Source organism: Hemicordylus capensis, chromosome 1 (genome assembly GCF_027244095.1).
Source record: "Hemicordylus capensis ecotype Gifberg chromosome 1, rHemCap1.1.pri, whole genome shotgun sequence".
In the NCBI taxonomy this organism is placed as follows: domain Eukaryota; kingdom Metazoa; phylum Chordata; class Lepidosauria; order Squamata; family Cordylidae; genus Hemicordylus; species Hemicordylus capensis.
The window spans coordinates 256102199-256154605 of NC_069657.1; the positions used below are offsets into that span (position 1 = coordinate 256102199).

A 52407-nucleotide genomic window follows, 5' to 3' on the forward strand; every position below is an offset into this window, starting at 1 on the left:
TTAGCTAGGCACATTGCACTACACCTTGAATCGGAAACATGTGTGTTTTTTTTAATTTGGATGACCTGTTTGAATTTTATCCTGATGAGTAACTTTCTATAACAAAGCCCATTGAACTTTCTGAGTGCCTCCCCCTCTATCTCTGTTTGTGTACCCAGATCTTACATGGTCACCATCTTCGAGAGCCAATTCAGTTTGTGACTTTGCTTCTTTCCCTCTGAGCATATACAGAGTGCAAAACCAGGTGTAGTTCACACAACACCATCCTCATTCTTCTACTCTCCAGGCTAAATATACACAGTTCCTTCAGCCTTTCCTCACAGGACTAGTTTTTCAGATCCCAACCATCTTTCTTAGCTTCCTCTGAACATGTCTACATTCTTCTCAGAGTGCAGCTTAAAGACATCAGTTTTTACGAAATACACAACTTTATTGTTGAATATACATTTCTTAAAGAGAATTTTTCACTGTGAAGAGCACAGTGTATAAATTGAGCTATGAACATCAACACAACTGAACTTTAAGGAAGAAGAATATCAGCACAAGCCGTTAGAACTCTCACAGGTGTCTTTGTACATTCAACAAATGCTATTTGTATGACCAACACTTTGCAAGAAGTTTTCCTTAAATTTAAGAAACCACAGTGGAATCTATTAAAAAAAAAAACTGGTGTCAAAAAAGTTAAAGTCTTTGAGGATCCTAGTTTACTTCCATTACTTCTTGGCATAAGTGATTTTCATGGCATGTGAAGGAGTAATTTTAAATCCTTGGAGGGCATCTCGAGCAGCTCCTGCTTGCCCTTCGTTTTCAAACTCCACAAATGCAATGTCATGTCTGCCAGGTACCAGGCGGACCTCTTTGAAACCCGGGAACCTTGAGAGAGAGAAAGAGAAATGTTCAAGAAGATTATTCCTTGTCATTTATAACTTAGGGGGCAACTCTTTCCTCCAACACCATCACCTAAGCTTTTATTTGGATCTTAAAACTGAAATTCATAGTTGAATAAAACTGAACGTTACAGGCAGATTTTGCCGAAGCAAAACATATTAAAAGAGCCAAAGATGTATTTGCAGCACAATGGAAATGAAGCAGTGGATATGCAGAAATCACAAGATTATTTCGATACAAAAAAACAAACATACACCACCCTCCTTCATGGTTCACATGCCAAATTACTTTTCAGTTAAATCCCATTCAGCAGATATGGTTCCCAGAAAGAGGCTTTCCTTCCATTTCCAAACTCTTCTACTGGGTTAATTCAGTATTCTCCCTATCTCCTATTAATTCTCCCAGAATAAATCTACATGTATGGCATGTACTAACTTAAGATATTTGAAAGATTTCCATATTCCTAAGCAACAGATTCTACAAGTTGTAGATACACACACACACACACACACCCCAACAGAACATGAATACAGTGCATTTTAATACAAAAGGTTTTTAAGTCTTTATCCAATATTGTACTTCCTACACGTTGGTCAAACAGGGCCCATTGCTAGTGTCCCAGGTTGTTTTGTTAGAGGAAAACCCTCAAGCTGGTCTATTCTATAAGCAAATAGCTAAACAACTAGAGAAGAGACAGAAGGTCAACTTTTAGCACAAATCATTCACACACAGTGGAAACCTGAATTCGTTCAACTTGAACATAATTACTGTATGTTCTAAGGGAGCCAATTCTTAACATTATGTGTTGCCATAAAAAGTGGTTTTTATTTGAGTGCATATGAATGGCAGGTGGGCATCTAATGGGCTTTGGATCTTCCTACTCTCATCAGTTTTGAACTGTTGCACAAACGCCATCTGTCTCTGTCTATCCACAATGCAGACACAATGGTATACAAAATCAGCACAAACCATGTTGTTTTCAAGAGATTTTAGCTCATAATTAAGTGGCCTACTTTGTCTCACATTCTACACCTCCAGTCTAGCACAAAAGCACAAAGTGAAGAGTGTGGGAAGCCATCACCAAAAGGCAAGAGACAGATAACAGTGATGAGAATATACAATTTCAGCACATGACAAATCATTTAAATGTACAGGGAAGAAATGTGTAGGTTTAACTTACTGATTAAACAGCATCGACAACATCATTTCATTTGTCTCTTCTGGCAAGTTGTTGAGGAAAAGTATATAGTTTGGTGGGTTATCAGGCACCTGCACCAACAGAAGCAAACTATGTGATACAATATTCCAGACATGATTTGCTTTAGCTTATGTAAATGTTTGCAATGGTTCTATAGGCAGAGATAGTTACCTCATTTACCTGAATCCAATACTCAATTTTTTCCAAGTTTTTTTTATAATAAGAACAATACCAGTTGCAGGGGAGCAACAGCAGGAGAGAGCATGCCCTGACCTCTTGCCTATGAGCTCCCCAGAGCTATCTGGTGGGTCACTGTGTGAAACAGGATGCTAGACTAGATAAGCCTTGGACCTGATCTACCAGAGCTGTTCTTATGATTTTAAAAATGAGGGGGGCCCCTCATAATTCAGAGTCCTCTTCCTTTTTGGAACATACAGCTATAACCTTTATTTAATCTATCTATCTTGATTACAGGGGGTCATCTTAAATTCAGAGTCATCTTCTACTCAGCTGAATATGGTATTCACAATGTTGCTAATTCTCCATTTGATGAAAACAGAATTGGGAGAGGCATCTGCAATTTGTTTCTGAACCCCAAATATTTCTCTGGTCACCCAAGCAGCCTAGCATAAGTGAAATAGAAGCTGCTTCGTGATTCTCCAGGTAACAGCAAGTCTAAATAGCACACTGGCACTTTAAGGGGTATACTCGTGGGTCAAATGGACCATAACCTAGAATTTGGCTTTAAAAAAGCCAAATCTGGCAACAAACTGTTTGGGTCCCAAACAGTTTGTACACGAGACACTAAACTGCTACTTGTCAGTTCAACAACACAAACAAATCTAGATATAACAAGTATTCAGTTAATACTGGTTATGTCACAATTTTTACACTGTCAGGACAACAACTGGGACAATTCAGATTTTTAGGTTTTATTTCATGCTTTTGAAATAAAACATTTCAATTCATTTTATAAATAATAATAAAAGCAGGAAGTTACACAACATTTACTTAGATTAAGTATAACATAAATATGATTAATTCCTTCACAAGAAAATGCATTATCTGTATTAAAAAATGTGTTGCTTTAGAAAGCCAAATGAATCCCTCTGAAATCTGTTTACTTGCATTGAGAAACATGGTAAGAATTACCTGTTGGTTTTGTGATGCATTTGCTTGGGCATTTCCTGGATTCTGATTTGCACCCTATTCAGAAAGAATTATAAAAATCTGTTTAGTCCAAGTCTATATTTTCCTTTACCCTTACAGAAACTGTAGTGCAAAAGGGGCAACTTAAACAAACATACATGGGATTGCATTTTGAAGAATTATCAGCTTTCTTTTTTAAATCATTGAGAACATTTGTGGACAGAATACAGAAACACACCAATTTGCCATACACAGGTGGCTTCAGGAGCAGTATATATAAATGATTTTGCCTGCTATGCTACTTCCAGCATCGCTATTGCCTTCTGGCAAGTCTATGCCTTACAAGCAAAAAAATAAACAAAATTGTTTTTTAAGCAGAGGGAGGATCATTGGAAGGCAACATAAAATATTTTCTTACTCAGCAAAACAAACCCTTAGGACCCCACAGAGTACACTAAATATAAAGGGTTGAATTCCTTAAATACTTCTTTGCAATAGTGGCCATGATACCCAAACAGGTGGAATCTGAAGGGCTTTTTAAAAAACCTATGGCAACAATTTTCCAAAGCAAGTAGCATGCTCTCCGTTCAAGGGTCAGTAATTTGAACAAGGAAGAGCAACTCTTTTAACTCCAAATTGCATGAAGTTGGGGAAAAAACAAACATTATCATCAGACTGAATTTCACAACATCCAAAATTCAAATAGTGCTTTTCAGGAGACAGAAACACTTGTTTACAGGTATGTCTTACCTGATTTGGCTTTTTGTTTGCAGCATTTGACTGTTCCAAGGATCTTGTCTTCTTTTTCTCTTTTCTCTTCTCTTTATCAGCAAATGTACCCCGCATTTTAGAAATGACATCCGAGTCTGTTTTTGCATACTGAATGCGCTGTTTAAAAATTGGAAAGTTGTGTTAAGCTCCATCAAAGCTGCATGTTTGATGAGATGTTCAGGAGCAGACTAAGCACAGATGGGACTGGATCCAAAACCACAGAATATCCAGTTCTCTTGTGTACTGACATCTATGTTCCAACAAGCTCCTTGGGTCTGGGTTAAGTGTAGTGGTGGCATTCTGACTACTGAAACACATGGGTAAACAATGGACATTGGTGGCACAACTGGGGCTCACTCACAACTCCCCCAGGCCCTCTACAGAGTGCTGTTGCACAAGTGGGCACAATGTCCCTATTCTGCCCATGCTCCGGAAGTTTGCTTTATGACTGGAAAGACATTGCTGACTCTCAGGGATGGTCCTCCGTGATGCATTTCCAGTCTCAGAAAGCACTTCCAAAGTGCTTTCAAGCCTTAGCCCTCTGGTGCAACTGGGTATGTACAGGAAGACTGGGGTAGTTACACGAGGCTCATGGTGCATCCTCGCAGTCCCTCTTAACACGCACTATTTGTTAGCTACTGAACTACACAAACTATTCTGACAGAATTGAAACTCAATCTCTTTTTTACTTTTCTAGAAGATTTGTTTCAAAAGTTTCCTAACAAGTGGAAAATTAAAATTATTTTGGTCTACAGTATACACTACAGTACACGAATAATGAAGGGTTTTGTTATAAGGCATCATATCCCTCCTGCATAATGGGAAAGTTTAACAAAAAGACAGCGCTTTCCAGGTACTTAATTTTGTTCTACAGGAAAGAAACACACCGCAGTATCACCACATCATTATACTCTTTTATATTTTCCAGTAAAACAAAAACACTTACCATTGGTTTCCCATAAAATGGAAAGCCTTGTAATTGTCTAAGGGCATTGGTGGATGATCCAAGCTCTTTAAAGATCACAAAGGCCTGTCCTCTCATCTTCATTGTTTTTAAAGCCACAATGTCCACCACATGGCCAAACTGAGAAAATAGTGCATATAATGATCTTTTCAGTTCTATTAAGAAAAGGAAAAAGAAAATTGTTACATGGCTTGTATCCATCTCCTTCTACAAAATCATTCTCTCTCAGTGTGGGGTGGGTATCAGGGCAGCACATGCCTTTATATAATTGCTGTTACTTGCCCTGAATCCTCAGACTACAGCAGAATGGAAACCTTGACTTATTTCCATACCTTCCTTTTTAATTTTGTCATTAACATTATTGATGTAAAGGGTGTGGTTTGGTCGGATATCCATTTTCTATGTTCTGAAAGGCCAACCTAAAAGACAAAAGAGCATGTTTATGAAGGCTGAGAATGAACAATGAACCCCAGGGGCCGGGCAGAGAAACCACAATGGTTCTTTGTAGCAAGGTATAACATGTGGCACATTGTGGCAGAGGATGATGGGAGTTGTTGTCCGGCGACGTGGGGGTGGGGAGGGCATAAGTTTGAGAACCCTGCCTAACAGGGGTGCTGGAAGAGCCACTAAAAGAAAAAGAGCATAGAAGATGTTTTGAATACTCAGAAGTGTTCCATTGAAACAGGAATACCGAGTATTGGCTTGAGCCGCCTCTCAAAAACTTGCAAGGAGTTCGAGTGGTACTGCAGGAGAGGGAGGGAACGCAGGGAGAGTTTTACTGAGTGGTGAGGCCGTGACTAAGCCCCTTGCGCACCGAGGACTCCGCCCAAGCAGGCTTTTCACTCTGACCAAGACACACCCGAAGGGAAAGGGAGACTTGTCAGTCCCGAATTCTGCCTAGAAAGCCAGAAAGCCCAGCGAAGCTTTGCCTCCCCAAAGCCTTACCCTGCACTATACTGGGCCAAGGCCGGGGATCCAGGACCTTCCACGCGCAGCAGCAGCAGCCGCCGCCGCTCCCCCTTTCCGCTTCCGCCTCGACCAAGGCCCACCCCCGCATCGCCGTCTTCATCAGTACTTCCGGCATTACACTGAAACGGCAGCGACCAACTTTCATATCGAACGCTATCATAGAGATGTCGGTCATAGAGAGGTCACAAGTAGCACGGCCGCAGTCTTCCTCAGTCCCATAAAGGTACCATGGCGCGATCACGTTTTAACCACAGGAGTTCGATCTGCGAGTGACTCGTATATCTTTTTTTACTTATCTCTAGGTTGACTGACGCGACGCCTCATAGAGACAGAAAAAAATGATCTCTAGACACGCAGCCGAATCTTCCGGGGAAACCTGAAAGCCGCCCTTGCACAGGGCTCCTAATTGACTATAAGAGCCAGTGTGACCCTCGCCTTTTTCTACTTCCCTACGCCCTGATTCTCAAGGGGTGCAGACTTGTTTCGCTCTAGCCATGCCTTCTCTAGAACAAAAAGCCTTGTACAGTTTGCACGGGAAGTTACGAGGGGAAATCAAATTCAATCTTAGACCGGAAGTGCCTATAAGCACCCTTATTGTCATCTCTATGGTTACTCGAGTCGGCTTTCCCTCTCTCTATACCTGCTCCCGCATTTTTTTTGCAGCCTTTAGCCCTTTACTACGCGTGCGGGAGAGTAGTGGAATGGATCCCATGACAATCGATGGGCGAGACGTCCGCAAGGACGAGCTCTCAATCATCGATCGGTCAATCTCCACTCCCTCCTCGCCTCCTTTTATGAGAGCGAGTTAAATTTGGTTAAATGTGGTGTGGCATTTCACGCTAGAAGATATTACTTTACTCCGACAGACGTTCTCAAAGCGTTTTGCATGGAAACATAATATATAAAATGTTTCCCTGTCCCAAAAGGCATCACAATAAAAGGAACATGAGGTGGACGCTCGCAAAAACCACTGGCAGGATTTTGTGCAGGCGTTGGATAGGGACAGTTGCTCTCCCCCTGCTAAACTATTAGAGAACCATCATTTGAAAGGGTGCCTCTTTGCCCAGTTAGGGCAAAACCTTAATGCTAGGAAGCAATCCTAAGACATGCATGAAGAAAAATGGCTCTGAGAATGTACAGAGTACCTGTCTGCCTATCACCAGACGCTGCCATAAATGCCTGAGTTTGAGACAAGCACTTCTTTCCCCAAAACATCCTTTCCACTCATGCTTGAACAGATCATCCAAGTACTATTAAAAGCATGTAAACATGCATAGAATTGGACCATAACTTTGTATCAAGTCCCATTCTAATCAGTTTGACTTACTTTTGAGGAAATGTAGATTAGATTCATAAAACCCATACCTTTTCTTAGAATAATCTTTTCATCTTTTGGTCTTTATACAGCTTCTCAGTCAATTCCAACAAATCTCTCAAGGTGACCTAAAATAAAATCTTTACTGCAGTAAAATTATACTAAAAACTGATAAACTGCAGCATCAAGCTCCCAAACTTGGCATACACCAGCAAGTAATCTAAAAATAAATGACGTTTTATTTATTTTTAGATTACTTGCTGGTGTATAGTTTCTATCAGAAACTATTTAAGGAGATGGCCAATCTAATATTCTGCAGAAGAGAGTTTCACATAGTGGATACCACATCAGAGAAGCTCCTGTTCTATATTGCTCAGTTGTAACCAGCACGAAAGGAAGGACACAAAGTAAGTCTTCTTTACAGATTATTATAGGCAATGTCTCTCCTATTTATTTTATTTCCTGGTGCTGCCACTGCAGAAGCCCTAAGTGAGCAAGGAGGTATGGTAGGAACCTGGGAGATTTTAAACTGAAAGGCAGGTTATAAATACTTTAATAAAGAAAACAGCCACTAAAGGCTTTAGTGAGACTCAGTCCCTTGAACTGAGTCTAAATGCCAATCCGAAACCAGAGCTAGGGATGTACATGAACCTGTTTTACGGGCCTCTGAACGGGTTTGAACACTGGCCGGTTCAAAAGTTCAAAGGCAGGGGGTGTCTGCCTTTAATGGCGGGGGACAGTGCACTTACCCCTCCCTCCACTTTTCCGCCAGTGCTCGGTTTTCTCAGAGTCCATCAGGGAGGCAGTGTACCTCCCTGCCGCTCCGTTGCCCCCTTTACTGGATGTAACCAGAAGTAGTTGACGCGCTTGCGTGCATTGGGCGTGTGCACGTGAGGTGAGCGACACGTACAGGCGCATCAAATACTTCTGGTTACATCCAATAAAGGGGGCAACGGGGCAGCACAGAGGTACCCTGCCGCCCTGATGGACTTTGAGAAAACCAAGCACCGGCGGGAAAGTGGAGGGAGGGGTAAGTAACCCTCCCCCGCCTTTAAATGCAGACACCCCCCACCTCCGAACAGGGCCCGCCCAGTTCCATGCACATCCCTGCCCAGAGCCATGCCAGTATGAGCATTTCGCTTTACTCCTGTCAACAAATGAGTTTTGGCATTCTGCACTAGCTGAAGCTTCTGAATCGCTCATGGGGCAGGGGAACAGTCTAAAATTCCAGTTTGGGAAGTAAACTGAACCCTGTGGTTTGGTTGCATACATTCAGACATTACACGAAACTGGAGTTACAGATTTGCCAGTAACCTATAACTCTGGTTTTGCACGATGTCTGAATGCAGCCTAAGGACAGCTCAACACAGACTACAGTAAAGCAAACATGAGGTTACAAATATGAGATTACCAATGCATGAAGAATGGAAGCAAGATATTAACAGGTTATTGTATAGATAAATGTGGTAGGCCGTTCTGAACAGGGCAAAAGTTTCTAATATTAATGGCCTCCATTTTAAAAAACTCATTATTTGATCATAATTCAACATGCTACTATCGCAATGAATGTAATGGTTACAGGCATGCACCAAGCCTGATCTTTGAGGTCACACTGCATCCTTGTGGCAGCAGCCGCCGGATGAGTGCACTGAAAAATTAACATTTAGACTGAAAAGCAGCATTTGCCAATTGTGTGCATTGTACACTCTCATGAGAACATCCAACTTGGTTCAAAGATGCAAAGGGCCAGTTAAGCAGCTGAGTTTTATTTTGAAAGCTTTGGTAACTATAATGTTTTGTGTTGTGTGTGTTTTTTTAACAAAACAATGATCTGCATAGAACACATACCTGTAGATCAGAATAGTGATCCTCAATAGAACCACTGGTGTTAAGGAGGCAAACACACAATAACCACATATGACATTCCAGAAGTTATTTTGGAGATATGAAGAACAGAAGCTTTGTTATGTAAGAGAACATTTGCCAGTGAGAGTGGGATCATAGTTTTTTATTACTGTTTTCCCCTAGGATTCATATGTGACTCAGCAACTTCTGAAGAACCAATGAAGGAAGCAGTTTAGAAATGCCTAAGCCAAAGAATGTTTATTCAATAACATTTGTCTTGGAAAACTGAAAAAAATAAAGGATTATCAACATAGTTTAAACATTTCTCTGAGTTCCCCACAGGAATAAACATTCCTAAAAGGACAGCTGAGCTGTTGGATGCTTGAAATCATTTTGCTGGCAACAGGCCTTGGTTTCTCTGAACAGACAATTATGAGGTATTTTCCCAAAGGATTTTGTTTTGAGACAGGACATAAGCAACACCAATATATATTTTAAAAAGGAAATTATAAGGGATCTGACATGTTGATTACTGATTGGTACACAATGAAATGTTTTTGTGCAGATAATGATGTACATATTATGGCTATCACACTTCACATGCTGGGGGGAAATCATACAGTGGCTCATATTTTTCAGAGGCTTTCTGTGTTTTCCTTAACAGAATTGAAAAGTTGGCTTAAATCATTTCTAGAAGTAAAGGTACTTTCATATCAATCTTGCAAGTTCAGGAAGTGATACCAAGAGATCTGGTGTATTTCTTCATTCATATATATTATCCTGCCTTCCAATTAGTGCTTATAAAGAATAAAGTGAAAAACTTTATTTTTTCACTTTGTTAAAGTTGAGCCAGTGTGGTGTAGTGGTTAGAGTGCTGGACTAGGACCAGAGAGACATGAGTTCAAATCCCCATTCAGCCATGAGACTTGCTGGGTAACTCAGGGCCAGTCACTTCTCTCTCAGCCTAACCTACTTCATAGGGTTGTTGTGAGGAGAAACTTAAGCATGTAGTACACCGCTCTGGGCTCCTTGGAGGAAGAGCGGGATATAATATGTAAATAATAATAATAATAATAAACAAAAACAAACAAACACATTGGCCACGAACCAGTAATTGTCATGTGCTATATATAAAGTGTTACTTGTGTGACCAGTAGCTCAAGCCAGTGGATGGAAATGTGTATTTCCCTTTATCATTACAGAGCTAAATCATTTCATTCAGATGGCTGGATTCATTACACTGCCACATCACATTTCCCCCTTTCTACTTGTATTATGGCATTTCATGCCACTTTTGACACAGGCACTTGCAGCACTTAAAACTTCTAATTACTTTCGTTAAATGAACCGGGATGAATAAAGTTGTGTCATCTTGACATTTGAGGCTAATTGCATCTAGTGCAGAGTGTGAAATCATGCCCCATCTTTGTGTTTTCTCAACCATGCAGAAATAAAATATCACTTCAAAGGAGGAATGGAAAGAAGCAGCCAACAAATGTCACTCACTAAAGCATAACCCCAGCACAATTTGGGCTTCTGGATTAACAGTGCTGTCATATGTTAATTCCCTATGTGTTTATGGAATGTCCTTTTTCCATAGCTGGCAATGTGAACACAGTGGGTATGTGACTCTCTGAAGAGATTATTATGCATTTCAAAGGTGAGAAATCTCAGGACTGTATTCCAAATCTTCCCCTTTTACATGTGGTCTTTCACAACTTTTTCTTGCTCTTTGTTTGTTTGTTTGTTTGTTTGCCCTTCCAAAAATGGCTCAGGGCGGTTTATTTTGGCAATATCTTACTTTTTGCTTTGAGTTCATCTCTGTAAGTTGTGCCATACCATTGCAAGCTTTCTAATGTATATGGACAGAGTCTGGTAAAATGCGATTTCTAAGAAAAAGCGGAACATAGGAAGCTGCCATATACTGAGTCAGACCATTGGTCTATCTAGCTCAGTATTGTCTTCACAGACTGGCAGTGGCTTCTCCAAGGTTGCAGGCAGGAATTTCTCTCAGCCCTATCTTGGAGAAGTCAGAGAGGGAACTTGAAACCTTCTGCTCTGCCCTGAGCGGCTTCATCCCCTGAGGGGAATATCTTGCAGTGCTCACACATCAAGTCTCCCATTCAGATGCAACCCGGGCGGAGTCTGCTTAGCTAAGGGGACAAGTCTAGGGATGTGCACGGAACCACGGAGGCGCAGTCTGGCACCGGCAGGGTGTCTCACTTTAAGGGCGGGGGGGTAGTACTTACTCCTCCTGCCGCTTTCCCCCCTCCGGTGCTCCTTTTTTGAGCAAAGCTTTTGGGGCGGCAGCGTTCCTCCCTGCCACCCCCGCCCCCATCGTTGCCCGGAAAAAGCGGAAGTAGCTTCCATGCATGCCCCTGCTGCGGTGCGTGCGTGCCCGCCGCCGCACGCACGCTGCACACGCCACACATTGCACGCAACGTGTGACGCGTGTGCACGCAGCAGCAACAGACACACGCGCACTGCGGCGGGGGCATGCGCGGAAGCTACTTCTGCTTTTTCCAGGCAACCAAAAGCTTTGCTCAGAAATGGAGTGTCGGAGGGGGGAAAGCGGTGGGAGGGGTAAGTACTAACCCCCCGCCCTTAAAGCAAGACACACACACCCCACCGGACCAGCCCAATTCCGAACCGGTTCGGAGGCCTCTAACATGGCCTCCGGACCAGTTCTGTGCACATCCCTAGACAAGTCATGCTTGCTACCACAAGAGCAGCTCTCCTCTCCTCCTTCACTGAATAGTGAAGGCAGCAAAGAAACCACACAGAAATACATGCTTAATGTTTCTTAGCAGCTTCCATTTGGTCATTGGTCACCACGGCTGGTACTGATGGAGAACGGAAGGATCACCTGAGGAAGCATGTATGCGTGCAAGAGTACAGGTGAAACTCGGAAAATTAGAATATCGTGCAAAAGTCCATTAATTTCAGTAATGCAAATTAAAAGGTGAAACTGATATATGAGACAGACGCATTACATGCAAAGCAAGAGAAGTCAAGCCTTAATTTGTTATAATTGTGATGATCATGGCATACAGCTCATGAAAACCCCAAATCCACAATCTCAGAAAATTAGAATATTACATGGAACCAAGAAGACAAGGATTGTAGAATAGAACAATATCGGACCTCTGAAAAGTATAAGCATGCATATGTATTCAGTACTTGGTTTGGGCCCCCTTTGCAGCAATTACTGCCTCAATGCGGCGTGGCATGGATGCTATCAGCCTGTGGCACTGATGAGGTGTTATGGAAGACCAGGATGCTTCATTAGCGGCCTTCAGCTCTTCTGCATTGTTTGGTCTCATTTCTCTCATCCTTCTCTTGGCAGTGCCCCATAGATTCTCTATGGGGTCAGGTCAGGCGAGTTTGCTGGCCAATCAAGCACAGTACACTGTACACTTTTCAGAGGTCCGATATTGTTCTATTCTTCAATCCTTGTCTTCTTGGTTCCATGTAATATTCTAATTTTCTGAGATTGTGGATTTGGGGTTTTCAGGAGCTTACGTCATGATCATCACAATTATAACAAATTAAGGCTTGACTTATCTCGCTTTGCATGTAATGCGTCTGTCTCATATATCAGTTTCACCTTTTAATTTGCATTACTGAAATTAATGGACTTTTGCACAATATTCTAATTTTCCGAGTTTCACCTGTAGGAAGAAAAGTAGTTTAGGGTTTCAAGGGGGCACGAATGCATCTGCAAGCCACATTTGGGAGCAGCATTGACAGAAAACCCTCAAAGACAGTGGTTCTATCTACTAGAGTCTTCTGGAACTCAGTTATTCTACTTCTTCTATAATTGACTACTGTGATATGGATGTAAGAGCGAAGGGATCTGTGTCCTCAGGAACTCATATCTTCTGTATAATTGTGTGCTTTTTGTAGTGTAATAATAAATATGCCAATTTTTGAAGGAACAAATTGATCACATTTATATCCCACCATTCTTCTCTGGAGCTCAGGGCAGCAGAACACTAGGGTGGTCATCCAGACACAGCCGTGCTTAGTGTGAGCAAGGTTCCTGCATCATGTTGCTCTGGGCTATAGCCCTCCCCTCCTGACAATCTGGCCATGATAATAATACCTTCTTCCCAGCACCCCATCAGAACTCAGTGACTGAGAACCAAACTAAAATATTCCTGATTATTCCTACTGAAATTAAGTACTCCTTCAGTGTAATAAAGTAAAGGTAACGAGTGCCGTCAAGGCGATTTTGACTCCTGGTGCCCACAGAGCCCTGTGGTTTTCTTTGGTAGAATACAAGAGGGGTTTACCATTGCCTCCTCCCACACAGTATGAGATGATGCCTTTCAGTATCTTCCTATATCACTGCTGCCCGATATAGTACCAGCAGGGATTCGAACCAGCAACCTTCTACTTGTTAGTCAAGCATTTCCCTGCTGTGGCACTTAAGGTGATTCAATGTGATAATGTATATCATATATGCCAATGTATATCATATATGCCAGGGTTTACTTACAGATCACTGCTGTACCACTGTTCTTTATGTATAAGTATGTTGCAGGAATCTGCAATAGATGGGTACAAAATGTTATGCAGACCTAAGCAAAATTCTGTTCACAAAAAGTTATATTTGAACTTCAGGTCCTTTTTTGTTTTCCTTGTAGCCATATTTCCCATCCTAAGCATAAATGTCTTTCTCTAATTACAATCATATGAGACTTATAAGACTTCCACAAAACACAAGTGTTCTCTTTTCAGTCCTATTAATATAAGCACACTCAGTGATGAATGTTTGCATTTTGCATCTTTGCTCATCTCATCATTCCCACATTGAAGATGAAACCTACTCATGCTTTTAATTTCATTCAAATAGTTAAAACATTTGTTTTAGGTTTGCTTAGAGGGTCATTGTTGATTGGACACAGTGCCATCTGGCTCCATTATAACATTGTTGGAAAGATAGGCAACACACTTCTTTGATTTCCTTGCTGAGAGTGTGGTATCATGCTCATCAGTCCACTTCTGTTACAATTTTTGTTATAGATCCCAGGGCAAAGTCTGAGGATACATGATACAGCCACCTTGTTGAAAGACGCAGAGCAACTGTCCTGATGATGGTGCTGTGCTGCAGCTGATGGTGGAGGAGTCCACAGCTTTGTTGCAGAGTACATGTTTTGCCTGCAGAAGGGCTGGCATTGCAATTAAAAGGATGGTGGGTAGCAGGACTGGGAAAGACTTTTGCTTGAGACCTTGGAAAGTCTGTGTTAAATCTGAGCAGATCATACTGAACTAGACAGACCAACAGACCACCTAATATAGACTATCTAGTACAATGCAGGTTACTAAAATTTTATAGTATTGGACTCTGCCAATTGGCTCTGGAATTGGCTCCACTCCTAACCTTAGACTTTGGACAGCAGCCTTTGTTGCCTCCAACACAATGGAAGTGCATGAGGCCATTTGCGATACAATCTTGTTCCTGGGCAAAGGCCAGCGAAGGCATTCCAAAATGGCAGCTTACGAGCCTTTAAGCCTCATTAATACTGTGGCAAAACTCTGCATAGTCTTTACAAAGCCGTGTTCTCAGCAGGTATGTCCCTCACTGAGGACAGAATGCCTTCAGGTATTTCCATGATATCTAATGAAAATAGTTTCCTTGAACTCAGTAATAGAAGCCCCATCATTGTCTGAAAAGTTAGTATATCAAGATATTGTCTTATATTATTTATGAAAAAGCAACTCATACTATCCAGTGATAATCCTAATTAATACCTAACAGACAGAATCTACAATTTAGGTCTGATTGAATAATCCGTTCATTAATTTCTTATAACATTGACTTCAGTGCCCACTACACAATATATTAAAATAATAAATGTTGAAGGTACAGATTTGTTCCACATGGTGGCGGTGTGTGTGTGCGCGAGAGAAAAGAAAACACGTAATTTCTAGGTGGATGATATTAAATGTCAATAGTAAACCAAATAGAGAATTTTCATCTGTTCACTAGAGAAACAAGTGTGTATTAAAGCCGGAAATTCAGTGGGCTGCTAACACTTCACTTAAAAAGCTATGTTATTACAATGGATAAGAATGGTTAACATTCTTTAGAGCACCTTAGTGCTGTGTTGCCAGGGAACCATAATGAGTCTTCAACCCTTTGAAACAGTTGATACGAGGTTGCTGCATTAATCCTAAATGCTAGAGATATGGGATCTATTTCATTTGGAAACATGGAAGCATCTACTGTCTAATAGGAACTTGGGAAGGTCACTTCAATAATAAATCTCTAGAAGAACAGAACATCTTCTTTAGAAATGACACCAAATTGGACCTCAAAGAGGATTTACTACCTATAAAGAAGATGCAGTCTGATAAAAAAATAGATTAGCTTGAAGTTTCCTGCCTGCCTCATAAATATTATTGGTGTGATTAATATTAATATCAGGCCACAATGGTCACAGATAATTACTAGTATGGAATATTTGGATTGATTTGGATTACCAGTTTGACGGGTTTGTAATCTAGGACATATTACATGTACTCTATTTTCTCTTCAAATTGTATAAATCTTTTGCCTTTTACAAATAGAGACTAATTTCCCCCATAACTTCTTCTCCAGCTCCTGTATATATGCAATCGGAATTCAGATAACTTGGTATGTGCAAGATTTTCTTTTTTTATGTTAGCCCTTTTTCTTGATAAAACTCTGTCAATTGCTGTGAATTAGGTGACCAGACCACCCAACCAAGGAACCTGTTTTCTTGCAAATATTTTATGTGATCTTTGCCCCTATCCGTATCTAAAATCCTCTCATGTTCTGGGTTATGTGTGTTGATTGAATTTCCAGGTGGCTTTCTGTCATGGCTGGCAATCTAAAATTCTCAGAGGCAAGATGATAATGAACAGATTCACACAGCACCAGCAGTGCACATGACCAATACTACAAGGCAGAAAACAACTCTCAGAAAACATGCAAGCTTTTCTGAAAAATTTCCAAGAAAGCTCATAAATACTGAACCAGTTCAGAGTCTTGTCAGGGAGAGTTCACCCATCACTAATTATTACTATGTTGTGGAAATAAATAAAAACTCAGCACATCATCCTTTCTCTAATAGTGTAAAGAGAAGAAATGAATTCTCCAAGCTGCAGATTTTGAAATGCCACTTCAACTCTTTGAAGTACAGAGTACTCTTGATTAGCTCTCAAACATATTTAACACTCACGGGTCTGGCTGATGTAGGCTTTTAGACTGATTAGGAAATTGGAAGATAGAGTCGGATTTTCATTCATTTTGGAGTCATGATTTGATTCTACAAACTGATATTACACTCCTTTAAAAAGAAAAACACAAGTATATGACTTTGGACATGATCATTCAAATTGCAGTGTTAAAACCACCAGTCAACTCTGACTGAAGCTATTCCAACCCCCACCCTCCAATATCTTTCACAAAAACAAGCTATCAAAGTCTTCAGAATTGCCTGGAAATTAAGGTGGTGCCAGCAACCCTACACTCATATAAAATACCTGCCAGGCACTCACTTGTTCTCCTTACCCCTACCTGCCACATGTTTTTGGGTTTTTTAAAAACATTTATATCCCTCTATTCCTCCAAGGAGCTCAGAGTGGTGCACTACATACTTGAGTTTCTCCTCACAACAACCCTGTGAAGTAGGTGAGGCTGAGAGAGAAGTGACTGGCTGGCTGAATGGGGATTTGAACTCGGGTCTCCCCGGTCCTAGTCCAGCACTCTAACCACTACACCACTCTAGCTCTCCTTATGACCACCCAATACATCAATGGGAGGGATGTAAGCAAAGAAGACAAAAAGAATACACCCTAACACACTGCTAAGGGGTAGGCCTTATGGCTCAAAAGAATGAGGACCAAGTGTCTCAGCAAAAGGAAGAGGACTCAGGGAAGAGTATCCCTTTGATCTCCCTTGACATCAACCACTCCTGACACTGTCAAGCAACAAAAGCTTCAAACTTCCACTGCATGCTCTTTAATTCTCCCCACTACCACAACTTTCACATTTGTCCTGCCCAGGCTTCTGCCTTCTGTCAGATAAGCCTGACATCACCTTGGTGCTTTGGTCTGGTTTGCCCCAGGGTCCAAAAGCCCAATCAATAACCTGAGTTGCTTTTCTGTTCTCTCGCCTTATTTTCCGTCTCTCGTCACACTACCATTAATTTCAGATGGATTTATTCTCTCAGATTTCCATTTATGTATTAAAAAATCAGAGGTTCTATAGACAGAATGACTGCATTCAGATGCATAGATATCTGTATGTGCAGACAGAGGGGGAAATTCTCTGGAATTTTTTACTATAAGGCAGAAATACAGGCTAACCACCTTACAACCTCAACCAGATATAGCCCCAATTAAAAGAGGGAACTAAGGCCATTGTGCCTCCTCCTGTATTTTCCTGCCATGGTCATGTCGTTTGGGAGTTCTGCTCACCACAAGAGAAGAGAGACACAGAAGGCAGGATCATAGAAAAGGGTTACATTCACTCACAGCCTGGGGGTAGAGTGGTGTCACTTTTGGCATCTCTATGGTGAAAATCCTACCCTATTTACCAGAACCCAAGACTAAGTTTCCTCCGGAGTTCTTTCATGTTAGAAATTGGGGTGGGGGGTTGTCTTAAGTTCTGGGTTCTTCTCTTCCTTTCAGGTAAATAGAAGTGTAACTTGTCTTTAACCTGTATTTTTTAAGGGGGCTATCTTAAATTCAGAGTTGTCTTCTGTTTGGGTAGATATGGCATGTACTTTGCACTGAGGGTAGAAAACCAGGCTGGAAGTAAGACTGCACTCAGATTGTACCAACTTGAATGGCCAGGAGAAGCAGCAGCTGCTTCTCTACCACTTTAAGAAATGTAAAGGACTGTGCCCTTCAACCAGGTTGCAAAGTGGCAACCCTAATCTGGATTTATCTCAAATAATTTGCTCTGGAATAATCTTTGTGCTGTGTACCTATCCTTTTCATGCAGTAAACCATCATCTGAACCCCAGAGGTGATCTTTGATCCTCTGATGGGCCACTATGCGAAATAGGATGCTGGACTAGATGGGCCATGGGCCTGATTCAGCAGGGCTGTTCTTCTGTTTGATGGGTTGGAGGATTCCACCTCTCAATAGGGAATTTGATTCAATAGGCTTGTGTAACAACAGACTGGCATTTTCTCAGACTCATGATCTTTCAAATTAACATACCAACAAAACACAGACCAAAAACCAATTGACAGCTAAATGGAACATCCATGTACTCAAGCAGTATATCTCTGCGTGCCAGCTGCTAAGGACAAATAGAGGAAGGCCATAATCCTCCTGCCCTGCTTGGAAGCATTCAAAGGTATCTGGCTGGCCACACAATGCTGAACTAGATAGACCTTGGTCTGGCCCAGCAAAGCAATTCTTACAGGCAAGCCTATGCCAGAAATCAATGATTCTCACCATACATTTGCATCCAATCATCCACTGACGGACTGTTTCCAATTCAGGCTTCATATAATAACATGTGCTGAAAGATCAATATCAAAATATGTCCCCAAAATCTGAATTTACAAACTTTGTTGTGACAAGATTTTATTTATTTGCTTTTATTATATTTCTATCCTGCTTTGCAGCTAGCTGGCTCCCAAAGAAACTTACAGCTAAGTAAAGCAGCAGCCTTAATCATGAATGTTACTACTTACTTCAGGAAAAACAGGGCCAAGCCTTGGGAAGGGAATCTCAAAAAAAGTGAATTATCTCCTGACACAACCTTAGACCATATGGATCTCACAGATGCTTGATATTTATTAGCTAGTCAGTACATCTTACAGTTTCTGCACGCAATGTTTTTCCATGGCTTGCTGCCAATTTGTAGCCTGTATATATCTACACAAGCATCTGCTGAGTGTCTCTGAGTCTTTATAGACATAAACGATCATTTAAACAACATTAATAATACATTTCCTTATCCACCCTTGTCACTTGTTCTTCTGGGCAAGGACAAAATGCCTGGACTTGACTAAAGTCAATGTAGGAGTTTGAGGCAAGAGTTTGGCCAAAACTCTCAGGGGTCCTGAGGGCAGATAAAACATTAGATTACCCCTACCTGTGTGAGTGAGTGTTTCCAGACTAGATTTGTCAGCTCTTATATATTTATTTATTATTATTTATTTTATTTGTTCGAGTTCTAGACTGCCCTTACAGAATAGCTCAGGGCAGTTGAGACATGTCCCTTACTTGAAAGTGATGTGGATCATTCTAGAGCATCACAGTCAAAAGAACAAAACTGAAGCTCTTATTTACAATGCAGAATGAATGTCACTTACTTCAGGCCACTAGAACACCAGCGCATCTCTTATTTTTGAAAAGTGAACTAGCAATCATACTGGAAAGTAGGGGTGTGCACAAATCGGATTTTGTTATTCATTTCTAGCTCAAAATGAAACACAAAATCCTTGAGTCAATTTGTCGAAACAGTGGTCATTACTGGCTGTTTCGACAAATCACCTTGAAAAGATTTGAGTGATTAGGCCATAAAGAACAACTGAGAACCCCAAACACCCCATTGTTCCGCACAAAATAAATAGGCAAGTGGGCAATTTTTAAAAAAAATTAGCCTCCCCCCCCCCAAATCCCATAGGATCCTATGTGGGTTTGCGGAAAAGGTTAAAAAAAATTAAAAATCACTCGCTTGTCCATTTCTTTTGTGGGTTAGGTGGCAGATAACACTCACCATGCTGTACCACACTTTGGTGTTCCAAGGAGCTACCCATGGGGAACAATGGGGTGTTTTGAGTTCCCCATTGTTCCCTATGGCTGGAACAAGCAAATGCACAATTTTGCAACTCTGCCTTGAAAAACACTGCAGAAACACATAGTAAAGGGAATTTCTGTCCCTCCCACCACAGGACACACATTTCAAATATAGTCCAAAACTGGCCAAAAATAAACATTTAAAAAGCACTGATCCAGAATCCATTGCTAGCCACAGTGTCTGTGTTGCAGTAACATCATGGGCACAAGTTGCTCAGCTCTCTCACATACAATTATGACTCTGTCCTTACTTCCTAGCATTGCAGCAACTGCCACAGAAACACTCTTAGCAGCAAGCATAGCCATAAGCTGAACTGGAGCAACGTCTTCAGCCACAATTTGACTGAGTGGGTAAACCTTGTAGTTCAGAATGCAGATGGCAGAGCAGTGAGTGAAGCAAAATGGAGCTCATCTCACAGCAGTCACCATTCCCGCCTGCCTGCCTGTGTCTGGATAACAACATGGCCTCAGCTTGGTGCTGGGCCCCAGCTGACAGCCTATCACATGGGTCAGGGCACCAGTCCATCATCTCATCATCTGGCCATGGTGGTGGCATGCATGCATGCATGTCTGTGTATGTCAGCAGCACTAACAGGCAGACTGTGACACATCGGGGCTTGGGGCTGGCCAGAGTGTGACAAACTGCCAATGATGTTGCAGTGGGTGGGTGGGGGTGGGGCATGGGTCACTTGCCCTCCATGGCCAGCTCTGGATTAGGGATGTACAGACAGGTTCGACGTCGAACGTGTTCAAGGTCAAACCTGTATGGTTCGACCATTCAGGTTCAAACTGAACCATCCCCTGTTTGGTCCGACCCCGGACTGTTCGGGGGCTTTGCAGATTTTTATATATATATATATATATATATAAATTTTTTACTTACCCCATTCGGGGGAGTTGTTGGAGGCCGGGGCTTTCCCCCTCCAGCGTGGCAGCCATTTTGAAGGCTGCTGCACCTGTGCAATTTGCCTCTACGTGGCCTGGGTCATGCAGAGGCCACTTGGGCAGGTGCAGCAGCCTCCAAAATGGCCACTGCACCAGAGAGGGAAGGCCCGAACAGGACGAAGAGATGGCCGAATGGCCGGTGGCGGCATAAAGCGAGGCCAGTGGGGGGAGGGGGGACCTCCATCGATCCCCCCAGCCACCTCCAACAACTCCCCCAAAGGGGGTAAGTTAAAAAATAACTTTTTTCATGTTTTAAAAAATGTTTGCACCCCCCCAAGACCAAATCAAGCAGGGGGGGGTTCAAGGGGGTACTGGACCAAACTGGCCTGGTCCAGTTTGGGTCCAGTCTGGACTCGAACTGAACTGGACCAGCCGGTTCTGTGCACACCCCTACTCTGGATAGCCCAGCAGTGGGGGGGGGGCTAGCCTTCAGAAGGACTAGCTGCTCCACCAAGACAGCATCCATGTGTGCATGATGGGGTGTCACCACATCCCCCACCATGGATAACACCCTCTTGCTCTTGACGCTGGTTGGCAGGCACCAGTAACTGCTGTGTAACTGCTGCATCCAGCTGGACTTGGTGATGTGTTGCCCAAAACTGGATCAGCTCCAACTCCTGACCCACCACCGGCTGCTGCAAGTACTTCAGTACACCCTGGTCAGCACTGCTGCAGAGCTTGGTGGGCTTCTCCCGTACCCCTGGCAAGGCACCAAGGAAGCCCTCTGTGAACCATCAGGTGGAACACTGAGGTAGAACTACCAGCCACCTTGGTCCTGCCAGGGACACCATGCTGCTGGACCAGGAAGCGGTGGTGAAGCTGCTGCTAGGGGTAGACTGCGCACTAGCTGTAGGCTCTCCAGCACCCTACTCCTGGTTGTGCCCCAGCCAGCTCTCCTCATCTGGCCTAACCTCTGCAACCAGGAGGCCCCTCCACCCCATTAGGGGTGATGGCTTCTGTCACATAGACAGGACAAAATATGCTCTGCTGATGCACCCAAGGGTGTCCAGAGCCAATCCACCACTCTAGTCCTCAGCTGACCTGCCAAGGCGAATGCTACCTCAGTGGTCCACGTGGTGTGTTTTGGGGTTTTGTGACTATTTAGCAAAGCACCAAGGAAGCTACCACTCCAGTTACAGAGTGCAGAGTTTAGTTGTTGCAGCTATTTAAGTAACACGCATGGAGATCACTGTAGAGTCTAAACTAGCTTGATTTATTGGTGAAGTATATGTGCAGCAGGGAAACAACTTGATTAGCAAACAAGAGGTTGCCAGTTTGAATCCCCCGCCGGTGTGTTTCTCAGAACACCTATATCAGGCAGCAGTGATATAGGAAGATGCTGAAAGGCATCATCTCATACTGCGTGGGAGATGGCAATGGCAAACCCCTCCTGTATTCTACCAAAGACAACACAGGGCTCTGTGGTCACCAGGATTTCACACAGACCCAAACGGCACACTTTACCTTTACTTTACAGGTGAAACTCGGAAAATTAGAATATCGTGCAAAAGTCCATTAATTTCAGTAATGCAAATTAAAAGATGAAACTGATATATGAGACAGACGCATTACATGCAAAGCGAGATAAGTCAAGCCTTAATTTGTTATAATTGTGATGATCATGGTGTACAGCTCCTGAAAACCCCAAATCCACAATCTCAGAAAATTAGAATATTACATGGAACCAAGAAGACAAGGATTGTAGAATAGAACAATATCGGACCTCTGAAAAGTATACAGTGTACTGTGCTCTTGGGGCATTGCCGAGAGAAGGATGAGAGACATGAGACCAAACAATGCAGAAGAGCTAAAGGCCGCTAATGAAGCATCCTGGTCTTCCATAATACCTCATCAGTGCCACAGGCTGATAGCATCCATGCCACACCACAATGAGGCAGTAATTGCTGCAAAAGGGGCCCAAACCAAGTACTGAATACATATGCATGCTTATACTTTTCAGAGGTCCGATATTGTTCTATTCTACAGTCCTTGTCTTCTTGGTTCCATGTAATATTCTAATTTTCTGAGATTGTGGATTTGGGGTTTTCATGAGCTGTATGCCATGATCATCACAATTATAACAAATTAAGGCTTGACTTATCTCGCTTTGCATGTAATGCGTCTGTCTCATATATCAGTTTCACCTTTTAATCTGCATTACTGAAATTAATGGACTTTTGCACGATATTCTAATTTTCCGAGTTTCACCTGTACATTTGAGATAGGAAAGACCTATCCTATCTATCAGCTATATAATGAAGAGAGGGAGGGAGGGAGGGAGGGAGAGGTTTCCATCTTCTTTCTAGGAGCAAAGGAAGAGGACTGACTCACTACAGGAAGTACTGAGGAGTCAAGGCAGGGGTCATAGACAAACAGGGACAGGTAAGGAGACCCTCACTAGCTACCTCTAATCCCAATGTCCCTAGTGGTCATTAGGATAGTTGGTGCAAAAGATTGATGCACTGGAACACCATCTCCAACAGTCCAGAGCTCACCCATAATCTTCTCAAGGAGAAGAGCGGTGGGTAAAGCCTGGCTCAGCATAGCTGTCTGGGCACACAAACTGTTCGTAGCAACAAAGAATGGCTTGAATGCCAAGACAACCTAGGAAAGGAGTGCCAAATCCTGGTAGGATAGGTCGATCAGTTAGAAAGTACACAAATTAGCCCACTTGAACCTCAGATGTTCATGCGTCCACCATCTTGGATGGGGGTAGATGACATCATCAAAAACTATGCCATTGAGGTGTCCCTATGTGTCCCTACAGCTGCAGCAAATTTGGTTCGAATTGGTTAAGCGGTCCACAAGTTAGCCCTCTTTGGCCTCAAAAGTTTATGTGTCTGCCATCTTAAATCGGCTTCGACAACATCATCACAAGCTTTGCCATCAAGGTGTCTGTGTGCGTCACTCACTGCAAACATACCCAATTTGGTTCAAATAGGTTAGGCAGTCCACAAATTAGCGCACTTGTGCCTCAGATGTTCATGTGGCCACCATCTTAAATTAAAGTGAATGACGTCACACACACCACACCATTAGGACATGCCTATGTGTCACTACAGCTGTAGTAAATTTGGTTCAAATTGGTTAAGTGGTTCACAGGTTAGCACACTTGAGCCTAAAAGTTAGTCCATCCGCCATCTTGGATCAGCGTGGATGACATCATCACAAACAATGCCATTGAGGTTTTCTTATACGTCACTCACTGCAACTGTACCTAATTTGGTTTAAATTGGTTAGACAGTCCACAAATTAGACCACTTGCTCCTCAGATGTTCACGTGGCTGCCATCTTGAATATGATGATGATGATGATGATGATGATGATGATGATGATGCATATTTTAAAGAAAAAACAGTGCAATTCTGGGGGAAATTATGGGACAATCCAATAGATTATAATAAAAAAGCAGACTGGATGAAAGAGGTCAAAAATGTAACCAACAAATGCAAGATCTAATAATAACCAGAATTAATAACTGAAAAAGCAAAGAAAATTAAAAATTGGACTGCTCCAGGCGACGATGAACTGCAGGTTAACTTCCAGTCAAGGCCACTCTGCACTTGGAGTGAACTGCCTCAGTCTCCCCTCCTTTTGTGAAGCCAGCGTGGTGTAGTGGTTAGAGTGCTGGACTAGGACTGGGGAGACCCGAGTTCAAATCCCCATTCAGCCATGAAACTAGCTGGGTGACTCTGGGCCAGTCACTTTTCTCTCAGCCTAACCTACTTCACAGGGTTGTTGTGAAAGAGAAACTCAAGTATGTAGTACACCGCTCTGGGCTCCTTGGAGGAAGAGCGGGATATAAATGTAACAACAACAACAACAACAACAACACCAGAATTAATAAGGGAAAGAGCAAAGAAAATTAAAAATTGGACTGCTCCAGGTGATGATGAACTGCATGGCTTTTGGCTTAAACACCTAACAAGCCTTCATAAACAACTATCAAAACAGTTCAATCACATTTTGCAAGGAGGTGATATTGAACAATGGCTAACAACTGGGAAAACTCATCTCATCATGAAAGACCCAGCAAAAGCTGCAGTTCCAAGTAATTATAGACCGATAACCTGTCTGCCAACCATGTTCAAATTATTAACTGGAATAATAGCAGATGAAGTGATGCAACACTTATTAACTAACAAACAGCTTCCAGTTGAACAGAAAGGAAATTGCCCAAACACCAGAGGCACAAAAGACCAGCTGCTGATTGACAAAGTGATTTTAGAAAATTGCAAGAGAAGAAAAACCAATCGAAGTGTTGCATGGTTTGACTACAAGAAAGCTTTCGATTCATTGCCTCACACATGGATACTAAAATGTTTAGAAACAACTGGTGTCAGCAAAAACATTCAGATATTTATTAAAAAAGCAATGAGCATGTGGAGTACACAGTTAACAATCAATGGCGAGACACTTGGACAGGTTAGCATTAGAAGAGGCATTTTCCAAGGGGAATCACTATCCCCTCTGTTGTTTGTAATCGCCATGACCCCACTTCCACAAATACTAAACAAAACAGGCCTCGGATACCAAACATCTAAAACATCAAGTCAAATCAACCATCTGCTGTTCATAGACGATCTGAAGTTGTATGGAAAGTCCCAGTCAGAAATTGAATCACTGCTAAACACTGTCTGTATATTCAGTAGCGATATAGCAATGGAGTTTGGACTAGACAAGTGTGCTGCATTAATAATGAACAGAGGGAAAATAAGAAAAACAGAAGGAATAGAACTGCCCAATGGAAGCAAGATCAAGAACCTGGAAGAGAAAGAACCTTACAAATACTTGGGCATACTCCAGGCTGATAACATTGCACACACTGAAGTGAAAAGAAAAATTGGAAGTGAATACATCAGGAGAGTTAGAAAAATCCTAAAATTCAAACTCAATGGCGGGAACACCATACAAGGCTAAGCCATAAACACCGGGGCTATACCTGTTATCAGATATACTGCAGGAATAATAGACTGGACCCAGGCAGAGCTAGAGATGCTAGAGCGTAAGAACAGGAAAATCATGACCATCAATCATGCTCTTGCTCTGCACCCCTGCAGTGATGTCGATAGGCTATATCTCCCTCGCAGCTCAGGTGGAAGAGGAATGCTGCAAGTCCATCAAACAGTCGAGGAGGAGAAAAGAGGCCTTGAAGAATATATCAAGGACAGTGAAAAAGATGCACTTCAAATGGTCAATAATGCGAAACTATTCAACACCCATGAAACAAAGCAGGCCTACAAGAAAGAACAAGTCAAGAACCGAGCAGAAAAATGGAGAAATAAGCCACTGCATGGTCAATATTTGCACAATATAAGTGGAAAATCAGACATCACCAAGACCTGGCAATGGCTTAAGAATGGCAACTTGAAGAAAGAAACAGAGGGTTTAATACTGGCTGCACAAGAACAGGCACTAAGAACAAATGCAATAAGAGCAAAAGTCGAAAAGTCAACAACAAACAGCAAGTGCCGCCTTTGTAAAGAAGCAGATGAAACCGTGGACCACCTAATCAGCTGTTGTAAAAAGATCGCACAGACTGACTACAAACAAAGGCATGACAAAGTAGCAGGGATGATTCACTGGAACATCTGCAAAAAATACAAGCTACCTGTAGCCAAGAATTGGTGGGACCATAAAATTGAAAAAGTTGAAGAAAATGAAGATGTAAAAATATTATGGGACTTCTGACTACAAACAGACAAACATCTGCCACACAATACACCAGATATAACTGTAGTTGAGAAGAAAGAAAAACCAGTCAAAATAATCGACATAGCAATACCAGGGGATAGCAGAATAGAAGAAAAAGAAATAGAAAAAATCACCATACACAAAGATCTACAAATTGAAATTGAAAGGCTGTGGCAGAAAAAGACCAAAATAATCCCAGTGGTCATTGGCTCCCTGGGTGCAGTTCCAAAAACCTTGAAGAGCACCTCAACACCATAGGGGCCACAGAGATCACCATCAGCCAATTACAAAAAGCAGCTTTACTGAGAACAGCCTATATTCTGCGACAATATCTTTAACAACAGCAACAACATTGACAATAAAATTCTGGCATCCCAGGTCCTTGGGAAGGACTCGATGTCTGGATAAAACAAACCAGTCAATAACACCTGTCTGACTGTGTAAAATAATAATAATAATAATAATAATAATAATTATTATTATTATTATTATTATTATTATTATTATTATACTGCCCAAAACTTACATCTCTGGGCCGTTTACAGCAAGATAAAAGAGTAAAACTTTAATTAAAAACAAAAATTAAAAGCCAGAAATTTAAAACACAATATAACATTTTAAAACAATATTCTAAAAACATTAAAACAATCAAAACAATATCAGTTAAAAGCCTGGGTGAAGAGATGCATCTTTAAAGACTTTTTAAAAGTTGTCAGAGATGGGGAGGCTCTTATTTCACCAGGGAGTGTATTCCAAAGCCTCAGGGCACCAACAGAGAAGGTCCGTCCCTGAGTAGCCACCAGATGAGCCCGTGGCAAATGCAGATGGACCTCTCCTGATGATCTCAACAGGCAGTGGGGTTCATGATGAAGAAGACGTTCTCTTAAATACCCAGGGCCCAAGCTGTTTAGGGATTTATAGGTTATGACCAACACCTTGTATTTTGCCCGGAAACATATCGGCAGCCAGTGTTACTCGTTCAACACGGCAGTAATATGGTCTCTCCTAGATGACACAGAGACCAGCCTGGCTGCCACATTCTGGACCAACTGTAGTTTCCGGACTACGTACAAGGGCAGCCCCACATAGAGCGCATTGCAGTAATCCAGTCTGGAGGATACCAGCAGATGTACTACTGTTTTGAGGTTGTCTATCTCAATATGCCAGCTGCATCCACAGAAATGGACGCAGCTGGCATATCAGCCAAAGCTGATAGAAGACACTTCTGGCCACTGCCTCAAACTGGGACACCGAAGAGAGACTTGGATCCAGAAGCACCCCTAGACTGCATACTTGTTTCTTATTGGGAAGTGTGACCCCATCCAGAACAGTCAGATCAAAATCGTCTCTTGAGTTCTGACCCCGCACAATGAGTACCTCCATCTTATCTGGATTCAGTCTCAGTTTGTTATCCTTCATCCAGCCCATTACCACCTCCAGGCAGGCATTTAGGGAGGTTATGCCCTCTCCTGATGATGCCGACATGGAGAAATAGATTTGGGTGTCATCAGCATACTGGTAACACCCAGCTCCAAATCTCCTGATGATCTCTCCCAGTGGTTTCATGTAGATTTTAAACAACATCAGAGACAATACGGAGCCCTGAGGGACACCATACCGAAGTTCAGATTTTGAGAAACAACAGTCTCCAAGAAACACCATCAGGAACCTGCCTGAGAGGTAGGAGCGGAACCACTGCAAAGCCGTGCCTCCCACCCCCAACCCCCTCAGACGCTCCAGAAGGATACTATGGTCAATAGTATCGAAAGCTGCTGAGAGGTCCAAAAGGACCAACAGAGTCACACTTCCTCTGTCCATTCCCAATTGGAGATCATCCATCAGGCCGACCAAGGCAGTCTCCACACCATAGCCAGCCTGGAAGCCAGTTTGAAATTGGTCTAGATAATCAGTTTCCTCCAAGACCATCTGGAGCTGGGAGGCCACCACCCTCTCAGTCACCTTGCTCAGCCACGGAAGGTTGGAGACAGGCCTCTAGTTACTCAGCTCTGAGGGATCCAAGGTAGGCTTCTTCAGAAGTGGTCTAATAATTGCCTCCTTAAGATTAGGAGGCATCCTACCTTCCCTCAGAGATGCATTTATGATCTCTACCAGGTCTTCTACAACAACCCCCCTGCCTGATAGTATAAGGCATGTCGGGCAAGGGTCAAGAGGACAGGTGGTGTGCCGTTCCAATCAGTTTGTCCACATCCTCAGGAGTCACAAACTGGAACTGATCCAACCTAACCACGTAAGAGTCGCTGGATACCTCCACAGCAGATACTGAAGTAAGTGTGGAGACAAAATCCAAGTCGGACCAAATACAAGAGATTCTTTCCACTAAAAATTCATTAAACACATCATAGCGGGTAATCGATGGTTTCAGATTCTGATTCAAGGGAGGAGCGGCACATACTAGTCCTCTCACAACCATGAACAACTCCGCTGGACGTGAACTTGCGGATGCAATACGGGTAGAAAAGAATCGCTTCCTTGCCGCACATATCACCAGAGCAGGTCTTCAAATGAGTTCTATGTTGCAATCTGATGGATTCAGGTGAGTTTCTCCACCTGCGCTCTAGTTGTCTACCTCGCTGCTTCAGCCCCTGTAGTTCTTTCGTATACCAAGGGGCCAGTTTTGAAGCGGGTCAGAGAGGATGCTTAGGAGCGATCATGTCTTCTGCCCCGGTGAGTTTGCTGTTCCAGTTATCCACTAGGACATCAACAGGATCACCGGCAGAGCCAACACTGATTCCCTCCAAGGCTTCTTGAAATCCTATGGGATCCAATAACCTTCTCGGGCGGACCATCCTAATAGGTCCCTCACCCCTGCGAAGGTGGGGTGTGACTGTGAGTCCAACCTTAACCAGATGGTGGTCCATCCATGACAATGGGGAAATCACAGGAGTCCCCACCCACGGAACACCACCCTGATCAGAGTGAAAGACCAAATCATGCGTGTGACCTGCAATGTGCATCGGTCTCAAGACCACCTGAGATAGGCCCATAGTCGTCATGGCCGCTATGAACCCCTGAGCTGCCCCAGACAAATTGGTCCCGAAATGAACATTGAAATCGCCCAGCACCACAAGCCTAGGCGACTCCAATACCAAACCCGAATTGGAGTGGATGACATCATTCATTCTTTCATTCATTCATTCATCTGATTTCTATACCGGCCTTCCAAAAATGGCTCAGGGAGGTTTGCACGGAGAAATAACAAACAAATAAGATGGAACCTTGTCCCTGAAGGGCTCACAATCTAAAAAGCAACACAAGATAGACACCAGGAACAGTCACTGGAGGTACTGTGCTCGGGTGAATAGGGCCAGTTACTTTCCCCCTGCTAAATAAAGAGAATCACCACATTAAAATGTGCCTCTTTGCCAAGTTAGCAGGGGGATGCCATTTGGATGCCATTTGGAAATCCCTATGTGTTTCAACAGCTGTAGCAAATTTGGTTCAAAGCGGTTAGGCGGTTCACAAGTTAGCCCACTGTGCCTAAAGGTTTACATGTCCGCCATCTTGGATTGGGGTGGATGACATCATCACAGACTATGCCGTTGAGGCGTTCCTATGTGTCCCTACAACTCTACTCAATCTGGTTCATATTGGTCCAGGCGTTGCGAAGTTGATGGGGGGCGGGAACACACGGATGGACAAACACACGGACGGACACACAGACACAGAATGCCGGGTGATCTCATAAGCCTACTGGAAAGTAGGCTAAAAAGGTTCTAAACTAGATCCTTCAAATTATAGACCTATAAGTCTCCTGTCAATAACTGGCAATCTGTTGGAGATTCAGCTCCACATGGCATCAACCTTTTACACTAGTAACTCTAATGACAACTAGGACATTGGGAGTAGAGATAGTCAGTTAGGGTCTCCTACTCTTTCCTGATTATCTCTGCCGCTATGACCCCTCAGTTGATTGAATGTACTCAGAAACTTCCTGGGAGTGACTTCCTCCTTCTCCACAGAATGCTTCTAGCTTGCTCGCTCAGCACCATGTTTCTATAGGTCTCTCACTGACCAACATGGAGCCAGAACCTAGACATAGGTTCATTTCATCGTAAGTCATTTCCTCTAACACAAAATCTATGCTATACATCTTAATTAAAAATTAGTTGAGGGGTGAAGTGAATAACATCTTTAGTACTGAACAAACTGCATTCTGAAGGGGCTACTCCACTTTAGATCATGCTACTGAAAGTTTCTGGAATGTAGGGGGTTGCCCTCAACCAATATTAGCATCCTGGTGTCTACCTTATTTTCCTGTTTAAATTATGAGCCCTTTGGGGACAGGAAACCATCTTAATTTAAAAAAAAAATTCTGTTTAAACCGCTTTGAGAACTTTTGTTGAAAAGTGGTATATAAGTAGCAGCAGCAGCAGCAGCACACTTGAACTTGCTTGTGTGAGTTGGGGGCTCAAGTACTTTTATTTCAGGCATCCAGCCTGCCTGGAACTGCTGGTGGTAGCAGAGAAAACCCTTCTTGGAGGAATCTGGGGGTGTAAAGGCTTGGAAAGTAACATTTCTCACATGGGTGTTGCTGGTGTTTCAGTTGTGTTTATTTTTTAGATTGTGAGCTTCCTCCCTGCTGTGGAGGAAGGGTTCCACATGACATGGGTTCCACAGCAGGGTTCCACATGACATGTCATATAGGACTGTCACAGTGATATTCCCTGTGAAAATCAGCAATGCCTTTCCCTACCGTCATGATCTTACTGCATGATACTCAGAATTAAGCCCCATTCAGCACCTGCTCCTTTATTTCATTTCTGCCTCCTCAGTCCTCACTCCTTTCTTTCCAAGTGGCTTCTGCAACTTGGGCTGATTCAGGGGCACACAAGTGAACAGGAAACAACTGAGACAAGTGGCAGAAGCGGAGAACAGAAGCCTATTTAAGGATTTCCTTTAAGGGACGGTAGTCCTGGCAAGCCTCCAGAGTGCCGTGCCTGGATACTCTGGCTCTCCCCTTGCATTTTAACTCCCAAATTGCACCACAAAGAGGGTGTGGAAAAAGACAAGAGGGCATCCTTGGAATTACTGGAAAGTGCTGGGTTGCCCTGCCCTCAGTGTCATCTGGATCCCCTGAAAACACTGAATGGATGAAATGTGTGCCTCCGGGACAAAATGACTGGAGCAGAAGCAGCCACGGAGCCCAGAACAGTTTCCATAGTAGCCTACAGGATCCCACCCCTTTTGATTCCATCCCCTTTTCAATTCTGCCATCTCTCTGTGCACTCGCAGAATGCTATGCAGGGTGGGAAAGTCCTCAATTCCTCTCTTATTCAGAGCCACCGCGGGATGGGTGCTGGACCCTATCAGAATGTCTTCCCTTACCTAACTGCTTGACTCTCTTGCAACTTCAGAGAGCCAACTATCAGGATGAGGATGTCCATTTCCTCGCTGTCATCTGTGCTTGCTGCAAGGCTGCATATAAGAGCGGCCAGGAGACTCTGGATCTCCCCTACACCAAAGGACAATTGATAAAGGCAATCGTGGTGAGTAGGAAAGAGGACCAGAAATCGAGTGAAAAGATGGAAGTTAAATAAGGGGTGGGACTGGGAGGTCAACACATTTGTGTAATCAATGTAGATTCCGCCTTTTAATACAAAACTGCTCCCAGGGCAGCTCACAAGCTTATCTTGAGAAGGTTTTGTACAAGTAAGTCTTGCGGATTTGCTAGAGAGTAGGACAATGCAGCCATTTGGAACAGGACCACTAAGTCCACTTAAATACAGCCACAAGACTGCGGAGGACTTATAATTCCCACTCAAGGGAGTTAAGTGGTCGATCAAGATATAGACAAGTGCTTTGGAAGGAAGGTTGGAAGGTTGGGTGAGGTTGGCAGGAAAGTTCAAGAGTGGGCTGAAATAGCCCCTACCAGGAACCACCATGAATTGATGCTTCTCTGCTCTGTTTTGACCCTTGGTCTTTCTCAGGTGGTGATGGAGAAATCCCCTGTGCAGTCTGGGCCTACCATTCTCCTGCTTTATGCCATGGCTGCCGTCTCCTGCCTCAGGTATCTTTTCTGGGAGAAGGGGGATCTCTCTTCACAAAAAGCCAAGATGACTGGCAAAAAGGGGTGCAGTGAAAGGGGCGAGTGAGGGGAGAAAACCTTCAGACTTGCACAAAAGACACCAGAGCAGTTAAAATAAAGGGGAGAGACATGGGCAGAAAAGGAAACACAAATTGTCTATTAAAAAGAAGGGGTCTTCCCTTTGGCCCACAACACTATCAGTACAAGTGGCTGGAAAAAGAACGGGGATGTATTGGCTCTGTGATGGGCCCCAGAGGAGTTTTGATTCCTCTGGAAGCTGCTGAAAATCAAGGATTTTTTAATGCTGGACATATAGTAATTTGGGCTAAGCCAGAATGCGCAGCCATAATTTGGGAGGGAACAGAGTCGTGTCTGAACTGGCCCGATAGCCTGCAACAACTTTGGGGTAAATCCAGCTGATATGTGGACTCACGCTCTCTATTCTGGAGGAGATTCGAACTAAAAGCCATGTGTGTAAAAGCTCCAGGTAGGACTTGTGGGGGAGCAAGGTGAGGTAGCAATTTGCACCTCACCTCAGGCTCCCAAATGCCTTGGGCTGCACCTGAGGATGACAGCCTCTCCCCCACCCTGCATAACTTAACTTTCCCCACTACCCTGCCAGCAAAATCAAGCCTCCAACTGACCCAGAGCTAGAGTCTGCGATCCTGCGCTTCGCTGTTCGCGGGGTCATAACAGTGCAAGCAGGAAATGTCCACAAACAGGTACATTCTTATTGAATTCATCAATGTTCTGGCAAACACACCTCCTGGAGCCATGATTGTTAAATCCCTGAGATACCTTCTATCTTCAGGGGTGCAGTGGGCAAACAAAGCAGAGGAGGTGATTCACAGGTGCTCACACAGTCTCTTTCCATCTCCTTCATTGCATGGCCCATGGGCCGCTGGTGGCCTCGACTTTCCTGTCCTCACCCCCGGCCGACGAGGCGCATGCTCCCCCATGCCTTCTGCTGTGCCTTCTGAGTAGCAGTGAGAGACGGGAAAGACAGGAAGGTGCCTGGAGAGCCCCCTCTGTGCGCGCACACACGCACACACATGCACCACTGGGTCACATGCTGCTAGGGGTGGGGGGCACTGGACCAATCACAGGCCTGCGGCAGAAGGCAGAAGGAGTGGCAGCAGGATGGGCGAGTGCCGGCAGCCTCTGCCGCATAACCCGTGAAGGTCACTGGTCTCTTTTGTCATCCATGGAATGGCTTTGATGGAAGGCTCTCGCCTTGACTGTGCTGAGCTCCTATTTGTTGAGATGCTGGAGGGCGGGGCCTGGGGGGAGTGCCGCAATTAAACACTGGCTCTCTTTTTTCTTTCAGGTTCTGCACAAACTAGCAGCAGACAATCTGGAGGTGATGTTGAAGGGCTTTTTGTTGGAGGCCCCAACCACACAACATCTCTTGTACCTCCTGGAGGTAAGAACATTGAAGAGGTGGTGAGGTGGGAAAGAGAGCCCGGCAGGGAGAGATGGACACCTGGGCCACATGTAGTCAGCGGGAATGCCCGCCATGCACCACTGTGGCTCTTCTGTGATTGGCAGCCCAACGGAAAAGGCAGGAACATCATGCGCAATCTCATACAACCTGCTGTTGAACAGCATCACATATGCTCTACACATCTCTGAATAAAAGCTTGATCAGGAACAGTATCCCCAAATCAAAGAGACGCAGGAGAGGAACAACTGAGCAGACTCACCTGTTCCATCCTAGAGATCTCTGGGAAGCCACTCACTGCCTCCCCTGGACACAAAGGGCTAGACTATACATGCACAGACTCAAGAGGTAAAGCTTCTCCTTGAAAGCACCACTTCAGGGAGCAGGTGGCTGAGCAGATACTTAAATGCTCCCTGTGGCAAATCAGTACTGCCCTTGACCCTGACTCCCCCAAAAAGGATTCTCAACTTGACTCTTAGCCAATATAAGGGCATAGGGGAAGAACTGCCTGCCACCAGCTCTGTGAAGAAATTTTGCTATAAGTGTACAGGAGTGGCTGGAGGAATAGTTTCAAATCCAGGCAAAGGGGCATGAGAAAGCTAGATAGGTCCCTCACAGGTGCATCACACAGGCTGCTGACACCTCAGTATGAGCAGTTGACAGATTCCCACAGAAAAAAAGAGGGCAGAGGAGGAGAGGTGAGAATGGGAGGAAATCCGACTCCTTCCTTCCAGACCAGAGGCTTCACAGGAGTTCCTGACTAAGTCCATGCGGGAGGCAGTTGTGTGATGAGGCACGGGGATAGTCAAGAGTTCAGAAGGCATGACAGAGACAAAAGGAACTTAAAAACAGGACTATGAGTTTGTTTCCTGTAAATAGCCCTGAGAAGCCAAGCATTCCTTGTATACGAAACATACCTGTTTGTTTGTTTGTTTGTTTGTTCGTTCAATTTCTATACCGCCCTTCCAAAAATGGCTCAGGGCGGTTTACACAGAGAAATAATAAATAAATAAGATGGATCCCAACAGTCACTGAAGGTACTGTGCTGGGGGTGGATAGGGCCAGCTGCTAAATAAAGTCAGGCTTTTGGTTTATCATTTTAAAGTTTTAGGTTTTAGAGTTTTTAATCTGTGTTCTAAACTCTTTTAATTGGGTTAATATGTTAACGGTTGTGTTTTTAGATTGTGAACTGGCTAGGGACTTGCATCTGGGGTGGTATTAGACCATGTTAAATAAATAAATAAATGTTAGCTGCATGCAATGAGATTCTGTGGTGCTGCTTCCTCTTTCAGCACATCAACATCTGGATCCTCTCCAGGAATGCCCAGGAGAGAGCACGAGCCAGCAAACAATGCGCCAGCTTGCTCCGCTTTAGTGTCCTGATGCCTGATTGTGATGTGAGTATTACCACACACAGGTTGGCATAACTTGGTTTTGAAGGCCAAGAGAGTCCTTATTTTGGGAGGCAACAGTACCAATAGAAGTGAGTGGAAATCCTTTTTCTCTTCTTGCTTTGTGGAGTGAGTCTGAAGGCTGGACTCCAGTGGCCTGAATCGAAGTGGCCTGAAGACTTGTCCCAGTCTCTGGAGCTGTTTCCTTTTGAGCTCACATTTGTCCCTTCGATTTGAGGGGAACAGAGGGAAAGCCAAGAATCAAAGTGGGGAAGTGAGATTGGCCTTGTCTGCACCTTCCTCTGGTCTCCGAAGACCAGAGATGCATTTCATGGAGCTCTGAAACCAGGCACAGTTCTAGCTCAGGATAGCGGGACTCTGTGTACTAAATTCAAAGCTAACCAGTCACTTGGCTGATTTTTAATATTTTTTTTTCCTGACAGGGAGTGCATTTCACTTTTTTCTTTTTTAATTTCCCCGTTGATCTTGCACAAGACTGCAATCAGCCACCAGGTGGCAGCCTTGTGCAAGAGCAACAGGGAATGCACCCTCCCTGTCTAAAAAATTATTAAAAATCAAACCATTGTCTCAAGGGCTTCAAATTTAATACACAGAATCCTGCTATCATGTGCTACAACAGAGCTTGGTTTAAGAGCTCCATGGCCAGCCCTTCCCAACTTAAGAATTTTTTTATAATTTTCCATTGATCCCTATGTTAAAAAAAAAAAACAAAAAACACCCTTGTAGCTGGCAATAGAGACATGTCGCAGCTTGGCCAAGATCCATGACAAATTAATTTAAATTTTTAAAAAATGAGTTGAGCTTTTCAGGAAGGAAGAATTTTTAAAATTAAAGAAAAAATAGAAATGAATGAATGGAAGTTGATTCCAGGGCACAGGAAACAAGTCTACCCAGAGTGCTATCATGTCAGCAAACACTCGGCAAAGCCACACCTCCATCTCATCTTGATCCACTTTATCCGTGGGGTCTCTCCACACATCAGCATCGTATCAGCAGAATGACAGAGTATCCCAGGAAAACATTTTAGGAAGTACAACTATTTTTGGATGCAGATACTCTGAATTAAGCTCCATTTGTAAAGATAAAACCTGTATAATTCCGCTTGCTAGATGAACAGTACCTTGCTGTCTCAGTAATGAATTTGGGCTAAATCCTACCCTCATAGGAATGCACCCCAAGTCTCAGCATGCAAAAGCAGTGTGAAAGCCCCACGTGGAAAAGCTCCAGGAGGGAGCAGGCAGAGTAAGAGAGAGGTGATAGTTAAAAATCAGTTGGATGACAATTGGTCAGACAATGAAGAGGGGAGAAGCTAAGCTGGAGGCTTGGGTCAAGAGAGGAGTAGTGAACAGGAGGGACTTTTCTAGAGAAGGAAGAAGTGAGGCTTAAGGAGAGGCAGAGGATAAACCCAGAGAGGCGGAGGGTAGATCTGAGCGTCCTGAGAGGGGAGGCACATCAGGAAGAAAGCGATCAAGTTAGGCACCTAACCCCTACGTGGAGAGGAGGAAAAGTAAGAAAGAAACTTAACTCAGAACATTTCTGTAAGCTGTAAGTTATAAGAATTTTAACATCATTCTGAAACCACTATGCTAATGTACATCTGAAACCTTGTTGTAACCATCACACTTAGATCTTTTCCCCTCCAAACAATAAAACCTGTTACTTAGGTATGTTTTATTTCCTCTCTCTCAACACCAGCAGAAGGACTATGCTATCACACAAACAAGATGGGAAACAAGTGAGAGTTGGTCTCAGATCCTTTCTAATTAGGTCTGAGTGGTGGCAGCAAAGTTACTCTTGGCAGCAACGTTACTCACAGGCCCCTCATCCTTCCATCTCAGAGCTAAATGGGCTTCTTTCAGCCTGATGTGCGGCAGAGTTTGCTCTTCTGGCAATATACCTGTAGGTCAGGGGCGTAGCAAGGTTGGAGTGGGCCCAGAGACGAGATTTTAAAATGCCCCCCCTCAAAGTCCAGGGCCTCCGCACACCCCAGGCCCCCAAGGATTTAAGTCTGATATTTCAAAATAAGTATGCTGCCTAGAAATACATTTCACTGAAGACACACACACACACGTCACAATATATAGTGATATACATTGAGTCCTACATATTTGTGCTACTTTTAATGCCTAGAACACACTAGAAACACTAATTATTAAAATGGGACCCTCGCTGCAGATTAGCAAAGGAGACTTTCAACCATGCAGGGTGAGCCTATGTTTGTTTTCTCAGAATTCTGAACAAATTCAGTCAAGTTCGATTGCAGGAGATTTTTCACAGGAGGCTTTTAAAGCCCTTTAACACACATCTCCTCTGGAATGGAGGTGCTGCATTCACATGTTGGCCAGATTGACCCTGAAGTCCCTGCAAGTTATTGGGGAGCAGTTCACACACAAGAAAAATAAAATAAAATAAAAGCAAAAGACATGCTTCACAGTTCTCACACAGACCTTCTGGGTTGCAAAACAACTTGAGCATAAGTGCATTTATAAATGAATGAATGAATGAATGAATGAATGAATATAATATTGTTTGTTCCAGAAGTTTTTATAATTTTCTGCCATGAAACAAGCCACTTAGAGGACTTTTTTTTTAAGCCAGCAAATGTTTTTAAGCCAGCAAATTTTCCAAGCTGTTCTAAATTAAATATTCAGAGACTTCTCAGTCTCTCCCCCCTCCATATCAAAGCCCTATGGCAAGCAGATCCCTATATATGGGTGGGGATGTGTGTGACCACAAAATGGAGTTCACATTCTACCTGGCAAATGCTGGGCTGGGCAGAGGGTCTGCTGAAGAGAGCTGTGGGGGACACTCTGCCTGCCTGCCTGCCTCCTTCCTTGCATGCTTGCTTGGGGCCTCCCTGCAAGCCTACTCCAGTTCAGGCTTCACGGAGGCCTACACGGAGGCCTCCCTGGAAGCCCTGCCCACCTGCCGATCAGCTGAGAGGCGGGGAGAAAAGGAGCTCTTTGCAGCTGGCCTGCTGCTTAGATTGCCCGCCAGGAGGACAAGCAGGAGAGAGGCAAACAGGGCAATTGGCTGAGGGGCCTTGGGCTGGGCAGGGGGCAATGGGGAGTCATGTGAGGTATCTCTGCGGGGGGGCCCGAGGCAGTGGGGCCCCCAGGCAACCGCCTCCCCTTGCCTAATGGTAGTTATGCCCCTGCTGTAGGTATAAAGTTCATCCTGTCACCAACCCCTTGCCAAGACAGAGAGGAAAAGGCACCCTCTTGGAGGGACCTACTTGTCTATTCACGTTAGGAAGGGAAGAGATGAATGGTTTACCCAACCAAGGAATATCAATTGCCCATGAAAGAAGGGGAAGGGCTGACAAAGAAATGTCGATGACAGAGATCCCTCTCATTTTCCTTCCTGCTAGAACTCTGCAGAACTCCCCAGTTTGGGCCACCATGTGGCCAAACCTGGAATCTGCATTATGGATTCCAGGAGGGATGTGAGCCGATACGCCAGGGAGGGAATCTACCGGCTCCTAGAGGTGCTTCTAAACCACAAAGGTAAGGAAGCTGGTGAGACCAACACCGCTCTCTAGATTATTATGTGTTCTATAACAAATGCCTTAGTTTCAAATACCAGTAAATAAGATTATAGCCCCTGGTCTTTTGTCTTGGTCCATTTATATCCACTGATTTCAGCCAAGTCCCTTGAAAGGTTCTTCAATAAGGGTGTGTCCTCCACAAAGATGACTCTGCTAGTGAGTGACCAGCAGCTGATTTAGCTGGATTTCCTCATCTCCCCTTCTCCACTAGACCCCATCCTATAAGCAAACATGGAGACAATGAGTATACATGCCCTCTCATAAACCAGACTCGAACCTCTTATTTCTCAAGTCTGGCTTTGTACCACTGCTGCAGTGAGCCATGGCGGGGTTCAGGAAATTCCTCTTTGGGGCGAATCCGGAAAGACTCCCAGCCATTCTGTCAGAAACCCCCTATGTCATCAGGATGTATAACTATTTAGCCCCTGATGTTTCCTTCTCAGGCCAGAGCAGCAGAGACACTTGGGATCTGTGGAGCCGGAGATGGCAGGAGGATGGAAGAATTCTGGCCAATCTCAACACAACCAGAGTTGGGGAGGTAAGAATATCCCTCTGTGTGGCTCCCTTGGGTGCCAGAATGGCCCATTGTCTCCCTTTTTGGGAGTGTGAGAATGGGCAGAGGCGTCTTCATCACTTTCTGCATTCAAGAAGCGCCAGAATCAGCATTAGGACATCTTGACACAGACCTCTCCAGAGACACAGTGGGCTAAATAACTGCAGTGCATGTTAGTTCATGGAAATGCAACTTTCAGCCTGCTGTAGTGGCATGACACCTTGATAAGATAATGATGATTGCTTTAATTTGGAATATCTACATCTCTCAATGCACATGGTCCTTTACTGAGTAGCCTGAGCAGAAGAGCAGGTCCTTCCCCAAGCAGCTTGTCATCTCAATTCTGACTGTGGAGGACATAAAAGAAGGAAGCAATGAAGAGGGAGAATAGGAGAAGCAGTGCTTATGAGCTGAATGAATGTGAATCAAGTTGCACATCTTTGGGCTTCAGGGGAATTAATTGAGGCTGATTCTTGATTTTAGGTTTTCGGGGAGATCTTTAACAAAGATCAGAGATTCCTGAGGACCACTCTTTGGGCCATTGATCATCCCCTCCACAGGATTAAAGAGGCTGGTCTGATTCTGCTGTACTCGCTCCTTGGCAAGGCTGATGCACTGATGGGGTATGAGGTGAGCCACTGGTTAAGCTGCATGGCAGTGGGGGTGGGGGATGGCATGTAATCAAAAAGGGCCTCTGATTCTGGTGGGTTGGGCATTTTCCCCATCTCCCCAGGAGGAGGAAATCAGGAGGAAAATCTGGCGTCGTCTCTGCTAATTCAAAGACAGCAAAGGGCTGCCTGAAGAACTCCAAGCTTTCTATGAAAACCAAGGTAATCTATATATCCAAGGAATTGGGGAGGGTAAAACCACATCCCTGGAGTCACAGTGCAGGTAGAAGTACTTTCCCCCACCCAAAGCCATCCCCTGTAACCTTAGCTGGTCTCAGGCGTTAAAGGTCCCAAACATATTGCTGTAATGTGTGTGACCCAGACTTCCCAAGGGATCATGTCTTGATTAGTCAGAAAACCTTATGCAAGTTCTTGCATTAAGTCAATCCTTTTAAGGCCACATGCACAAGTGCAGTGCATCCTGGGAAGATGGAACTTTTGGGAGAGAAATTCCTATAGTTCCTCGCTTTTTCAAGGACTACAGGCTCAAGGCAACATCCAGGGACCTCAGATCTAAATCTAGTAATCCTATTATGAATGTCACCCTCCCAGCCACCCTCTCCTCCTGCTGCCAGAACCCAGAAATTCAATGTGGACCTAATGCAGAATTCAGGCAAAATTTATGAATGTGGATGCTTATCTAGAAAATGAATCCACTAACGTGGGATTATTTTCAGAGCCAGTTTTTAGTGGCCCACCTAACTTCCATGGCACTTAATACAAGCTACGCCTATGACTTGCTTTCTAGCCGCATCTTTTATATGCTGTGGCCTAAAATGATTACTACCACAGTATTATTCTAGAAAAAATACCAGCCATGACATAGGTCCAACAGGGTTCTTTCTGTGAAAGAACCTACTGCTTTGGAAGCAGATGGTATTATTTGCTTTGAGAGCCTGAATGCTAACACCAGCTCCACATACAACTCCTCCACTTATTACATTAGGAGTTCTACAGCGATTCCCATCCCTAACACTTTCCTTAGTCAAATGGTGCTGGCATCATTATATTTTTCCTTCTCTTCTCTCCCATTCAGGTGACTTACTGATGGACCTTGGCAGTGTAGCTAAGCCGACTTCCCTCCCACGACACCTTCTTCCTTCCCTCCCATGACACCTTTCCTTCTTTTCCGTATGAGACACTCATACTTGAACTATAAATCCTTCCATCCTAAACATATCAAGAGAAAAATCATATAACATCTTAATTAAATGTATTATCATAAATGTATGTATCATATGTATCATATCATAAATGTATTAATCATGATCAAAATTCCTCAAAGGAATCAGGAAACTGAAATAACACCTTTTAAAATGTGGATACCCTCAATGATTACAACATCAATAGGACATCAGCCATGTCAAGAGATTCTCTACAGAGGCAAAACAAATATGCAAAAAGAAGAGAGGGTCCCATTTTGGTAGACTTTCATCCTGCCTCACCAAACTATCACCAGGCAGTAAAAAGACAGCCACCACCCTGAGAGCTTTCCCCAGAAGTTCAGAATTTGCTAACAGCAATAGCTGTCAGAACATCCATGTGTTGCTTTCCATCAACCACCTAATCCATACAGACGATTACTGAGAGCTGTCCTAAAATAACTGATCAGCAATCCTGGATCACACCACTGTCAATCCAGCCGCTGCATTACTTTCACTTTTCTAAACAATACCATCACTTTTAGCAGTACCACTACCAAAAAAACCTATTACGTCTGGGGGAAACTCATCTGTACTTCCACCTGTCGTATATATTAAAGAGCGCAGATTGCCATATGCGCTATGTAGGCAAAACATCCTCAGACTTGAAGCCATCTTTCAGGAACCACAAATTTGCCATCTTAACAAAGAACAACCTATGGGCAGATATTTCAACTCAGCCAACCATCGTCTCAATGATATGGAGATCTAAGAGTGCCTTTCATCCAACTGCAACATCTGGCCATCATTCTTTTCTTGTCACTTGCCCTTGGACTCTGCTAACATGGCATTCTTCACTGCCATCTTATGAACTGTATGTGCTCACACACATCATGATGAACGATAATGGGAGCCACCATGGGACATCCACACCTACAGCTTCTCTTGCTGCATCATTTCCCCTTTGTTCTAACCACACAGGAGTCTTTTTGCCAGGAAGTACTGCAGGTATAGGCAATATAAGTAATTCAAGCACCCAGAAAGAAAGAAGAGAAAAATTGATTAGAAATACATTTAAAAATGTCGCATAATAAAGAAATATGCAAACCCACTGAAATAAAACCTTCATAGAGTATCCACATAAGAAATCCACCACTTAATGGTCCGCATACAAAACAGATCAATAAAATCAATGAATGTAAATTTCCCCACTCCAACTTATTTATTCAGAATTATTCAGAAGCTTTCAGAATCCTGAGTCTAACAGAAAGAGATTTTTTTTTTTTAAAAAAAAATTCTCAATTCTCCATTAGTGGAGCTAAACTAAAAAACGGGGGTGGGGGGACTAAACATCTAAGAAAATGTTAGAAAAATTCAAAGTCTTTTAAGAACCATAATTCTAATAAGAAAAGATCAAGAAAAAGAAAAGCTCCTGCCTGCAGACTTCCCCAATGAAAGCTGTAAATTCCATCTCCATAGGTTCAATGCTGTTAGTGAAAGTTCTAAAGTGAGAATTTAGTTATCTGGTCATAAAACCCTTTATAATGCAAACCAAATAAAGCAGGAGGATCCCTCAAGGCAGAACTTAAGCTGATTAACATAAATGCAGAACTCTGTGCCAAAACTATGCAGCCAGATCTTAAGCAGATCACATTAATCACTTCCTACTGGCTCTCTTCTCAATACACAATAAAGCATAGTTACCTCCTAAAAAATCCATGGGAGGTTACAAAATGGGGAGGTTAAAAAATGATGCAAACACAGAGACTGAGGAACAAAAATGCAAGGAATCCTGTTAGTACTTACAAGCTCAAAAGGTATTCTCAATTGTGGGAGTGTCATTAAAAACAAAAGGGATAGCTACAAAAATAGATCTAAAGTCTAATGAAAAAGATTTTAAAAAACGATTTTGAACTTCCCATTTGACTCTCCAGATAATCCAAGGGTTTAGGAAAGAAGAAAGTTAATTATTAGAGAGGAAGAAACTCACCATGCGAAGACATGAAGTATGGATATTTTAAACCCAGAGCCAAGACAAAATTCCCAACGCATGCACACCAAATATGAAATGTTTTGGCAAACGTTCATGACTGGCATCTAGAACCTATCATATTTAAAAGAGATAAACACCAGGGAGGAATTTGAGAGAAGGGAAAAAGTTAATTTAAAGAGAAGAGGAGGTCTTATGAAATACTAAAATGAAATTCCTCAATGAAAAATTAAAAAAAACCCAAAAAAACAAAAAACCCTGCATCTGGAACTCTCAATCTTCTGAAAACCAAATACATCTTCAGTGCCATACCATCAATACCATCAAATACCATCAAATCATACCATCAATGCAATACCATCAAATCAAACTTAAGTTTTAACCCATGATTTGAAAAAATAGAGAAAAAACAATACCCTTTAGTATAAAGATTTTCCTCTTCACAAGAATTTTTGATAACAGCTTTTAAATTAACAGGGAATCCATAAAACCTATTTTTCATATTGGAAAAGACTAATTACACATACAGGACAAAAATATAACAGTAATTATAATTATAGACGAAATGTATAAATGTATAAATTAATTTCCCTAGTCTCTATAATACTTTTGGAAATTACAATAACAGGGAATCCAATGGGGCGGGGGGGGGATAACCAGCTTTCAGTAAAATCTATCTCTTATAACTAAGTTCAACATAATAGCTTCAACAAATAAATTCACCTATATGCCTTTAAACACAGATTTCCCTATTCACCAATATCATACATTTGCTATTTCATCAGAGGGAATAAACTGAATATGTTCATATTAGATAAGCATATAATAATAGCTAAAATAACAAACTAAACATTATAGTATAAATTGTGATAACCTAAATGTATACATTTTTATCTTGAAATAAAGCAATAGGAATTTAAAATCTCATTAGTGTAAAAAAAGGATAATAAAAGTAATGGATTTAAAAGGGGGGGAAGGAAAGAAAAACATATTATTTAATTCTCAGGTATCATTTACTTCCCACATCAAAGCAAAATAGTAAAGAGTCCCAGAGGAATTCAGATCAAATAAGTAGATACTATTAAGAGTCTTTCATAGTCCATCAAGGGGTTAACTTGAAAGTCTTAAAAACATTCCAGGTAGAAAGATAAGAGGAAACTCTGCTGGGAGACTAAACACTGCCGGAACTAGCTCCATACGAAAGAAAGCTTGCGCATGGGAAAATGTGTTATCAGGTTACATGTAGTAAATATAAAAAGTCTTAGGTCTTCTATTTGTAATCATTCCAATTTCAAATGTCGACTTTCAGGCCAGACTTCTGAATAGGATTTACAATGCTGGGTAATATTATTACTCCATCAGTGGTGGTAGAAGGTATTCATCCAATTAGTCAACAGCAGAAAATAAAGAGAGTCCAAAATTCCCAAAGGATGCCGAAACGTTCAAAGTCTCCCCCCCCCCCGTTTTTCCATCACCATAATCCATAATATAATGAAAAGGAGGCATCAAAAGCTCAGAAATTAAGAATCCCCTTTCCATTTGTCTCTACAGTCCCAACTTCAATAATGTTGCTAAAAGTTCCAGGCAGCAAGCAAGAGACATAAACATAATTGTACCACAAGAGAGCTTCTGTATTCAAACTTATATATACATACTGTATTCAAACCGTTAAAAACTAAAAAACCCTCATTCATTTATCTATTCCATCCTAACTTCAATAACGCTTCTAAACGTTTGAAACAGAGAGTCCCACACAAAGAGCAAAGAACTTAATTACCAGCCATAAAACACTTTTATCAGTGCCAGAATTCCAGTGCTGTGATGATGATGATGATGATGATGACAATGATGATGATTAATTCGATTTCTACACCGCCCTTCCAAAAATGGCTCAGGGCAGTTTACAAAGAGAAACAGTAAACAAATAAGATGGCTCCCTGTCCCCAAAGGGCTCACATTCTAAAAAGAAACATAAGACACACACCAGCAACAGTCACTGGAAGTACTGTGCTGGGGTTTGGATAGGGCCAGTTACTCTCCCCCTGCTAAATAAAGAGAATCACCATGTTAAAAGGTGCCTCTTTGCCAAGTTAGCAAGGAGATTAGAGTTCAAAATGAGAGTAATTAGTAACTAGAGCATCAAACGCTTTGCAAAACCACTCGCAGGAATTCTTCAAGGTAAAACTAAAAACAGATTGAAATAAGATGCTGGGTTGTGCAAAACAGTAAGCAGTAGAATCACACATTGGTCATGTAAGACTTCATTCCTCTCCCAGCCAAGCCTCTTCTTAATGCCGTTTACATAATGCCCTCTGGAAAAGTCAGAAGGGGTCTCAAAAGTAATAAAGACAAAAAAAGGGGAGGATGGGGGCAGGCCTGCCCGCTCATGCAGAACCTCAATATCGAAGGCTGGGGTGCCTTCTGCAGCATTCCTCCAAGCATGAGGCTCTGGAGCCCTTCCTCTCTCTCCTGCTGACCTGTGCTTTAGATTCCGACAGGAACATTGCCAAAGAATCCATTAAGACCCCCCGGACTATGTTCCAGCACTTTGACACGGAGGATTTTGTGCCCATGGTGAAGACCCTCATCTCTCACCTCCTGCAGTACATGGATGATGACGACAATGAATTACGAGGTGCCTCCATTGGTCTCTTTGGGATGCTGCTGAGGGGGATTAAAGATGGCTCCAAACAGAGCCCGAAGGGAGAAGTTTCCAAAGCGTATTTTCCCCTCTTAATTCAACTGACAGACCCTTTGACCAGAGAAGTCTCTAAGGGTGTGTTTGCCAACTGTCCCCCCGGACTGTTCGGGGGGTTCGCAGATTATATTTCTATATCTATATCTATATCTATATCTATATCTATATCTATATCTATATAAAATGTTTACTTACCCCCTTCGGGGGAGTTTTTGGAGGCCGGGGCTTTCCCCCTCTGGCGTGGCAGCCATTTAGAAGGCTGCTGCACCTGTGCAATTCGCCTCTACGTGGCCTGGGTCATGCAGAGGCCACTTGGGCAGGTGTAGCAGCCTCCAAAATGGCCACTGAACCAGAGAGGGAAGGCCCAAACAGGACGAAGAGCCGGCCGAATGGCCGGTGGCGGCATAAAGCGAGGCCAGTGGGGGGAGGGGGGACCTCCATCGATCCCCCCAGCCACCTCCAACAATTCCCCCAAAGGGGGTAAGTTTTAAAAAAAACCTTTTTCATTTAAAAAAAAAATGTTTGCAGCCCCCCCCAAGACCAAACCAAACTGGGGGGGGGGTTCAAGGGGGTACCGGACCAAACTGGCCTGGTCCAGTTTGGGTCCAGTCTGGGACACCATGCTGCTGGACACCCTGGACACCTCCAGGGACACCATGCTGCTGGACCAGGAAGCAGTGGTGAAGCTGCTGCTAGGGGTAGACTGCGCACTAGCTGTAGGCTCTCCAGCACCCTACTCCTGGTTGTGCCCCAGCCACCTCTCCTTATCTGGCCTAAGCTCTGCAACCAGGAGGCCCCTCCACCCCATTAGGCTTCTGTCACATAGACAGGACAAAATATGCTTTGCTGATGCACCCAAGGGTGTCCTGAGCCAATCCACCACTCTAGTCCTCAGCTGACCTGCCAAGGCGAATGCTACCTCAGTGGTCTACGTGGTCTGTGTCGGGGTTTTGTGACTATTTAGCAAAGCACCAAGGAAGCTACCACTCCAGTTACAGAGTGCAGAGTTTAGTTGTTGCAGCTATTTAAGTAACATGCATGGAGATCACTGTGGAGTCTAAACTAGATTGATTTATTGGTGAAGTACATGTGCAGCAGGGAAACAACTTGATTAGCAAACAAGAGGTTGCCAGTTTGAATCCCCCGCCGGTGTGTTTCCCAGAACACCTATATCAGGCAGCAGTGATATAGGAAGATGCTGAAAGGCATCATCTCACACTGCGTGGGAGATGGCAATGGCAAACCCCTCCTGTATTCTACCAAAGACAACACAGGGCTCTGTGGTCACCAGGAGTTCACACAGACCCAACGGCACACTTTACCTTTACCTTACATTTGAGATAGGAAAGACCTATCCTATTTATCAGCTATATAATGAAGAGAGGGAGGGAGGGAGAGGTTTCCATCTTCTTCCTAGGAGCAAAGGAAGAGGACTGACTCACTACAGGAAGTACTGAGGAGTCAAGGCAGGGGTCATAGACAAACAGGGATAGGTAAGGAGACCCTCCCTAGCTACCTCTAATCCCAATGTCCCTAGTGGTCATTAGGATAGTTGGTGCAAAAGATTGATGCACTGGAACACCATCTCCAACAGTCCAGAGCTCACCCATAATCTTCTCAAGGAGGAGAGTGGTGGGTAAAGCCTGGCTCAGCATAGCTGTCTGGGCACACAAACTGTTCGTGGCAACAAAGAATGGCTTGAATGCCAAGACAACCTAGGAAAGAAGTGCCCAATCCTGGTAGGATAGGTCGCACACTTCTAAGCCACTCCTCCTTGCCAGGACATGGCTGGCTGGCTCTTGCTCCTGCGCTGAGAGCAAGAGAAAGATAGAGTTCCACCAGGTCAGAACATCCTGAAAGATCAGATGTCCAACTCAAGCTGCCTCTCCTTGAGCATCTGCCTATTCTTTTTGCTCTGGGGAAAGTGAGCTGCTATCTTGTGGCACTCCTCCAATAGAGCAGCCATGGCGGCAGCCAACAGGTATGTCTCGCCTTGTCACAGTCCCAGAAGGGCCAAGCACATCCCACACAGCCAGGTTCAGAGTATGTGCCACACAACAGATGGACAAAAAATGACCATGCTTGGTTGTTTTAGTTCTGTTCACAGCATTGTCAGTAACCATGATCCCTCAGCAAAAGTTTGGATGCCTGGAAAGCCACTTTGCAATCCATGGCAACTGACAGATCATCTGCCATGTAGTCGGTGTCCAGCACCTGTACATGCAGCACAGGCCACCTGTGTTTTGCTGCATGGGAGGGACTGGCCACGCTGCCACCACCAGCTGGGGGGAAATGGGAAACAGCACCAGACAGAACACACTAACCTGCTAAAAAAAAAGGAATCCAGGCACACAGCAACAGCAATGGTGCAACTTGGGGCTGCAAAATAAAAATTTTAAAAATCAGCACAGCATCCAGGTTATTAAAGCCACTGGGGGCTCCTAGATACAAGGAGGAAGAAGAAAAAATCAACGGAAGAAGAAAAAAATTCAAAGACGCACCCAGTTAAAAATTAAAAGAAGCACCCAGCCCCACTGGGGCTGCTGGTGCAATTTAAAACAAACAGGGGGAGGGGATCAGCACAGCACCCCAATTATTAAAGCCACTGGAGGCTGGATACAAGCAAGAAGAAGAAGAAAATCCAAAGAAGAAAAACATTTCCCCTCCACAAAAGGCACCCAGTTAAAGCTACGGAGGCTGCTGGTACAATTAAAAAAGGATTGGGGGGGGGGAAGAAACCAGTTATTGGCATTCCACGGTGGGGGAAAGAGAGAGAGAGAGATAAGCAGCCACACACACTCTTTCTCTCACTGGGCCAGACAGGCCCCAGGCCACCACTCTGCTGTGCTGCTGCAGTCTCTGTCCCTCCTCTGTATCCTTCCTCTTCAAGAGGCACTGGCACGGTAAGGGCTCTCTGCAACCCAGACCCTTAAATACTTTTTGAAACTTCCTCCTTTGGCCTCCCTCCTCCCTGCTTCTTCCCCACAGCCAATGGGGGTACAGTTGCCCATGCCAATACTTTATCTGAATGATAACAAGCCAACCAAGAAGCAAGGAGATCTCAAGCCAATTGGAAGCCAGTGCCAGAAAATCAATCAGGAATTTGGAAAAACAGGACCCAAAATGGCACTTGAATCAATTCAAGCTCGAATCAGGGTAGTTTCAATTCAACCTTGAACCAGGCCCTTTATTTCAAGAGTATTTCAATCCAGGTTTGAATCACTCAAAATAGGCCATTTCAAGCATTTTCAGGAAAAGGATTGTAAGTTAAAAAAGCTTAACTGAAATACAAAATTTGATTAGAGATTGGTTTCAGTATCATCAGTTAAATGAGATTTATAAGAAAGACTTTAAAGTTGGATTTGAGGATCAGATTTCAAATTTGAGAAAGAATTATGTCAAAACGATGAATAATTAGTTTCTAAAATGTATAAATTACTGCTTCTGGAGGAGACAAGAGAGGAAGTGGTTAAAATGACCATGATAAAGTGGGCTCAAGATGTGGGGCACAATATAGAAATGGCAGCTTGGGAAAAGTTATGGAAAAATGATTTAAAATTCACTGCATGTTATGCTTTAAAAGAAAACTATTATAAAATGATGTATAGATGGTACTTGACACCAAAAAAATTGGCGTTAATGTACAAAAATGTTTCAAACAAATGTTGGAAGTGTGGACACTCTGAAGTGTGGGCACTTTTTTCATATGTGGTGGACCTGTGGGAAGGCTAAGGCCTACTAGGATATCCTATATAATAAAAGGTTAAGTGAGTGGCCGTGGCTTTGGAATGTTGGGGATCTGCGTCCCTGCCTCCCTGGGTTGTTCTGGGCCTGCGCAAAGCGCAGGCCCAGAAGAGCCCAAGGGACACAGGACCTCAGACACCAGTGTCCCACAGCCACGGGCGGCCATTAGCCGGTGTGTGGCGGCGGGGGAAAGTGGCCAAGGCGGCGGCGGAGCTGCCGCCTCGGCCATGAGCTGAGGCACGGCAAGAGGAGGCCGAGGCAACCAGAAGCGGCCGCCCTGAAAAAGGCGAGGGCAATGGCGACGGGGGAAGACCAAGACGGGGGACAGGGAAGCTGGGCGAGGTGGCGGCGAAGCCGCCAACGAGGCCCCCGCCCGCTCACAGCCGTCGCCCCCGCCTGCTCACCCGGCCTCCCAGCTGCCCAAAATGAAGCTGGGCGAGGTGGCGGCGAAGCCGCCAACGAGGCCCCCGCCCGCTCACAGCCGCCGCCGCCTGCTCACCCGCCCTCCCAGCTGCCCAAAATCACCTTCCCCGCTCCCCCCCCAAAAAGATTAAGGGCCAAAATGGCCCATGAGAAGGTTGCCGCCCCCGCCTATCGCCCTCCCAGCTGTCGAAGACCATCTTACCCGCTCCAGCCCGAGGGAAAAGAGAGGAGCTCACGAGCAGAGCTCCTCTCTGTGCTAAGTCACTGCTCAAACTGCCACTATGGACGCAAAGACGCCTATTGCGTCCATTGCGACAGTGTGGGCAGCAGCTTAACACAGAGAGTAGCTCTGTTCCCGAGTTCCTCTCTTCTCCTTCAGGCTGGAGCGGGTAAGGTGGGCTCCGGCAGCTGGGTGCGCGGGAGGGCGATAGGCAGGGGCGGCCACCTTCTCATGGGCCATTTTGGCCGTTATTCATCCACCCCCCCCCCAAAGTAAAAGCAAAATAAGGAAGAACAAAAACAGAGACAACAACAAAACAAAAAACAAAAAGAGAGAGGGGACAAGGGGGGGGAAAAAGAGACAGAAAGAGAGAGAGAGATAGAAAAGACGGGATGGAAAGCTAGCGCCCGTTATCATAACGGGCTTGAAAATACTAGTGATATATAATGAGTTAAAGAAAATATTTAAAATGACATTTCCTAAGAAGCCAGAATCCTTCCTACTGGGAATAACACAAGGAGTAATTTCTACAAATAACTTAACACTCTTTATGTATGCTTCCACGGCGGCCAGAATAATATATGCACAGAAATGGAAGAGTAATGAACTGCCTTCAAAAGAAGATTGGCTGATAAAAATTTTGGAATATGCGGAGATGGCAAAACTTACAACACTGATAAGAGACCAAAATTTGGAATGCTTCAAAGAAGATTGGAAACCATTTTTGTTGTATCTAAAAAAATATTTTCCTACTATGGATCTTACAGCAGGATTTGAAATTTAGAAAAAAAAATGCAGGTTGGGAAGATTAACTGTGTTTGTAAGGGTTTAAATTTATGTTTTGAATTATTATTATAGCAAGGGTAAATTTTATAGTTAATCTTTCATGAAGAGAGGTGTGCGGGAAGTCCATTTTCATTTATTCTGTTTGTTATGAATGATAATAATATTATTGTTAAAATCAATAAAAATTGAATTTGGAGCTTGAATCAATTCAAACTGAATCGATTTGCACATCCCTATTGGAAAGCTAAGTGTTGCAGGTGAAGTGCCAATTAAACAGTTCCACTGAGGGTACACCAATGCATTAAATGCAAATGTGGTGCAACAAAATGATGACTGCCACTTCAATTATAGCAAAAAAAAATTTTTTTTAAGCTTTAGGAGATAATTTAGGGTGGAAAAATGGTAAAGAGGAGATGCTTACCTTGTCCCCCACCTGCTTTTTTTTAAAAACTGCACTCCCACGCCCTGTGATTCTAAACATGCTCCGTTTAAGTGCCTGATCAGATTATTCAGATGATTTGTTAAGTGGTTTATGTATGCTTTGCCTCTGATCCAGAGACTCAACCCAGTTTCACTAACTCACTTAGTGGGGACATGGTGTGTCATCATTTTGCATAGCCAGTTATTTTAAAAAAATGAATTTGGCATAGGATGTGGAGGCATAGAGATGGAGGAGTTGCCTTTCCTTATAGTGTATGGGTTGAATGCTTGAATTATCTGCAGTGATTACTTTGCAGGACTTCACAATGGGGTGCCTGTTCTTTTTCTTGTGGAACACTGACATCTGGATTCACCGGATGATCTGTGAGGGACTGGAGTAGGTGAGCCTCTGGTCTCTTACAAATCAGATAGTTAACCCAGTCTTATGACTGATTCTGGTCCAGGAGAATCAATGAGAATCCAGAACCTTCCCAGTCACCAGCGGCTTGCCTTGTTAATGTCAATGAAGGATGTTGATCTGTGTATGCATTCCATTAAAATAAGTAGGGAAGCAAAGAAGAGTTCTAGCCTGAGGCACTTATACATCTATAAAGTGCTGTTGTGTGCCTGGGAACATTAATATGGAAGAAACAGTAATGATACCACTGTTGTACTTGATTTAAAATTAGATGTCTTCAGTCTTCCACTCTAGTCTACACAATTCATGCATTCATTCAATTAATTCACGGGGAGTCATTCTGATATTTAAATCAAAATAATATGC

The 52407-nt window shown here is 43.5% G+C and overlaps 2 protein-coding genes and 1 long non-coding RNA gene across 6 annotated transcripts; 2 read left to right on the plus strand and 1 right to left on the minus strand.

Annotated features, from left to right (window-relative positions):
* Positions 1 to 409: 409 nt before the first annotated feature.
* On the minus strand, positions 410 to 6140 carry SNRPB2 (small nuclear ribonucleoprotein polypeptide B2). Of its 3 annotated transcripts, XM_053284529.1 has the most exons (7): positions 5916 to 6140; positions 5303 to 5389; positions 4953 to 5125; positions 3986 to 4123; positions 3239 to 3292; positions 2069 to 2157; positions 410 to 873 (listed from the first exon to the last, which is right to left on the minus strand). In XM_053284529.1, the coding sequence occupies exons 2-7, from the start codon at positions 5364 to 5366 to the stop codon at positions 714 to 716; spliced, it is 678 nt and encodes a 225-aa protein (XP_053140504.1). In that variant the 5' UTR covers positions 5367 to 5389; positions 5916 to 6140; the 3' UTR covers positions 410 to 713. The 3 variants fall into 3 exon arrangements, with proteins under 3 accessions (XP_053140504.1, XP_053140505.1, XP_053140506.1); XM_053284530.1 differs by lacking the exon at positions 5916 to 6140 and having other exon boundaries at positions 5253 to 5389; XM_053284531.1 differs by lacking the exon at positions 5916 to 6140 and having other exon boundaries at positions 5229 to 5366.
* LOC128339972 (uncharacterized) lies at positions 6017 to 16189 on the plus strand. Of its 2 annotated transcripts, XR_008313367.1 has the most exons (6): positions 6017 to 6162; positions 7507 to 7661; positions 9283 to 9536; positions 10548 to 10759; positions 15707 to 15742; positions 15935 to 16189. It is a non-coding gene; the product is annotated as an uncharacterized LOC128339972 (long non-coding RNA). The 2 variants fall into 2 exon arrangements; XR_008313366.1 differs by lacking the exons at positions 15707 to 15742; positions 15935 to 16189 and adding an exon at positions 14128 to 14971 and having other exon boundaries at positions 6020 to 6162.
* Positions 16190 to 31787: 15598 nt separating this feature from the next.
* LOC128335580 (uncharacterized) lies at positions 31788 to 41397 on the plus strand. Its single transcript, XM_053274159.1, has 11 exons — positions 31788 to 31799; positions 31909 to 32040; positions 32482 to 32561; positions 33202 to 33301; positions 33907 to 34002; positions 35313 to 35417; positions 38803 to 38938; positions 39423 to 39517; positions 40016 to 40162; positions 40266 to 40362; positions 41237 to 41397. The coding sequence occupies exons 1-10, from the start codon at positions 31788 to 31790 to the stop codon at positions 40305 to 40307; spliced, it is 945 nt and encodes a 314-aa protein (XP_053130134.1). The 3' UTR covers positions 40308 to 40362; positions 41237 to 41397.
* Positions 41398 to 52407: the final 11010 nt, after the last annotated feature.

Excerpts from the sequence above, each read along its gene's own strand:
- LOC128335580 (XM_053274159.1), top strand. Across the intron at positions 32,562-33,201 it reads GCTGCCGTCTCCTGCCTCAG|CAAAATCAAGCCTCCAACTG; the intron begins GTATCTTTTCTG and ends CTACCCTGCCAG. Across the intron at positions 39,518-40,015 it reads ACACAACCAGAGTTGGGGAG|GTTTTCGGGGAGATCTTTAA; the intron begins GTAAGAATATCC and ends TCTTGATTTTAG.
- SNRPB2 (XM_053284529.1), bottom strand. The coding sequence starts at position 5,366 with ATGGATATCCGACCAAACCACACCCTTTACATCAATAATGTTAATGAC. Across the intron at positions 3,293-3,985 it reads CAAACAAAAAGCCAAATCAG|GGTGCAAATCAGAATCCAGG; the intron begins GTAAGACATACC and ends CTTTCTGAATAG. Across the intron at positions 874-2,068 it reads TTGTCGATGCTGTTTAATCA|GTTCCCGGGTTTCAAAGAGG; the intron begins GTAAGTTAAACC and ends CTCTCTCTCAAG.